The sequence below is a fragment of the Bos grunniens genome, chromosome 15 (assembly GCF_055505025.1).
Source record: "Bos grunniens cultivar Pamir isolate PY7600 chromosome 15, Bosgru_T2T1.0, whole genome shotgun sequence".
Classification (NCBI taxonomy): Eukaryota; Metazoa; Chordata; class Mammalia; order Artiodactyla; family Bovidae; genus Bos; species Bos grunniens.
In genome coordinates, this window is record NC_141179.1 from 13,857,966 (window position 1) to 13,930,054 (window position 72,089).

Below are 72,089 nucleotides of genomic sequence, written 5' to 3' on the forward strand. Positions count from 1 at the left end.
CTATCACATTATGAAATTTTAAGAAAATTAATAATCAAATATGTTCATTCTTTTCATTCATTGCCTCATTGTCCTGATATCCTTCTGGACAGAGAAGAGGTACCTCTTCTCTGGTTGGCATTCAATATACTACAAAGAATTTTTTTTTTGCACGTAGCACTCCTTAACCACCTTTATTAACCTACGTTTTTAAATAATTTCTATTTGTATTCCCGGGTGGTTATCACATCCATTCCCCAAAATAAAACTCTTTTCAAAGTAGCATTCACTTAGCACACTTACAATCATCTTTATTACCTGAGTTTTATACACTTCTCAACTAACGGCATATTACAACCATAACCTTTGAAAACCATTGTTGAGGTAGAAAGCAGGAATTACTCTTAAAAACATCTTTATCATATGTGTTTTTAAACACTACTTTGCAGCACTGAAAGTTTTTTTTTTAATCCTGTTAAAGTAAGAACATCTTTCTGTTTTCTTCTTGCATTAACAAAAAGTGAGAAATTTTAAATTGCAATCTTTTCCTTAACAGTTTTATGTTCCTTTTTTATTCCCCCTGTAACATTTAATGTTATTGAGGAGTAGTCATAAGATGAATTTTTGTTTGTTCCTTTATATCTAAAGTGGATTTATACTTGTGAGATTTCCTATCAGCTTGAATATTTTACCATATTACATTTGATGCTTGTTGGTTTTAACTTTGCCTTTATCATATATATTATTCTTAAACTTAAATATTTAAGTTTTCTTATTCTTTTATTTATTTTGCTTATTCAAACTTTGTTTAGATTTAGAAATGCTTACTAAGTATTTTGCATATTAGCAGTAGGACAGGAAAAAAAAGAAAGCAAAGAGGAAAATGAGGAAAATGAAAAATAAAAGATTAAAGGATTTAGAGTCAGAATAAGTGGAAGTTCAGGTTCCACATCTACTACATATTAGTAATGTCATTTAGGACAAATTATATACCCTGCAAATTTTACCTGACATGTTTACAAAATGGTGATTATAATCCCTACTGGATAACTCAAGTGTGTTAGATAGGAAAGCAAGTTCAACTCTATGTAGCACACAGGAGGTCTGAATGACCACCCAGTAGTGAAAAGGAGGAGGAAAGACATCTTGAACATAAATTATTATAAGAAAAGAATTTCATATTGGGAAATTTAGTACTGTTAGAAGATCGCTAAGAAATTTGTGGAAAAAACAGATTAAAGTATTTTCAAAAAACCCACTCTTTGTTTTGCTGCTTAAGACCATCTCTTTTCTTGGCTTCCCAGGTGGCACTAGTGGTAAAGAGTTCAATGCAGGAGGCATAAGAGACGAGGGTTTGATCTCTGGCTTGGGAAGATCCCCTGGAGGAGGATATGGCAACCCACTCCAGTATTCTTGCCTGGAGAATCCCATGGACAGAGGAGCCTGGAGGGTTACTGTTCATAGGTCACAAAGAGTCAGACTGAAGCGACAGCATGCATGCATGCTCATTTCACTCCCTGAAATTTTTGTTTGGTATGTGACAATATTTTACCCTCATACTCCAATTATTTTTAAGCAATTTAAAAGGGAATGTCTGCTTTTTTATTAGTGTATAATAGTAACTTTCTTTCCTGTGAAATATGAATTAAGGCTTTCTTCAAGCCTCAAATGTACTGTACTGATTCAGGTCCCATTGTCATTCTCACTTGTCCTACCTATAGGAGGCAAGGCTGTTTTTCTTTCAAAACAACAGGAGTTTAGATACATGAACACTGATATCTGGTGCTGTCATTTTACAATGTTGCAGTCTGGATGAACTGTCATTTAATAGCACCAACTAAATTGATCTCTATTTTAATAATTCAAAATATATACACTAACAGGATTGAAGCTGTGAAGAATTATAATGCATACTGACCAATTTTTACATGTTTTATAATCCATCAAAAGGGGAATATTACCTTTGGGTACAATTTATTTGTCTTTATCATAAAATTCTACCATAGTTAGAACAGTCATATAAATAAAAAAATGAGTCACTTGCAGAGGTAATGAAAGGAAACCCATTCAATCATCCTTCTGATGATTCCTTCTGGCTTTTTTGACAGCTGAAGACACCAAAGTGCAATCAAACGCCTTTAGCACAGTAATGAAAAATGTAAGCATTAAGCAAATTTGTCCACATGAAATAATTGACAATGGTATAGCGAGATTCAATTCAGTGGCTTATAAAATACAAGAATCTGATCTAAATTAATTGAGAATTACAAAGCACGAGAAGCGTATGCTATTTGGCAAACTAAAGAAATAGATCAACATGTTTCTATTTGTATTTATATTGTCTACATTCATTCCCTGTGCAAAGAAATAAAAGCAAAAGCATGTTATGATTTTTAAAGAGTGCTCTTAATCCTCCTTCTCTACTTTTCTGTAAAAATGTATAAATAGTCCTGTTCTCTGAGTACAAATGACTTCATGCATAAGAAGCAGGAGGCCAAAAGAGAAGTGAAAAACAAAGGCATAAAATACCGATTAACTGAAACAACAGATTCAGATTTGCCTTTCCTGAATGTTCTTTAATTCAAAACAAAGGTTTCTTTATGCAAAATTGAATAGGATTTAACGTAAGCAAGTTTATGAAGAAAATTATGTCATTTTAAAAGGGTTTTTTTCTTTCCTTTGATGATGGTTTCTTTTAAATTTTACTGATACAATTTAGAATGAGGATGTGAAAAACAATGTAAATAACGTACTCAATAACTAAAAGCATGCCAGTGAAAGTCATTCTCTTAAACTTCACTCAGTTCAGTCACTCAGTCATGTCCAACTCTTTGCGACCCCATGAATTGCAGCACGCCAGGCCTCCCTATCCATCACCAACTCCCGGAGTTCACTCAAACTCATGTCCATCGAGTCGGTGATGCCATCCAGCCATCTTATCCTCTGTCTTCCCCTTTTCCTCCTGCCCCCAATCCCTCCCAGCATCAGAGTCTTTTCCAATGAGTCAACTCTTCACATGAGGTGGCCAAAGTACTGGAGTTTCAGCTTTAGCATCATTCCCTCCAAAGAACACCCAGGGCTAATCTCCTTTAGAATGGACTGGTTGGATCTCCTTGCAGTCTAAGGGACTCTCAAGAGTCTTCTCCAACACCACAGTTCAAAAGCATCAATTCTTCAGCGCTCAGCTTTCTTCACAGTCCAACTCTCACATTCATATATGACTACTGGAAAAACCATAGCCTTGACTAGACGGACCTTTGTTGGCAAAGTAATGTCTCTGCTTTTGAATATGCTATCTAGGTTGGTCATAACTTTCCTTCCAAGGAGTAAGCGTCTTTTAATTTCATGGCTGCAATCACAATCTGCAGTAGTTTTGGAGCCCCAAAAAATAAAGTCTGACACTATTTCCACTCTTTGCCCATCTATTTCCCATGAAGTGATGGAACCAGATGCCACGATCTTCGTCTTCTGAATGTGGAGCTTTAAGCCAACTTTTTCACTCTTCTCTTTCACTTTCATCAAGAGGCTTTTTAGTTCCTCTTCACTTTCTGCCATAAGGGTGGTGTCATCTGCATATCTGAGGTTATTGATATTTCTCCCGGCAATCTTGATTCCGGCTTGTGTTTCTTCCAGTCCAGCGTTTCTCATGATGTATTCTGCATATAAGTTAAATAAGTAGGGTGACAATATACAGCCTTGATGTACTCCTTTTCCTATTTGGAACCAGTCTGTTGTTCCATGTCCAGTTCTAACTGTTGCTTCCTGACCTGCATACAAATTTCTCAAGAGGCATTTCAGGTGGTCTGGTATTCCCATCTCTTTCAGAATTTTCCACAGTTGATTGTGATCCACACAGTCAAAGGCTTTGGCATAGTCAATAAAGCAGAAATAGATGTTTTTCTGGAACTCTCTTGCTTTTTCCATGATCCAACAGATGTTGGCAATTTGTTCTCTGATTCCTCTGCCTTTTCTAAAACCAGCTTGAACATCAGGAAGTTCACGGTTCACATATTGCTGAAGCCTGGCTTGGAGAATTTTGAGCATTACTTTACTAGCATGTGAGATGAGTGCAATTGTGCCTCTTTACTTTCTGCCATACAAGTTTGTACCCTGGGACTTTAGGCATAAGGAATATACATAGACATTATCTATATAGGTACAATTATATGCTGTGGATCTATGCTGTGGATCAGGGAAACTGATTTCTCTATCTGTCTAAAATTATACTCACTTTAAAAGCAGAAGAAATTCCTTAACCAGTTGATAAGACACAATAAGTGATTTCTACTCACTTTTACAAGATAAAATAAAAAGACATAAATGTTGATCATGATCCTCTTTAAACACTATGTAAAATGCCAAAAATCATACTTGATTTGCTACAGAAAATAAAAAACCTCATTTTCATTATTCACTGCTGGCAAAAATATAAGGGGGCTGATAGCAAATTCCAATGACTCATCCATCTACAGTGCAGCTTTGCACAGCTTTTCCTCATTGGCATGAAACATCAATGTCAACTATGTTTGAAGAGTATTTAAGCTTTCATTATAGCAACATCTTTCAAGATTTTCCCAACTTTAAGTCTTCTGTTGTATCATTTGTATGATTCATTTATATCCGTGGCACTCTGATTAATTTCATTTTATGGCCAAGGGGTGTAACAGATGCTCTTTGTAATGTTTGTTTTTCTTTTAGTTTCTTTTGGGACTTATCTAACAAAAATGAATATTGTAAATACTTGCCTAGCATGAAGACCATCACATTTTTTAAAATAGTTTTTTATGTCAGGGGTTTATAAGTCATTAACAAGGTAAGACAGAAAGTGAGCTCCTGTATAATTGAATTAGAAATTTTTAAGATTTAGAGATTTTATATGCCTTGTAATTTGTTCATCACAGTAGTACAGCAAAGTTTTTATACTATCCCTAATTTACAGGTGATAAAACTGAGTGTTAGAGAGATTAAGAGACTTTCCCAAGATCACATATAACTACAGGTAGGAACCAGGTTAAAGGCACAGATTTGCCTAGCTTCAAAGATTAAACAGTTAATGTAAGTAACACCTCAATTTGCAAAAGAAGAGAAAGACATGATTTTCATTTAAATAGGTACATAAATATTCAGCAAAAATATTATTTGTATGCAATTTTATTAAAAAAGAATTATTCATAAGACTAGAACTAGAGGGGGAATTTCCATAATCTGGTGAAGTATATTTTGTTGTTGTTCAGCCATCCATTTGTGTCTGACTCTTTGTGACCCCCTGGACTTTGGCACACCAGGCCTCCCTGTCCTTTACCATCTCCCAAAGTTTGTCCAAATTCATGTCTATTGCATAGGTGATGCCATCCAACCATCTCAACCTCTGACACCCTCTTCTCCTGACCTCAATCTTTCCAGCATCAGGGAATCCATCCAATGAATTGGCTGTTCATATCAGGTGACCAAAATACTGGAGCTTCAGCCTCAGTGTCAGTCCTTTCAATGAGTGTTCAGAGTTGATTTCCCTTAAGACTGATGGTTTGATCTCCTTGCAGTCCAAGGGACTCTCAGGAGTCTTCTCCAGCACTGCAGTTCAAAGGCATGAACTTTTTGGTGCTCTGCCTTCTTTATGGTCCAGCTCTCACAACTGTATGTGACCACTGGGAAGACCATAGCCTTGACTATATGGACGTTTGTCTGCAGAGTAATGTCTCACTTTTCCAAACATTAGCTAGTTTGTCATAGCTTTCCTGATGAAAAGCAATTGTCCTTTTATTTCATGGCTGCAGTTACCATCCGTAGTGATTTTACAGCCCAAGAAGAGGAAATCTGTCACTATGTACACATTTTCCCATCTATTTGCCATGAAATAATGGGGCTGGATGCCATGATCTTAGTTTTTTGTTTGTTTGTTTGTTTGTTTTTAATATTTAGTTTTAAGCCAACTCTTTCACTCTCCTCCTTCACCCTCAGCAAGAGGCTCTGTAATTCCTTTTCACTTTCTGCCATTAGAGTGGTATCATCCACATATCTGAGGTTGTTGATGTTTCTCCCACCTATCTTGATTCCAGCTTATAACTCATCCAGCCTGGCCATGATGTGCTTAGCATATATAGTATTAATAAACATGTTAACAGCAGACGGTGCTGTCATACTCCTTTCTAAATCCTGAACCAATCAGATGTTTTATACATGATTCTAATTGTTGTTTCTTGACCCTCATACAGGTTTCTCAGAAGTCAGGTAAGATAGTCTGTTATTCCCATCTCTTTACTTGGGTTTGCCTTGTGGCTCAACTGTTAAAGACCCCGCCTGAAATGTGGGGGACCTGGTTTCGATCCCTGGGTTGGGAAGATCCCTTGGAGAAGGGAAAGGCTACCCACTCCAGTATTCTGGCCTGGAGAATTCCATGGACTGTATAGTCCATGGGGTCATAAAGAGTCAGACACAACTGAGCAACTTTCACTTCACTAAGAGTTTTCCACATTTTGTTGTGATCCACACAGTCAAAGGCTTTAGCGTAGTTGATGAAACAGAGGTAAATATTTTTCTGGAATGCCCTTTTTTTCTCTATGATACAGCAAATGTTGGCAATTTGATCTCTGGTTCCTTTGTCTTGGAGTCAGAGGCAAAAAAAAAAAAAAAATATATATATATATATATATTACTAAGAACTGTGTCAAAGAGCTCAAAAGCAATATTTCTTCAAGTGGTTTTATGGTTTCCTGTCTTACGTTTAAGTCTTTAATCAATTTTGAGTAACTTTTTGTATATGGTTTAATGTAGTGGTCTTTGTTGTTGTTGTTCAGTTGCTCAGTCACGTTCGACTCTGCGACCCCATGGACTGCAGAATGCCAGGCTTTCCTGTCCTTTACCATCTCCCAGAGCTTGTTCAAACAAATATCCACTGAGTCAGTGATGCCATCCATCCATCTTGTCCCCTGTCATCCCTTTCCCCTGCCTTCAATCCTTCCCAGTATCAGGGTCTTTTCTAATCAGTCAGCTTTTCACATCAGGTGGCCAAATTATTGGAGCTTCAGCATCAGTCCTTCCAATGAATATTCAGGACTGATTTCCTTTATGATTAACCAGTTGGATCTCCTTGCAGTCCAAGGTACTCTCAAGAGTCTTCATCACCATAGTTCTAAAGCATCAATTCTTTGGCATTCAGCCTTCTTTATGGACCAACTCTCACATCCAAACATGACTACTGGAAAAACCATAGTTTGGACTGGTTTTATTCTTTTAAACACAGCTGTCCAGTTTTCCCAGCATCATTTACCAATGATATTCTGCTCCCCCCATTTTATATAATTTGCCCCAATTTTCATAAATTAATTGACCACGTAAATGTGGGCTCTTTTAGGCTCTCTATTCTGTTCCATTGGTCCACAAATCCATTTTTATGCCAATACCATACTGCTTTGTTTACTGTAGCTTTTAAGTATAGTTTGAAATCAGGGAACATGATACCTCTAGTCTTCCTCTTCTTTCTCAGGTGTTTTTTTTTTTTTTTGGTCTATTCAGAGTCTTTTGTAGTACCATACAAAGTTCAGAATTATTTTCTTTCTTTTTTTTTTTTTGTTCTGTGAAAAATACTGTTGGAATTTTGCTGGGGTTGCATTGAGTCTATAGATTTCTTTGGGTACTAAGAACAATTTAACAGTATTAAATCTTCCATTCATTGAACGTGGAATATCTTTCTTTATGTGTATCATCTTCAGTTTCTTTCACTGATGTTCCCTAGTTTTCAGTGTATAAGTCATTCACCTTTTGGTTAAATTTACTCCTAGATATTTAATTCTTTTTGATGTGAGTGTAAATGGGATAGCTCTCTTGATTTCTCTTTCTGGTGGTTCATTGTAGTGTATAAAAATGCAACAGCTTTGTATATTAATTTTTAGTCCCATAACTACTGAATTCATTTAAGTTTTACAACTTAAACTTTTAGGTCCAGTCTTTAGGGTTTTCTATATGTAGTATCATGTCATTTGTAAATACCCTTACCCCTTCTTTTTCAATTTATATGCCTTTTATTTCTTTTCTTGCATAATTGCTGTGACTAGGGCCACCAATACTGTGTTGAACAAAGTAGGCTGAATGAGGATCCTTTTCTAGTTTTTGTTCTTAGCAAAAAAGTTTTTAGATTTTTATCACTGAGTATGATATTATTGGTGAGTATGTGATGTATGGTATTTATTATGTTCAGGCACATCTATACCCACTTTATTAGGAGTTTTTATCATAAATAAACACTGGATTTCATCAAACGCTTTTTCTACATCTATTGGAATATTATGTGATATTTGTCTTTCATTTTGTTAATGTGATTTGTGGATATTGAACTATCCTTGCAGCCCTAGAATAAATCCTGCTTGATCATGGTGTAGGATCTTTTTAAAGTAGTGTTTAATTTTGTTGAGGATTTTTGCATCCATGCTTAACTGAGATATTGGCTTGTAATTTTCTTTTTTTCTTCCTTTGTTTTTTGTGGTGTGCGTGTGCTTGTCTGTATATTGTCACCCTGCTTATTTAACTTATATGCAGAATACATCATGAGAAACGCTGGGCTGGAAGAAGCACAAGCTGGAATCAAGATTGCCGGGAGAAATGTCACCTCAGATATGCAGATGACACCACCCTTATGGCAGAAAGTGAAGAGGAACTAAAAAGCCTCTTAATGAAACTGAAAGAGGAGAATGAAAAAGTTGGCTTAAAGCTCCACATTCAGAAAACGAATATCATGGCATCTGGTCCCATCACTTCATGGGAAATAGATGGGGAAACAGTGGAAACAGTGAAAGACTTTATTTTGGGGGCTCCAAAATCACTGCAGATGGTGATTGCACCCATGAAATTAAAAGATGCTTACTCCTTGGAAGGAAAGTTATGACCAACCTAGATAGTATGTTAAAAAGCAGAGATATTACTTTGCCAACAAAGGCCATCTAGTCAAGGCTATAGTTTTTCCAGTAGTCATGTATGGATGTGAGAGCTGGACTGTGAAGAAAGCTGAGTGCCAAAGAATTGATGCTTTTGAACTGTGGTGTTGGAGAAGACTCTTGAGAGTCCTTTAGACTTCAAGGAGATCCAACCAGTCCATCCTAAAGGAGATCAGTCCTGGGTGTTCATTGGAAGGACTGATGCTGAGGCTGAAACTCCAATACTTTGGCCACCTCATGTGAAGAGTTGACTCATTGGAAAAGACTCTGATGCTGGGAGGGATTGGGGGCAAGAGGAGAAGAGGACGACAGAGGATGAGATGGCTAGATGGCATCACTGACTCAATGCACATGAGTTTGGGTGAACGGGAGTTGGTGATGGACAGGGAGGCCTGGCGTGCTGTGATTCATGGGGTTGCAAAGAGTCAGACACGACTGAGCAACTGAATTGAACTGAACTGAACTGAACCGTCTAGTGTTGCTAATGCTGGTATTTTAAAATGAATCTGAAAAATTTTCATCTTTTGTAATTTTTGGAAGGGTTTAAGAAGAGTAGGTATTACATCTTCTTTGAACATTCAGTAGAATTCATCAGTGAAGGCATGTAATCCTGGACTTTTGCCTGTTGGATGGTCTTTGATTACTAATTGAATCTAGTTATTTTTAATTGATATAGTCATATTTTCTATATCTTCATGATTCAGATTAGAAGATTGCATGTTTCTAGGAATTTACACGTTTCTTGAAGGTTGTTCAATTTGTTGGAATATAATTGTTCATAGTAATTTCTTAAATCTTTTGTACTTCTATGAGTGCGTTATTGAATCTGCTTTTGATTTTTTATTTTATTTATTTTATCCTCCTACCTTTTCCTTGGTATGTTTAGCTAAAGTTTTGTCAATTTTGTTTATTATTACAAAGCATGAGTTCTTAGTTCCATTGATCTTTTCTATTTTCAATTTCATCTCTATTTCCTTTCTTGCCCTTCCTCACTTCTCTCTTCCTTCTGGTGAACATTAGTTTATTCTCTATATCCATGAGTCTGTTTCTGTTTTGTAGAGTCATTATTATTATTTTTCCTTAGATTCCAGATATAGGTGAAAATATATACTGCTTGTCTTTTGCTGTCTGACTTATTTCATTAAGCATAATAGCCTCTAGGTCTATCTGTGTTGTTGTAAATGATAGAATTTCATTCTTTCTTGTGACTGAGCATTCAGACAACCTGATTAAAAAATAGGGCAAAGACTAGAGGAGACATTTTTTTTCTAAGAAGATATACAGGTGGCCAATAAGCATATGAAAAGATGTTCAACTTCAATAATCATCAAGAAATGTAGTTCTAAAATAATGAGACATCAACTTACACCTGTCAGAATAACTATCATCAAAAAGTCTACAAATAGCAGAATGTTGGCACAGATGTGGAAAAAAGAAGAAGCCAAATTACTCTTTTGGTGAAAATGTAAATTGATGCAGCAACTGCAGAGAATGGTATGGAGGTTCCCCCAATACCTAAAAGTAGAACTATCATATGATCCATCAGTTTCATTCATGGATGTATATCTGAAGAAAATGAGAACACTATATATACACACATATACACAAAAATACATATATGCACATATATTCCTTTTACATCAGAACTGAGTATTGATATGCATATAGTTACTCCCATTTAGTTAATTCTTTATGGTTACTTTCCAAGTTCTTCTCTGTCCAATTTTTCTTCTCTTCCTCTCTTCCCTTGTAGTTTGATGATTTTCTTTTGTGTTTAAATCTCTTTCTGGTTTTTTGTGTATTTTTTTATTTTTTAATATAAATTTATTTATTTTAATTGGAGGCTAATTACTTTACAATATTGTATTGGTTTTGTCATACATCAACATGAATTTTTGTGTATTTAGTACATATTTTTGTTTTCTGGTTACTGTGATAGTCACATATATCATTCAATGTATGTAATAGTATATCTTATGCTGATAGCAACTTAAAATTGAACATATTTAAGAACTCTGCATTTTTTCTCCCTTCACCAATGTTTCATTTTTGATCTAACATTGTACATTTTATTATTTTGTGTCTCTTCTATCAAGTTATTTTAGTTTTACTTAAATATTTTAATTTTACTATTTTTGTGTTTTAACATTCATAGTAGCTTTAGAAGTGACTAATCAACTAATTTTAGAATATATTTACCTTTTCCACTGAGGCTTTTATTTTTGTAGGTTGTGCTGTGTGCCCAGTCATGTCCAATTCTTTGCAATCCCACAGACCGTAGCCCACCATGCTCCCCTGTCCGTGAGATACTCCAGGCAAGAATACTGGAGTGGGTTGCTGTTTCCTTCTCCAATTTTAAGTTTCCTTATTATTAATTAATATCATTCATTTTCAACAAGAAGAAATCCCATCATTACTTTTTCTAAAACTAGGTTAATAGTGAGAATTTTCTAGCTTTTGCTTGCCTGGAAAACTTTTATTTGTCTTTCTATTATTAATGATAACCTTGCCAGTTAGAGTGTTCTTGGTTAGAAGTGTTCTTTTTTTTTGTTTCAACTCTTTGAATATGTCATGAAACTCCCTTATGACTGACAACGTTTCTGTTGAGAAATTTTCTGATAGCCTTATGGGGTTTCCCTGTATGTAACAATTTTTTTTTTATGCTTTTACAATTCTTTTTTATATTTAACTTTTAACATTTTAATTAAATTGTCTTGGTGGGGATCTCCTTGGGTTCATCTTATTTGGAATTCTCTGAGGTTCCTGGACTTGGATGTCTATTTCTTTCTCTAGGCAGGAAAGTTTTCAGTCATTTTTTAAATAATTTTTCTGACCCTTTCTTTCTCTATTTTCTTTCTGGGACCTTATAATGCAAATGTTATTCTGCCAGATATTGTCCCATAGGTCCATTAAGCTCTCTTTAATTTTTAGATTTTTTTTTTTTTCTCTTCACAGCTGTATTTTGGTGAGTCCCATTGCCTTGAGTTACAACTCACTGATCTGTTCTTCAGTTTCATCCAGTCTGTTTTTGAATCCCTCTAGTGTATTATTCAGTCAGTTATTATATTCTTCAGATGTGTGATTTCTGTTTGATACTTTCTTATGTTTTCTCTTTGCTGAAATTCTCACTGTGTTCGTTCATTTCTCTCCCAACTACAGTGAGCCTCTTTATGACCATGACTTCAGATTCTTTATCATGTAGATCACTTATCTTCCTACTATTAATGTCTTTTTCTGAGGTTTTGTCTTGTTCTTTTGTTTGGAACATGTTTCTTAGTTTCCTCATTTTGCTCAACTCTGCATGTTTCTATATATCAGGCCAAACAACTACTTATCTCAGTCTTGAATGAGTGGCTTTGTGTAGTTAATGAATCTTCTCTTTCATCCTTGCCCTAGTTCTTGCTTATCTCTTGTGATATTCTAAACCTCTTGGTTTATTCTTAATGTGTCCCCATTGTTGAGGGTGTACCAAAACCTGTCAGTGTTCCAAGAGGAAGAATCTCATTTAGCACCTATTTCAGACTGTTTGAAGCCAAACCCTCAGGCAACAGCTTTAACATAAAAATATATACAGTACTGTGGGGCAATAATTGTCATTCCTGCTGGTCTCCCGTCCATGATGTCTAGAGATTTCTCCTGGGAAAGAGTTGAAAAATCAAACCTCCAGACAAGTATATTAATTCTTTTCTTGCTTCTAAGTTTATAGGAAGACTTGTTGAGCTATAGTGAAGCCAAAGAAGTGCACATGGACATAGTTTCCCTGCCTATGTTTCCTAAACATGCTTCCCTAGTTCCTAGATGTGTGAGAAACCTGAAGCTTTTCACTCAGGCTGAAACAAGCTAAGTAAACAGACCGTTTTCACAGGAAGTCTTGGGTTGTGTTTCAGTCTGGTCTCTGTTCAGTTCCCTGTGGAATAAAGTAGCCTTCTGAGAACTATCTTTCAGATTGTTATAGTCCCATGGAGCTCAGAAATGACTGCCCCCTTGGCCACTTTGGCCAGGATACCAAGAGGAATCTCCTGTGTAGATTGCACACATCTTCTGGCATTAGCAAAGCAGCTGAAGAATATAGAGGGTGGGTACACTCACCAGCTTCAGAAAGATCAGGAAAATGTCTTCAGTGTGCATACCCACAGATTTCAACAATGCAGCAAGAAAGCATTTTACCTTTGCTTGCCTGGCATCAGCAGAACAGTGGGCTAGTTGCCATAACCACTGCTCCTCCTGTTATAGCAATGAGGTGGAAGGATGTCACCTTTAATCTCAGTGAGAGTGAAGGTCACTCAGTTGTGTCCAACTTTTTGCAACCCCATGGTTGTACCCCACCAGGCTCCTCTGTCCATGAAACTCTCCAGGCAAGAATGCTGGAGTAGGTAGCCATTCCTTCTCCAAGGGATCTTCCTGACCCAGGGATCAAACCTTGGTCTTCTACATCACAGGAGAGCTCAAATGCCTACTTGTATGTATTAAGAGAGTAGTTGGAGACTGCAGTAATGGCATCCACAAACTTCTCAATCTCGGGGAATGTTTCAACTGCCCCATACCTCTTCAGCAGACGCTTTTAGATCAGCAAATGAGTATTCTCCACATATTGTCTAGATGCTTTTCAAATAGCTGTTTTTATGCTGGGCCTATTGGCAAGTGAGACTGCACATGAGATCTTTAAAAGGAGAATTCAAGTTTCTTTGGGTTCCTTGGACATCGGCCCTATTGGTTTCTTAAGGTGAACAATCTCTGTTGCAGATCCAAGGGGTTGGGAGTCTGATGTGCCTGGTGAGGTCCCTACCTATTTTGTGTTCCTGCACCAAGGATGGAGTTTTTGTGAGAGTGTATCTGACTTCCCTACCCATCTTGATGCAGTGCATTTATCCTTTGATGTGGAGAAGTAGTTCATTTAGCTTCCAGATTTTTTTTCCCCAATGGTAATGATCTATATGTAGATTTTGTGTATTAGCCTATGTAAAATTCCCCTGGAATCTTGAGTGAGATTGCATTGGATCTATAGATGGCTTTGGGTAGTATGGATATTTTAACAATATAAATTCTTCCAATACACAAACACAGGATATCTTTCCATTTACTTGTTTCTTTTCCAGCTTCTTTCATCAACATCTTATAATTTTTAGTGTAGAAATCTTTCATGTGCTTGGTTAAATTTATTACTAAGTGAAAAGTGAAGTCACTGAGTCGTGTCTAACTCTGCGACCCCATGGACTGTAGCCTACAAGATTCCTCCGTCCATGGGATTTTCCAGGCAAGAACACTGGAGTGGGTTGCCATTTCCTTCTCCAAGTACTTTATTGATATTGCTATTATCATAAATGGAGTTATTTTCTTTATTTCTTTTTCAGATATTTTATCATTAGTGTAAAGAAATGTTATTGATTTTTATATGCTGATTTTATGTCTTGCAACTTTACTAAATTTTAAAATTAGATCTAATAGTTATTTGATGGAATTTTTTAGGATTTTCTTTATATAAAATCATGTAATCTGCAAATAGAAACAATTTTACTTCCTTTCCAATTCTGATGCCTTTTATTGCTTTTGTTTGCTTGATTGCTCTGGTTTGGACTTCCATTCCATGTCGAAATTCAGTAAGGAGTGGGCACCCTTGTTTTCTTAGAGGAAAATATTTCAAAGCTATTGCTAACCATTATGATATTAGCTGTGAGCTTGTCATATGTGCTCTTTATTATATTGATGTATGTCACTTCTGTATTTTATAAGAGTTTTTCTCATGAATAGATGCTGAATTTTGTCAAATGCCTTTTCTGCATATATAGAGTTGATTATATGATTTTTACTTTTCATTCTATTAATGTGAGGAATTTCATTTTTTAATATTGTATATTGAAACTTTCGTAGATTCCAGGGAGGAATTCCACTTGATCATGATGTGTGATCTTTTTGATGTGTTTTGGAATTCAATTTGCAAGTATTTTGTTGAGAATTTTTGCATCTATACTCACCAGAGATAATGGCCTTTAGTTTTGTTTGTGTAATGTTCTTATATGGCTTATATCAGCATATTGCTTGCCTAAAAAAATGCATTTGAGTATTCTTTCTTCGATATTTTGAAAGATGTAAGAATTGGCATTTAGTCTTCTTTAAATCTTTGGTGAAATTCACTGGTAAAGCCATGTAGTTCTGAGTTAATTTTTCTTTTTCTCCCCCTTTGAAAAGCTTTATTTAAATTATTATAATTATTGAGTTAATGTCCTTATTTATTATTGGTATAGTCAGATTTTTCTTTATTATTCTGCCTTGATAGGTTATGTATTTCTAGGAATTTAATAGTTTCTCCAGGGTTGTTCAGTTTATTGGCATATAGTGGTTCATAGTAGTCTCATGATCTTTTGTATTTCTGTAGCTCAGTTATAAGACTCCTCTTTTATTTTTAATTTTATGCATTTGAAATCCTTTTTTTCTTGGTTATGCTTTGTCAGTTTTGTTTATCTTTTCAAAGAAACAACTATTTAATTTTGTTAATCTTTTTTTTACTGTTTTTCTGTTCTTTATTTATTTCTACTCAAATCTTCATTTTTTTCCCGTTCTTTCTGCTAACCTTAGACTTAGTTTGTTCTTTCTCAGTTCTTCAAAGTGTAAAATTAATTTGTTTATTTGAGATCTTTCTTTTTTCTTGATATATATGTTTATTGTTATAAACTTCCCTGTTAGAACTGCTTTTGCTACATCTCAGAAGTTTTGTGTTTTGTGTGTACAGCAAAGAAATCATAAATAAAATGAAAGGACAGTGAGAGAAAATATATGCAAATCACCCATCTGATAATGGTTCAAAAACTATAAAAAACTCATACAACTCAACAAAATAATAATAATAAGCCAATTAAAAATGAGCAAAGGACCTGAATAGACACCCTTCCAAATAAGATAATCAGATGACCAAGATTTACATGAAAAACTGTTCAATGTCACTAATCATTAGGAAAATACAAATCAAAATCACAATCTGTTAGAATGGCTATTATCAAAAGACAGGAGATAACAAATTTTGGCAACAATATGGAGAGAAGGAATCCCTGTGCACTCTTGATGAGAACTTAAACTGGTACAAACACCATAGAAAACATTATGGAGGTTTTTCAAAAAATTAAAAGTAGAAATTCCATATGATCCAGGAAATCCTCTTTGAGGTACAAAACCAGAAGAATTGAAATCATTATTTCAAAGGGATAGCTGCACTCTTATGTTCATTGCAGCATTATTTTATAGTAGCCAAGATATGGAAACAACCTAAGTGTCCCTTGATATATGAATGGAAAAGAAAAAATTACTCCAATAAAAATTTTTTAACTATTTCATATATACAATGGAATACTACTCAGCCATAATACAGTAGAAGGAAATTCTGCTACTTGCAACAATATGGATGAACCTTGAAAGTATTATGCCATATGAAATAAGTCAGATAAAGAACCACAAATACTATATGATCTCTCTTATAAACATAATAATAATTAAGAAAAAACTCATGAAAACAGATCAGATTGTGGTTGACAGAGGTAGGGGTGGGAAGTAGGGAAATTGGGTGAAGATGGTCAAAAGATACAAACTTCCAGTTAGATAAATAAATTCCGGAGATGACTACACTTAACAATTCTGTATTGTATATTTGAAATTTACTACATGAGTAAATCTTAAAAATTCTTATCATGTGGGGAAAAATGTTAACTAGATGAGGTGATGGGTAATAAGTAAATTTATTGTGGCAGTCAATTTTCAACATATATATATGTCAAATCATTATGTTGTATATATTAAATCTATACAATGTTATATATCAATTATATCTCAATAAAACTAGGGAAAATGAAATAAAAAAATGAAAAGTAAATATTCCAACTGTGTAACCTTAAAGCCTCTATAAAAATACTAGAAAAAAATTATCTTAAGGTATGACTAAATTATTTAAGGCTCATTACTTTTAAGTTTAATTTTTATCTCTAAATTACATTAATAGTTGAGAGAAATTCAGAGTTGGAATTAGATATATATCACTTATGTGATTAAAAAAAGAAACAAAGCAAGTAGTATGTACGTGTCCTAACAAGAAAATTAAAAGAAAAGAGAAAAAATAAAGAAATTTTTATAAAAATAAGAAAAAAACAATTAATTAAAAAGAAAAAAGAATCAAAAAGTATCAACAGCAGAAATACGATTGCTTAAAAGAAAAAAAAAGAATTTATAGATAAATTATTAAAATTAGTAGGAGAAGTTATTGTTTGCCAGATACATAAACAAGAATCAAAAATGTTTTAAATACTACAAAAATAAAAGATTGCTTAAATATATCATTTTCTGTGGTAACTTATGTATATAAAATAAATTACTAAGGAATATTAACTGAATAAAATCTCAGCACCTTACACAGAAAATAATAGTAGTTTACTGAAATGCATCAAAGATTAAATGACTAGATAATATATCATAGCCAGAAAAAAGAAAAATTGATTTTATAAAAATGTCAATTCTTGCAAATTAACCTATAGAATTCTAATCAAAACCCAGTCAGTTTCTTGTAGAATTGTTGATTTTAAAATTTATATAGTGGCCTCATAGAATGTGGAGTTCTCTTTATTGTGGCTTTTCCTCGCTGTGTGTGGGTTTGTACAGGTGGCTTGTCAAGGTTTCCTGGTTAGGGAAGCTTGTGTCGGTGTTCTGGTGGGTGGAGCTGTATTTCTTCTCTCTGGAGTGCAATGAAATGTCCAGTAATGAGTTATGAGATGTCTATGGTTTTGGGGTGACTTTGGGGAGCTTGTATCTTGAGATTCAGGGCTGTGTTCATGCCAGTCCAGGTTCGATGCACGATACTGGATGCTTGGGGCTAGTGCACTGGGACGACCCAGAGGGATAGTATGGAGAGGGAGGAGGGAGGAGGGTTCAGGATGGGGAACACGTGTATACCTGTGGCGGATTCATTTTGATATTTGGCAAAACTAATACAATTATGTAAAGTTTAAAAATAAAATTAAATTAAAAAAAATAAAAATAAATAAAATTTATATGGGCTTCCCTCATAGCCCAGTTGGTAAAGAATCCACCTGCAATGCAGGAAATCCCGGTTTGATTCCTGGGTTGGGAAGATCTGCTGCAGAAGGGATAAGCTACTGACGCCACTATTCTCTGGCTTCCCTTGTGGCTCAGCTGGTAAAGAATCCGCCTGCAATGTGGGATACCTGGGTTCGATCCCTGTGTCAGATCCGCTGGAGAAGCGAAAGGCTACCCACTCTAGTATTCTGGCCTCGAGAATTCCATGGACTATGCCCTCCATGGAGTCACAAAGAGTCGGACTCGACTGAGTGACTTTCACTTTCACAATTTATATGGACTGGTTTTCTTTAAAATTGACTGGTTGGATCTCCTTCAGTCCAAGGGACTCTCAAGAGTCTTCTGCAACACCACAGTTCAAAAGCACCAATTCTTTGGCGCTCAGCTTTCTTTATAGTCCAACTCACATCCATACATGAATACTGGAAAAACTAGGGGCATCATTGGTGCTAAGGACATAGTGATAGATGGGACTTGGCTCATGTTATCAAGCAGTTTATTCTATAATGGACCTACTCTAGGGAAAATAGAATTCCACTGTATAGGTTAGGAAATGTGGTCTCAGGAAGATTCATTGCATTGTCTAACAGGAGCAGTAAATGGCATAGTCAGAATTTAAACACAATTTCTATCACTCTAAACTCATGCTCTTCTCTTTGCTGTAAACCAGCTCTATTTTTAACAGCAACAAAATAAATTCCTCAAAGTAATTAAGATTAAAAGTCATGAAATAATAATGAAATTCTTGTGGTTTTTATACAACTGGGTCAAATCAGAATCTTTTTACAGCTTATGAAAAGTCTTAGAGGAATACAGGTAAAATAAAAATAAAAACCTGAGTTTTCCTTTTATAAACTGAAAACTATCAAAGAATTCCATACTGTAAAGTACATATTGTTTTCACTGGCCATGTATGCAATGTAACTTCTTTTTCCCTTAAGTGATCATGTTCAAACAATTCCCAATTATTTTTTTTTTAAGTTTAAGGTTAAAAAAATAATTCCACTATTGAAAAAAACAGGTGAAACCATTCTTTTTATTTTCTTTAATCTCTTTAATTTTAAAACTGGAAGAAATTGTTATTTTGTTGTAAAGGTCATTCAAGGATTAAAGGCTGGAGTTGAAATTTAGAAGTTCCTTCCAACTCTGACTCTAAGACTTTAATTACATCTTTCTGAAGGCATTGGATAAGGACTTTGCCACAATAGTTAGTCCAAGACATCACAACTGGAAACACTGCCTTGCATTTTTTGGTTAGTTTTTTTTTTTTTTTTCTAATTTATATTGGAGTATAGTTGATTTATCATATTGTGTTAGTTTCAGACATACAGCAAAGTGAGTCACCTGAATGTACATATTTCAGGTGTAAATGTACATATTTCAGGTGTACAGCAAAGTTATACATTGACATGTATCCACTATTGTTTAAATTCTTTTCCCATATAGGTCATTAGACAGTATTGAGTAGAGATCCATGTGCTATCCATTAGGTGCTTATTAGTTGCCTATTTTATATATAGTAGTGTGTATATGTTAATCCCAATCTCCCAATTTGTCCCTCCTATGTCATATAATGCAGTTGCTTTATTTCTACTCTTCAAGAAAGATCACTTGGTATTTATAGAAGGTTTTGGGTCTTATAGTCCTCAAGATATGAATGCACTAATTTGAAGCTACATTGAGATAGAGAAGCAAGGGTAGAGTGCAAATGGAGAAAGTAGGAAAAATTAGATCATTCTTTGGGTATCAAAAAACATTTGGTGTTGGGGTCTATAATCTTCCCTGAACTAATTCTGTGGCTTTTGACAAGCTTACTTAAATTTACTGTTCTCTGTTTTCTCATTTGTAAATTGAAATAATATCTACCTTATCTACAAGAGCAGTTTACTACTAGGATTGGAAGAGTTAATTTATACAAATCCATTTTTAATTCATATAAAGTTCCCAATATGTATCAGAAAGGTCATTATAATAATATTGAAGACTTAAATAACTTTTTGTCCTTTTAAGTAAATTAAGGTGTGTGTGTGAAAATTCTGTCATTCATTCATGAAAAAAAAAAGTGCATCCTATCAGCAAATACAATTGAGTACTTGCAGTATGTCAGGTCTTATGATAGACATTGGAAATGCATAAAACACAAAAGAATGACTTCTTGAACTCAGCATCTAACATGTGAGAGATATGAGATAGCAGATAATAATTGCAACAGTTTGCTAAATTCACTTGTTGCTTTAGAAGCACTTAAAAGTAGGAGACTTCACATAAGAGGTGATATTTGAGATAGAGAAAGGCCAGATCAATTTCAGAAAACTTTATATGTAAAAATGCATGTGGCAAGAAAGATGTACTATGTGCTAAAGAAAATACAAAAGTTTGTTGGAACAAAAGGAAAAAGGAATATAAACTGGTTTTTGAATCATCTGGCAAGTTGCACAAAGAATTTGGAACTTTATATTTAAATGATGCATTTTTACTGAACAATTCTGAAGAAAGAAGTGAAAACAAGGCTTGTATTTTTATTTGTAGTTAATGGTACTCTATATGCATGTTCAGATCAGTTCAGTTCAGTTCAGTTGCTCAGTCGTCTCTGACTCTTTGCGACCCCATGAACCACAGCATGCCAGGCCTCACTGTCCATCACCAACTCCTGGAGTCCACCCAAACCCATGTCCATCGAGTCGGTGATGCCATCCAACCATCTCATCCTCCATTGTCCCCTTCTCCTCCTGCCCTCAATCTTTCCCAACATTAGAGTCTTTTCAAATGAGTCAGCTCTTCACATCAGGTGGCATGAGAAAGGATAAGTTGTGTAGGAAAAAACTTAAGAGTTTTAAAATCAGTTAAAAGGCTACTGCAATAAATGAAGTGCAACGTAGTGAAGAACTAAAGCAAGGTACTGGCACTGAGAGTAAAGAGAAGAAGTAAGATTATAGAACACTCAGGAAGAGGAGAGTCAATAGGTACTAATGGACTGAGGAAAGGGAAGAGTCAAGGATGGTGTAAAACCAATGGTAAAAAGAATAAATAAGTATGCTTGAACCTAGCTTGATAAACCATGTTTAATTTACTGATCATTTAAAACCTAAATACAACTAAATGCATTCTAATAGTATGTATTTTTGTTCCCATGATAACTTCTACTTCCTTGTCACTGCAGATTAGTTTATCCATATTCATGAAAATCTTCCTGCCGTGATCCTACTATATTCAGTGTAGTTGATGCTTTTATTGTCTTAGTCTACTTCATTCCTTATCTTTTTCCTATCCTGTGCCTTGGAATACAAGAAGTTCCAACCAGTCCATCCTAAAGGAAATCGGTCCTGTGTGTTCATTGGAAGGACTGATGTTGAAGCTGAAACTCCAATATTTTGGCCACCTGACCCAGAGCTGACTCATCTGAAAAGACCTTGATGATGGTAAAGATCAAAGGCAGGAGGATAAGGGGACGACAGAGGATGAGATGGTTAGTCGGTATCACCGACTCAATGGACATGAGTTTGGGTGGACTCTGGGAGTTGGTGATGGACAGGGAGGCCTGGCGTGCTGCAGTTCATGGGGTCGCAAAGAGTCAGACATGACTGAGAGACTGAACTGAACTGTGACTTCTAAAGATTTACTTACTGGAGTTTTTAAAAATTTCTATTACACATGTCTAAATAATTTTAATTGATGTATGGCAAAACCAATACAATATTGTAAAGTAATTAGCCTCCAATTAAATAAATTTAAATTAAAAAAAAACAAGTTTAAAAATTAGAAGTTGGTTTTTGCAAAGAAATATTTCTGAAAAAATGTCAGTTCTGCCACACTGTTCAAGCAATGGCTCCTTTGCTACCCATGGAATCAGATTTGTTCTCTACATCTTTGACATATAGTACCTCCTTGGAAGGGGTTTTATTTTGCACCCTGAGATGTGGCAGAAAAAGAATTTCCTGTTTGAGCTTGACCTTTAAAAATCTCTGCTGTATAATAACCATCCTTAGCACCATGATTTAGCCAATGATGTGATGTCAAATGTTCTCCCCAGGTGCAGCATTTTGGAATGTTAAAACTTAACAGATTCACTTTGTGTGTCAAGGTGGCAGTATTATTAATATTATTTTATTATGGTTAGTTTCTGACACAGTTGTACTTTACATAATTAACGAAAATCAATATGTTTAATACTGCTTTTTGTTAACTTTTTTCAACACAATTTAATAGCTTGACAAAATGACTGGCAAATAGTGTGTGATAAATAATACTAATTAGTTAGTTAATGTCTTATAAAGAAATTGGGAGAATGAAAAAGTTGGCTTAAATTTAACATTAAAAAAACAGGTCATCACATCTGTTCTCATCACTTCATAGAAAATAGAAGGGGAAAATGTGCAAAAAGTGACAGATTTTGTTTTCTTGGTTTCCAAAATCACTGCGGATCGTGACTGCATCCATGAAATTAAAAGATGCTTGCTCCTTGGAAGGAAAGCTATGACAAAACTAGGCAGCATATTAAAAAGCAGAGACATCACTTTGCCAACAAAGTACATACAGTCAAGGCTATTGTTTTTCTAGTAGTCATGTATGAATGTGAGAGTTGGACCATAAAGAAGGCTGAGTGCCAAAAAAAATTTTTTTTTTTTTGAGTGCCAAAAAATTGACACTTGAACTGCAATGCTAGGGAGAAGATACTTGAGAGTCTCTTGGACATCAAGGAGAGCAAACCAGTCAATCCTAAAGGAAATCAACCCTGAATATTCATTGGAAGGATTGATGCTGAAGATGAAGCTCCAATACTTTGGCCACCTGATGCAAATAGCCGACTCTTTGGAAAAGACCCTGATGCTGGGAAAAATTGAGGGTAGGTGATGAAGGGGATTACAGAGGATGAGATAGTTGGATGGCATCACTGATTCAATGGACATGAGTTTAAGCAAACTTCAGGAGACAGTGAAGGACAGGAAACCCTGCTGTGCCTCAGTCCATGGGATCACAAAGGTCATGACTCAGTGACTGAAAAACAGCAAAAGCAATTGGCCATTTTTATGCAAGTAATTGAAATATATCTGTTTGACACCGTTTAGACAATTTTAAAGTCTTAGGGTCATTTAACAGTCATAGTTCTTCTTGATAGACAGCAGTTATGGTTGTCTTAAGCAATGCTCAGGGAAGGCTTAGCAAAGGATAAGGAACTAGGATAGGTCTAGGAGATCTAGGATAGGTGTCAGCAGGGGGAGTATCCCATCATTCTTTATAACTCCTGCACTGTGTAGCTTTGCCATTGCCTGATACAGCCACTGCCAATGGACACGACTGGAGTACTCCAGGCTGCTATTGCAGGCTAAACCCAAATTTTATTCATTTCCTTCCCCTTTGTATCACTCACTCAATTATAAAGGATAATTATTTGGGAAGAACATAGTTGGTTGAACACAGGTCAATTTCAGGATTTCTCCTCTGGGGCTCTCTGGTGGTAGGTGGGACATTACATCTCACCACAATACACAATATATATTACTACATAAATTGGAAGAAGATAGTATTTTAGAGTGTAAAGAGATAGTATGCTTGGGAGATAGTAGTGATAAGTTGTCTTATATGTGAACAGGTAGAGTTGTAGGCAATTCACAGGAATTTGAACAATCACTAAAGCTTATTACTTTTATTTATTTATTTTAAACAGGAACTTAGTCAATGAAATTTATTTATTTATTTATTTATTTTACTTTACAATATTGTATTGGTTTTGCCATACATCAACATGAATCTGCCACGGGTGTACACGTTTTCCCGACAGAGGATAAGATGGCTGGATGGCATCACCGACTCAATGGACGTGAGTTTGGGTGAACTCTGGGAATTGGTGATGGACAGGGAGGCCCGGCGTGCTGCAGTCCATGGGGTTGCAAAGAGTCAGACATGACTGAGCTACTGAACTGAACTGAACTGAATAATCTATACCCCAAAATTCCTTAGGGTCATAAAGTTTCAGAAGTCTCAGCATGTCAACCCTATGTTGTAATTTAAGTTAATGATCATTTACTCCTTAACACCAAAAAGCAGATGCTTTAGTCTTCTTGGTTTAATAATGCTCAGGATAGACCTTTGGTTGTCATTTAATTGCTATTTTTAATATAAATGTATTATGCTTACCTCTCTAGTAATCTTTCTGATAAGTTGTTGCTTTGTATTTATGTTCTGCATAAAATGTAAAGTTTAAAAATAAAATAAAATTAAAAAAAAAATGAACAGTAGGATTCAAATCATATTTGTGATTTGAATCACAAATTCAGCCAAAAATTCAATTATGTAAATTAGGAAACAAATGCCAGTGAAAAGAAAGCTAACCACTCAATGTTCCTTAACTCAGATAGGGATGAAGAGGGGAGGGGCTCTTCCCCTCTACATGAGAAGAGGAAAAATGTTTTGCTGTAGCATGGAGGAGAATAATTTTTTTTTTTTTTACATTCAGTTTTGCAGTAATAAAGATCATCATCTACCTTCCATCCTAAATGTATCTGTAGCCATGATTTGAACCATTGATCTGCAAGTATGCTTTATACTCTCTAAGGTGGCTGTGCTTCACAAAAGTCCTGTTCTCTCGTTTGTGTGAGTATGGATTTGTACTGCTTAACAAACAAAACAAGGCAGAAAGCAAGCAATCAATGACCCCTGGGGGGAAGGTTTAAAGGCAGAAAACTGGATGATGTCTGGGCATTGGCACGCAAGCTGGAGGGTTTATTTCTGTGAATGCACATTTCAATTTGAAAAACATCTTTGGAAAACTGGTTTTGGAAAGAACCTAGGATGTAGTAAATTTTGATGGGGTGTTTTATTTTGTTTTAATACTGGCTTCTATGGATTCTATGGAATTCTATGGATATATCTCAGGAGTTGCTTCAGGGGGTGTAAGCAAAGGAGGTTGGACTCAAGGAGCCTGTCACTTTACTTTAATCATCACACAATTTCTTGTATCTCTTGAACACATTATTTTTTCACTTAATTGGGGAATGGATTAGTCTGCTAAGAAACTGTTTTTAAAAATCACTGGTCTAGTTCAAATGGATACTTCACTTTATAGCTGAACAAGGAGAGGCCAAAAGAGTTAAGTTAGTAGACCAAGGACCATAGATGGCATTGATAGAGCTGAAATTAAAATCCTATTCTCGTTTCCCAGCCTGTTTGTCTACCACCAGCTCAAGATGACTTTTATTCAGTTCACTAAGTTCTGGTCATTCCATCCGTGAGAGTCAACCAAAGAACGCCCAGCAAACATTTTACAAAGGGATTGTGAACTCTGAGTTACTTTAAACAATCTAAAGAAAATAATAATGGGGATAAGTTACCGGGGTCCAGCCCCGGTTGGATCCGGGGATTCCCTCGGAAGGACGGCGTTGGTGAAAAGAATAGCAAAGCAGAGAGATTAGAGGCTCATTATAACTAGTTTATGCGGAAAGTCAATAAAACCCATGACATCAGGTTTGCTCCGACCATGGAGGCCGCAGGCACCCTCTCGAATTGCTGAAGGTGCCCCACCTTAGGCACCTTCTCTAGTGGGTCTTAGAAGCCCAGGCAAATAAGTGGTCCTAGAGGAGCCCCGCACTCCAATTAAATGTCCTGAAGGAAGAACAGAAAAGACAAGGAGAGAAAAAGAAACAAGGAAGAACGACACGGGGAGACCAAGCTTTGAGCAAGGCCTGTAGCTTTATTTTCAAAGGGAGCTAATATACCTTAAGTTGTGCATAGAGGATAATGCTGCTGCTGCTGCTGCTAAGTCGCTTCAGTCGTGTCTGACTCTGTGAGACCCAATGGATGGCAGCCCACCAGGCTCCCCTGTCCCTGGGATTCTCTAGGCAAGAACACGGGAGTGGGTTGCCATTTTCTTCTCCAATGCATGAAAGTGAAAAGTGACAGTGAAGTCGCTCAGTCGTGTCAGACCCTGGCGACCCCACGGACTGCAACCTTCCAGGCTCCTCCGTCCATGGGATTTTCCAGGCAACAGTACTGGAGTGGGGTGCCATATAGAGGATGTGAAATCATGCAAAGTCAGCAGTCTTAGATCCTTATCGAGACCAGGCTTTCTTTTCTGCAAACTTATCGTATACAAATGGTTTAGGTGATTTACATCATCTTTTGGCCAGAAGGCCTGTTAACATTTTATGACTCTGATAAAGGTTTGTCAACCATAAGACTTATTTTCTCTAAGAGTAATTATTTTAAAGTTTGGCGCCATCCTCCGAAGGTGTTAGATAAAGTTGCATTCCTATAGGGCAAAGGTGCAGTGGGCTTACAACAAAGGAAAGAATTTATTACCTTAAGGGTCTAAAGTTGTTAGCACCAAGGCCACTACTTATTTCTTCTATATACCAACTATATTAATTAATACACTTCCAAGGATACAATACAGGGGATGTGGAAACTTGGCAGCAAGCATTGGCTCAACAATGAACTCTTCTACTAGTTCTATTCTAAGAATTTCTAACTCTCCTAGAGGCTCTATACTGTTTGAATATCCTAAGCTTCCCCTGCCTCTCGCAATTGGGAGACTGTAAGCAATCCTATGCGTAGCCGTAGGACTCCGGATAAACCTGTCAGGCAAGTTAGAAAGCCATCTGAGGGGTTTGGATTTAAAGACTCCTATTATGCACAGGCAGAGAAGGCAATGGCACCCCACTCCAGTACTCTTGCCTGGAAAATCCCATGTATGGAGGAGCCAGGTGGGCTGCAGTCCATGGGATCGCTAAGAGTCAGACACAACTGAGCGACTTCACTTTCAATTTTCACTTTCCACTTTCATGCATTGGAGAAGGAAACAGCAACCCACTCCAGTGTTCTTGCCTGGAGAATCCCAGGGACGGGGCAGCCTAGTGGGCTGCCATCTATGGGGTTACACAGAGTCGGACACGACTGAATTGACTTAGCATTATGCGCAGGAGGCTTATTAACTAGAGCTCTAAGTTGACTTCCTTCAGAGAAAGGTGGTCGGGGATAGCCCCCCGTTAATGTCAGAGGAGTTGGTGAAAGTCGTAAAATAGTAAAACAGACAGATTCTGGTTTTGGAGTAGACGCTCAGGCAGATCCGGGTGGGGGGCGGGGTGGTCCTCGAGCCCTGACTCGCCTTGCCCATCAGGGTTCTCTCACATGACCTTGTCATGGGTGGGAACTCCCGTGCTGTCTCCCGGCAATTAGTGATAACTGTAGAATTATTAATAAGTTGCAAAAGATATATAGATATGTATAAAACGCCTCTGTTAAAATAAGCACCAATGACCTCAATGAGAGGTCAGCCAATGAGAACAAAGGGAGAATTCTATCCAGGAAAAGTTACATTTAAATATAAAGAATAATGGCTAAGTAAAAGTGTTGTACACTGAGGAAAGGGCATAGAAAGATAAGAAATCATGCTAAGTGCATTGATGTATTGCTCAATAAGGAAAGAAATTATATCAGCAACTGATTATAGTAAGTGTGTTCAGATGATATTGACAGACAGGAATACAAGAGTCAATGCATATAATGTACTATCTTATCATTGCAAGGCTGATGTGTGAGGGAATAGTAGACTCTCAGAATCCCTTCATTGTCTACAGGTTAATACCTGAGGTCTCATTGTGTAAGAAAAATCTTAAGTGAGTTCTAATAAAGTTATTTCCTGCTATAACCATAGGACCATAAACCATTTGCCAGTGAGAGGACAGTTTATGCCTCTGCCCTCCTTATATGGCATGCATATTTTACTACAAGCTGTTGCCAGTCTGGTTTGTCTCAATAACTGATTCACCTCTTAGCCCAACCAACCATGCCGCTCAATTTTAGTCAATCAGGCTCTGTTCCTCCTGTTTTCAGGTCACATTTGCTTTATTTAAAGCAGCTGTGTTGAGTCAGCCGAAACTCAAAGCATTCAATGTAAGCCTTAGCATTTGGCTACAGCTTCACATAAATACCTCTGACTTGAAGCTTTAATATAAAGCGCTGCACATACACACACATTCAATCAGGAAACAGTTCAGAGGCACTTCTCAAGTAGATAACAGCTCTCTGTGCTGTGAATTAACACTGTAGGTCCTTTTGAATAAGGCCAACTCTAGAGAAGCCATATATTTTATCACAGATCTTTATCTCTTAAGGAAAATTATTATAAGCTAAAAAAAATAATCCCAGCTAATATTTTTAAAATAAGGAGCCAAAATTTGGGTCCTTCCATATTTCTTTCACTGTAACTCTGCCAAATCTAGCTACAAATCTAAAAAATAGCTGGGGGAATGAACACACCAGAACTACTGGCCTATAAGAGTATTCTAGTAGCTTCATACATTGCAATTGCTAGATTTATTAACATCTCCTTGTTCTGAGAATATATATTTAAATTGAAAAGCATTGTCATGAAGCTGAAAGTCTGAAAAATAATATAACATTGAAGATATACATGAGACTGACTTTTTTTGACAAAGCAATTAGGATTATCATCCTCTTAATATCACACTGGGGCATCTGCATTTGCAACAAGATTACGATACAACCAAAAGGCAAAATCTAATAGAGTGGAAGGCAGACCCAGAGTACAGGGTTAACAGGGAAGTAACTCAACAGAAACCAAGAAGAAGAACAGCATCTAGGGACAATGATAAATTTGATATGCGTCTAAAAGACAGAGATAAGAGGGGACTTTGTGGTCTTTGCACTTTGTTATTGATCTGCTTGCTGGGCTATTTAATGTGTCTGGTAATAATATATTATTTCCCCAGCTTCAGACTTAAAATGCGATAGTAAAAATTAATAGAGGAAAAACTATTTTTCTCCTTTCTTGTGCATTTTTACTGTGCTGCATTTGTCATGGGAATAGTAAGAAGTTACATACATTAAATCACCCTCTTATGAGCTATAATTATTAATAATTTGAACATCAGCAAAAGGGTGTGGATAATCCTCACAACTTATCAGAAAGCCTTAGTATACTCTCTTGAATTCTAAGCATCCTTGACTGCATGAATTGTGGAATGAGCATAGGCTTTGGAGTCAGACAGACCAAGCTCAGGCAAAGTTATTTAACTTCATTAAGCTCATCATAAAATGGAATAAACAAGATGTAACTCATAGGGCCATTGGGAACATTGCAGAGATATTTCTTAACAAGCGTCTGACACTCACAAAATGAAAGCCATTACTATTCTTTAAAGAAACAGACCATGAAGAAGTGATACATATAACTCAGTCTTGCAAATCCTGGTTAGGCATCAGAATCACATGTGAAATTATTCTAAACTAGAGACACCAAACCCCATCTCAAGAGATATTTATTCAGTAGGCAAGGCATAGCCGTCTCTATCTTTTAAAGAACTCCATGGGTGATCCCTATGTTCAGCCAGGATTGATCACCACTCATAAAAATATTTTCCAAAGTCAAAGAACTCAAAACTTTAAAAAGTGATGAAGACTTTAAAAAAGAAAAATACTTCTTCCTTCCTATTGCCATCCACTATTGTATATACCACATAGAAAAGGGTGTGTATATACAGATAAATGTGGACTACGATTCTGCAATTGATATATACTTGCATCAGGCAAAGGCGATTTTTCTAAGTGGAAGATAAGTACTTCAATAAACTATCAGCCAACTAAACAGGTTTATATCTATTCAACTCTGAGCACTGCTAACTCAGTTGGACTATAGTCCAAAATACAAAAACAGAAGCCTGAACTCAAACCATCTGGCCTGTGCTTCTGCCTTGGATATAAGAATCGTAAAATATGATAGGTGTAAATTTCTCATGCATCCCTACACAACATTGCCTCTTTTCACAAACCCCACCCTCCCATTATGCTTCAGAACAGCATCTGGAGCCTGACCAAGTTCATAACCATGATTGCAGTAAATAGGAGCCAAAACTGAAAAGAAGCCAAATGTGAATCAATATTAAGCTAAATGCCACCATGTCTCTCAGACTGTAATGATAGAACACATCCAAAGTGAGTGCAGGATGGTAGATCATGCATAGGACTCTGAGCAGCTGAGATTGACCCCAGGATTTAAAGCTGAATCAGGAAGTATGCAAACAGATTGGGATAATATTTAGATTTTTCTTCCACGTATTCTTTTTCTACATGAAATGAAGAAAACATTTCAATTCATTAAATGGCATTCTCTTTGGAAGCTGTTAGGAACAACGCTTGATTAAACCACTACCATAAACATGTCAAAACAAACCTGTCAGAACCTTATGAATGTTCTCCATTCAGTCATTAATAGTAAGAAAAATGGCAGCAATCACATACACAATGCTTACTATGTGCCAGGCACTGTTCTAAGTGTTACTCACATATGAACTCATTTAATCTTAGCAACCACACTGTGAAATGGGCAAGTATTTTTACATCCCTACGTGCATGCAACCCAGAATTTCCATCAGGAAGGACATAGTCCCCCCAGCCACTGGGACTGGTGGAAGATGACCTTTAGCTGTCAGTCATCTTTGGAGATTGCCCTGACTTAATAATACTTCCTCATCCAAGGTGATGCCCCTTTCCACAGATAGTCCTGACCCGATGATTAATTGCAATGTGAGTGTAAAGTCCTGATCTTGCCCCAGGTTGGGAAAAATTCAAAGCTATCCCAGTTCCAGAACTCTCCATGAGGTTGGCCAAAAACTTGCTTGAATTTACATCCCAGCTCAACTTATCCCTCTGCTCAAACCTGCTTCCCACCTTCCAATACATAATCCCAAAGAACTCCCTAATAAATGTCCTTCACACTAATCTCTGCCTCAGAGTCTGCTTCCCAGGGGATGTAATCTACAAGCCCCTTACACAATTTGATCACCTTGGCAACCTCTCAGAAACAGATGTCCACTTGACCTATGCTAGTGATGCTGCTGTACTTGTCACAGCATTTCCCATTGTCTCCTTTCCTTCTCCACTCACTCCACTCTGAGCATCTCACTTCACCTTCTACTGCCCCCCTTTCTATCATCCTCATATTCAGAAACCTTGAGACTTGGCTGGTTACTTGCTGCTGCTGCTGTTAAGTTGCTTCAGTCGTGTCCGACTCTGGCTGGTTACTTAGTTACTGTCTAAAAAGGTAGTTTCTTGAAGAGAGACTGCATCTTGAAGAGTCCATTATTTCTATGTCTAGACTGTAAACAGTTGCTCATGTTAAACATGAGCTTGTGGTTGCTCATGTATAGAGGTCAGATTTCTGAGTCCACTAAATGGTAGCCAGATTAACAGGAACACAAACAGGAGGATGGAGAATTTATGCCTAAATAAATATTTCTACATGTTTAGCTTGTAGAAGGACTCTAATGTAAGTAGAATTTAAATTTTCATGGATTCACTAACTTGTTAATTTTGAGATTGCCTTTTTCACTGCTCTCCACTAATCTTCTGCATTCTAAAGAGTTGTAAAAATGTAACTAATTCTGCATAATCTCTTCCATTGACTCCCAATGTTTATTCTGCTTAATTCCCCATCTTCTGATGAATCTCTTTTGGTAAAGCACTTCTCACTCATATACCAATCATGTGGCACTGGTTGAGTTATTATGCTATTACATTACTTCATTACTCTATCATTAAAGATGATGACTCAAGGGTGAAGATTTGATCTGTGGCAGGTCAGTAAAATTTCTCTAACCTTTTCTGGGCTGGAACTAAAAAGGATCATTATTCCAGCTTCAAAAAGCAGCCATCAGCCCCCAAAATTCTTCTGTTCAGAAAGCATGCTGGTCTGTAATGTGAGGAGGGAGCCACTAAAAATGAGAAAAAGTACCAAATATAATAACTACCTAATTCTAGTCATTCTTAATGTCCAACTATGGCTCTTTCTTTCTCCAAATTTATTTTTTTAACCTTATTTTCACTACCTCTCATGCTATCTCCCTTTAAGGATTAATTATAAGCTCTTTACCATAAAATATAAAGACTTTCACAATATTACCTGATCTATCTAACTTTGTCTTACTCCTGCTTGTGATCCTGTCCTCCACAATACTCTGTCCTAGCAATATCATCAAGTGCCTGAATAGTGAGTCAGGAGTCAGTATAAACTGTGCCTTCTCTGAAAAACACCTCATGTTCTCATAAACCTAATATCATTCATTTGTGAGTCTGCCTCCACTGGTATCTATGGGCCATATGAACTAAGTTGTGAAGACAATGTTCAATCTGAATGGAAGAAAAATCACAAGAAAAATACGCCTTGTTCGTATTCTTTCACAGACTCTGTGTTCACTTAAAAGATGCACAGATAGAAGTTACTACATGTGCAAAGGAGCTCAAAAGTAGAAAAATACATGGAGAAATTAACACTAAAAATTATACTTAGGGCAATGCCAAAATGGTACTTCACATCTACCATCAAATCTCTTGTCTGTATCAGGACAGTCCCCTCAGCAATTGCTTAATTATAAAATGCTTTTTGATATCAAAGTAGTTTCCATAGTTTCCAAAGATGGAAATGCAGGCTATTAAAACTTTCTGTCTTTAAAATATGCATTTAAAATTATAAATTTCCCTGTAAGCACTGATTTCCTCTTATTCCACTAACTTTAAAAAGTTGTATTTTCAATTCATTCAAAATATTTTTAAATTTTCTTTGAAACTCCTTATTTGACTCAGGTGTTATTTATTTTTTTTTAATTTTATTTTAAACTTTACATAATTGTATTAGTTTTGCCAAATATCAAAATGAATCCACCACAGGTATACATGTGTTCCCCATCCTGAACCCTCCTCCCTCCTCCCTCCCCATACCATCCCTCTGGGTCGTCCCAGTGCACTAGCCCCAAGCACCCAGTATCGTGCATCGAACCTGGACTGGTGACTTGTTTCTTACATGATATTTTACATTTCTTACATGATATTTTACATGACTCAGGTGTTATTTAAAGGTGTGTTGCTTGCATGCCAAGTGTTTTTTTTTTTTGGGGGGGGGGTTTCTGGATGCATTTCTTTTACTGATTTCTAAACCTCATTATAAACTAAGGACTTACTGTGTATGGTTTCCATTTCTTTAAATTTGTGAAAGAGTATTTCACAGCCCAGACAATAGACTATATTAGTACATATTTCATGCAACACTCGGAAGTAGTTGCATCCTGCTCTTGATGGGTGTAGGATTCTATAAATGTCAATTAGAGCAAGAATGAGAATGCTGTTCACGTCATTTATATATTCACTGCTTTTCTGCCTCCTTAATCACTGGAAAAGGCTCTGATGCTGGGAGGGATTGGGGGCAGGAGGAGAAGGGGACGACAGAGGATGAGATGGCTGGATGGCATCACCGATTCGATGGACGTGGGTTTGAGTGAATTCCGGGGGTTAGTGATGGACAGGGAGGCCTGGCGTGCTGCGATTCATGGGGTCGCAAGGAGTTGGACACGACTGAGCGACTGAACTGAACTGAACTGAATCTATCAATCATTGACAAAGGAGTATTAAATTCTCCTACTACAATTGTGGACTTATATCTCCTTTCAGTTCTGTCATTTGTTTTGCCTAATGTATTTTGATGTTGTATTGTTAGGCACAAACACATTATGATTATTATGTCTTCTTGGGAAATTAAATCTTTTGCTATTATTATATCCCTTTTCCCCAAATAATCTTCAAGTTCTAAAATTAATATAAATACCCTCACTTTCTATAGATTAGTTTTAACATGATATATTTATCTACTTCTTTATTTTTACCTGAGTCTTTATATGTTTAAAATATGTTTCTTTTAAACTACATACATTCAGACCTTAATTTTTTCCTGATCTTATAATCCTGTCTTTAAACCATTCACATTTAAAGCAATTATTTAACTATTGGGATTGATATCTCTGATGTTTATAACTGTCTTTTGTTTGTTACGTTTTTTATTTACTTCTTTCTTATTCTACGTAGTTTAGTTTAATTAAGCATTATGTTTAATCAGCAGTGGCCACAGGACTGGAAAAGGTCAGTTTTCATTGCAATCCCAAAGAAGGGTGATGCCAAAGAATGTTCAAACTTGCACAATTGCACTCATCTCACACGCTAGCAAAGTAATGCTCAAAATTCTCCAAGCCAGGCTTCAACAATACATGAACCGTGAACTTCCAGATGTTCAAGCTGGATTTAGAAAAGGCAAAGGAACCAGAGATCAAATTGACAACATCCACTGGATCATCAAAAAAGCAAGAGAGTTCCAGAAAAACATCTACTTCTGCTTTATTGACTATGCCAAAGACTTTGACTGTGTGGATCACAACAAGCTGTGGAAAATTCTTCAAGAGATAGGAATTCCAGACCACCTTACGTGCCTCCTGAGAAATCTGTATGCGGGTCAGGAAGCAATAGTTAGAACTGAACATGGAACCACACACTGGTGCCAGGTCAGGAAAGGAGCACATCGAGGCTGTATAGTGTCACCATGCTTATTTAACTTATATGCAGAGTACATCATGAGAAACACTGGGCTGGATGAAACTCAAGCTTGAATCAAGATTGCCAGGAGAAATATCAATAACCTCAGATATGCAAATGACACCACCCTTATGGCAGAGAGCAAGGAAGAACTAAAGAGCCTCTTGATGAAAGTGAAAGAGGAGAATGAAAAAATTGGTTTAAAATTCAACATTCAGAAAACTAAGATCATGGTATCTGGTCCCATCATTTCATGGCAAATAGATGGGGAAAAAATGCACACAGTGACAGACTTTATTTTCTTGGGCTCCAAAATCACTAAGGATTGTGACTGCAGCCATGGCAAAACAAATACAATATTGAAAAGTAATTAGCCTCTAATTAAAATAAATAAATTTAAATTTTAAAAAATAAAAATAAAATAAATAAAAGACGTTTGCTCCTTGGAAGAAAAGCTGTGACAAACCTAGACAGCATATTAAAAAGCAGAGGCATTACTTTGCCAACAATGGTCTGTCTAGTCAAAGCTGTGGTTTTTCCAGTAGTCATGTATGGATGTGAGAGTTGGACTATAAAGAAAGCTGAGCACTGAAGAAATGATGTTTTAGAACTGTGGTGTTGGAGAAGACCCTTAGAGTCCCTTGGACTGCAAGGAGATCCAACCAGTCCATCCTAAAGGAGATCAATCCTGAGTATTCACTGGAAGGACCAATGCTGAAGCTGAAACTCCAATAGTTTGGCCACCTGATGTGAAGAGCTGACTCATTGGAAAAGACCCTGATGCTGGGAAAGGTTGAAGGCAGGAGGGGAAGGGGACAACAGTGGATGAGATGGCTGGATGGCATCACCAACTCAATGGATGTGAGTTTGATTAAACTTCAGGAGTTGATGATGGACAGGGAGGCCTGGCATGCTGCAGTCCATGGGGTCACAAAGAGTCAGACACGACTGAGTGACTGAACTGAACTTAACTATGGTAGATTCCATTGTGTGTGCATGCACCAATTGGTCTTCTTTTAGATGGTATCTTAATAGTCATCCTGGAGTTTTCAGCATGCACTTTTAACTCATCTAAACTCACCTTCAACTAACACTACACCATTTCACTAGTGCATATGCTCCCTCCCATTTCTTGCAACATAGCTATATCATATATTCATTTCTTTGTCCATATGCTACATGTGTTTAATGTTGGCTATAAGTGTATGTGCCAGGGGCTTCAGAGTCCTCTCATGTCTTTGTTTTCATCTCCCCTTTTTTTTGGACTTAAGTCCTTTTCCTTAAGGAGAGTCTTTGTATTTCAGGGCTTTGAGCTCTTACCCATGGTTTCATAGTGGAACATTGTTGGTGGAGTGATGACTTTATAATCTTATGACTGAATATCAATCATTTTATGGGTCATGCAGACTTGGGGCTTTCACCTTCACATTTGTCTCCAGTGTATCCAGTAGTGTAGCTTTATCCTTCTGCCCACTGCTTTCCTCCCTAGCTTCTCAATGTTATTTCCTTGAATCTTTAACTCTTGTGGACTGTGTTTTCTTTCCTTTGTTAAGAAAGATTAAATCTCTGGCAAAGTCATTTTACCTGGAGAATGGGTCTTTACCATGGAAAAGGCTCCAAGTGCATTTCACAATGTTTATTCTTCTTCACATGTGTACTTGCATGCATGCTCAGCATGGACTGTAGCCCGCCAGGATCCTCTGTCTGTGGGATTTTCTGGGCAAGAATACTGCTGAGGATTGCCATTTCCTACTCCAGAGTATCTTCCTGACCCAGAGATGGAACCTGAGTTTCCTAAATCTCCTGCACTACAGGAAGATTCGTTTACCACTGAACCCCTGGTCCTCACTCCCTGCCAAAGCCAGAGGAAATCATTCTTCAACTTCAGCTGTGCACCTGGTATAGTTCTTGGAGGCCAAGCCCAGGAAAATGTGGGAGATATTTTCTATGAATAAAGATAACTAATAAAATTTACTGGAAAAAAGAAAACATCCTACCAGAAGCTGAATAAATCTCTACGGAAGCTCCTATTTCCAAAGGAAGAATCTAAGAGGATTTTGAAAAAAAAATTCTATTGAAAAGGGTCTGGAAATGTGACAGATAATGGTAAATTAGATGTGGTAAGCTACTTCAGTGGCTAGAATTTAGTTCTCCTTAAATACCAAATTGCATTCTAAATCAGATAGCTTAATGAAACCTTATTCTGCTATCAACATTTATGCTTATATTTTATATATTTTTTAATTTAAATTTTATTTTAAATGTATTTTTAATTTCTTTATTTAAACAAAATCTTGAACATTTTATTTTGTATTGGGTATAACATTACTATTTTTAAATTTTCATAAAATATTTTAAAATATTTATTTACTTTTTATTGACTGATGATTGGTTTACAATATTCATACATCAATATGAAACAACCATAGGTGTACATATGTCCCCTCCCTTCCAAATCTACCTCCCATCTCCCATCCATTCCCACCTCTCCAGGTTATCACAGAGCCTCGTTTGAATTCCCTGAGTCATACAGCAAATTCCCATTGGCTATCTGTTTACATGTGTTAGTCTGGGAAAGAATCTGCTTGCAATACAGGAGACCCCATTGGATTCCTGGGTTGAAAAGATTCCCTGGAGAAAGGATAGGCTACCCACTCCAGTATTCTTGCTTCCCTTGTGTTGTGGTTCAGACGATAAAAAATTCGCTTTCAGTGCAGGAGAACTTGGTTAGATCTCTGGGTTGGGAAGATCCCCTGGAGGAGGGCATGGCAACCCACCATAGTATTCTTGCCTGGAGAATCCCCATGGATGGAGGAGTCTGGTAGGCTACATACAGTCCATGGGGTCGCAAAGAGTGCGACACGACTGAGCGACTAATCACAACACGTTTATGTTGTGATTTTTGCATCCATGTTATGTTTATGCATCCATGTTACTCTCTCCATTTATCTCATCTTCTCCCTCTTCTCCCCCACCATGTTCCCTTAGTCTGTTCTCTATTTTTAATGGAAAGAAATTTCAGCTTTCACGTTTTTTAGAAACCTTAATGCATGTCTCAGTAATTTTTAATAACACATCGCCATCTGGTGGTGCTAATTTTAAACTGCAGGCAGAAAAGGTCCTATAGGGTCTTAACGATAATCATTTCCTGTGTGCTTTCTGCATTTTCTCTTACAGACAGCGTGCTAAGAACTACTGCTGAAAAAAAAAAAAAAAAAGTTAGTTTTTTGTGCTACTTTAAACTCTAAAAATGAGATATATGAAATTATAACACTATTGATAAATGTTACAATAACACTATGATAAATGTCACAATAACACTATGATAAATGTCACTATAGCCTGTTTTTAATAGGTTCAATTGATCTTTTTTATTAGCACCTACTATGTATCAGACATTGTTCTAGACATTGGAAATGCATCATTAAATAAGACAAGCAAATGCCTTGCCTTCATGAAGCTTATGTTCTAGTACAGAAGATGTTAGAAAATGAACAAAACCTGTAGTGTGTATTTCAGCAATAGATGCTATAAAGACAAATGAAGCAGGAATAGGGGATAGAATGCTATAAATAAAAGTGGAAAAATTAAATAAACTGATCAAGAAAGATATGCTGATACTTTGCTAACATCTGAGCAAAGATCTGACAAGAAGGTGAACCCTACAGCTATTTGTAAGAAGGAGCAAGGAGGAGCAAGTGCAAAGGCCCTAGAGAAGGACCTTTGTCCATGTGGCTGTTAAAAAGTGAGAGAGAGGGAAAGAGAAAGACATTCATAGAGGTGACAAGGAAGACAATGTAAAAAGGAATATCTGCGTTCCCTGATTCAGAGCTGTCTGGTGATTAGTATGTGAGAGTAGAATATGGGGAGGAATGGGTCAGTTCTGTTTGCAGTGCACACAACAGTTTACAGACTGGCTACAGGCCTTCCTCTTGGTACCACACTAAACAGTATGGAGGAACCACTTATGAGTTCAAAGTTGGCTACATGACTATAAGATAGGGCTTCCCCGGTGGTGCTAGTGGTAAAGAACCTGCCTGTCAATGCACGAGATGAGGGTTCGATCCCTGTGTTGGGAAGATCCCCTGGGGAAGGGAATGACAATGCACTCCAATAGTCTTGCTTGGAGAATTCCATGGACTGAAGAGCCTGGTGGGCTACAGTCCATGGGATTGCAAAGAGTCAGACATGACTGAAGCAACTTAGCACAATGCACTATGAGGTAGGGGTCAAGAGGAAAAGCTAAAGAAACTGATTTATTCCCCTAGAAGATTTTTTTTAATATTACTTAATATTGTTATTAAGTGAAGGATATTCTCTTCTCAGCCAGTGTTTAATATTTTTTTTTTTTTGCCCTTTCTAAAGAGAAAAAAAGAAGTGAACTTGAACTTCAGTTGCAGAATTAAATATAAGCATCCAAAGAGAGAGAGAAGATGGAGATTGGCAACATTCAGATTGAACAAAAGCTGCCTCCTTGGGTTTCTCTCTACTTCAGCTATTAATAGGTACAGTTTCCTATGCCTGGAAGTGAAAATGGGGAGACTATTGTGTCACTAGCCAGCCAGAGAGCAGTTCGTTTCACACTAGTCAGCTTCACAGTCTGTTCCAGAAACAATGGCTGCAGCTGCTAGCCACAGGGAGCTTTATAATGCGGGGCCTCATTTCCTAGCCTACAAGGCAAAGCTGGGCTTCTCCTGCCAGGATAGACTTCTTCCTGCTGTTGCTTCTCAGCTTTGGGCAGCATTATATTGCTTTTTACTCTGCTGCCACGTGGATTTGGAGCTTTTCTTCTTCCTGTTTCCTGTGGCTTGCTGGGTCTTCACACACACACCTTTGGATACTCGGGTCATATACAGCACCAGAATGGTGTGTGATGAGGTTGCCTAGAGTCCAGCATCTGTTGTGTGCAAAACTGCATGCTGCCTGGAAATGCGAAGGGTATCACGAGGTCATAAATCTTTCCCAGGACTAACCAAGTAGAACTTGAAGAAGACACAAAAGCTCATCTTGAAAACCAGGAAAGCTGCAATCCAAATTTCATAAAGTCAAAGAGGTATCCTGGACTCTTCCCGGAAGGAATTTGGGAGTTGTATTAAATAGGCAATGGTCCCACGTCCACTCTCTTGAGTCATTCTGCACAATAGGTTCATTGAACTGCTCCTTTTTTCTTCAATTTATTTATTTTTAATTGAAGGATAATTGCTGTACAATATTGTGTTGGTTTTTGCCATACATCAACGTGAATCAGCCATAGGCATACAAATGTCCTCTCCCTCTTGAACCTCTCTCCCACCTCCCACCCCCATCCCACCCTCTAGGTTGTCACAGAGAACCGGACTTAAACTCCTGCATCATACAACAAATTACTACTGGTTATCTATTTTATATATATATATAGATGTGTATGTGTGTGTGTGTGTGTGTGTATATATATATATATATATATATATATATATATATAGTGTATGTTTCGATGCTACTCTATTTGTCCCATCCTCTCCTTTCCCCATTGTGTCCACAAGTCTGTTCTCTATGTCTGCGTCTCCATTGCTGCCCTGCAAATAGATTCATCAGTACCATTTTTCTAAATTCCATATATATATACATTAATATACGATATTTGTTTTTCTCTTTCTGACTTACTTCACTCTGTATAATAAGCTCTAGGTTCATCCACCTCATTAGAACTGACTCAAATGCATTCCTTTTTATGGCTGAGTAATATCCCACTGTATATACGTGCCACAAGTTTTTTATCCATTCATCTGTCGATGGACATCTAGGTTGCTTCCATGTCCTAGCTATTGTAAATAGTACTGCAAAGAACATTTTGGTACAGGCATCTTTTTCAATGATGGTTTACCCAGGGTATATGACCAGTAGTGGGTTTGTTGGGTCATATGGCAGATTTATTCCTAGTTTTTTTAAGAATCTCCATAATATTCTCCCTGTTTAATCTAACAATTTCCCTGTACCAGAAGATAAAGGGGGATCCATGGGATATAATGATCTTTGAAGTTCTAAAATTTTTGACATTATTCCCAAGGATCAGGAATGCTTCTTTGGTATACACCCCTGATTAAATACCAGCCTATTTGCAATATCTAATTCCCAAATAATTCTAGAAAGGGTTATCTATTGTAACCCCAAAATGATTTAATATAATTATTTATCATCCCCCAAATAGTTTCCAAAGTTTTATCTCTCACCATTTCTGCAACCATTCCCCTAGTCTATTCCCCTGGTTTTTCACATTATATAGATCAAGATTTTAAAATATCTCTTGTCCAGAGTACATGCTAGCATTTCTCCAAGTATTATCAGATTTTATCTTTAAAACAACTATGCTTTAAAAAACAGTATGTATATTATAATTACCCTTTTTTTACAGAGCCTGTCACAATGGTTAAAAGATTTCCCCCAAAGAATCACAAGTATCAGGACATGTGTCTTTCCAGGAAAAAAAAAAAGCACTTTCCTCACCTATGAATCTATCCAAATACTTTTTGAACAACTTTAAATATTCTGCATATATCATCTATGAGATAGTATGAGACCGTAACAATTTCTAATGTTTTCCCCTTTTTATAAAAGTCTTAATTTTTACCTTCAGTTATAGTTTCCACATTTAATGTTCTATTTTTTTTATCAAAATTCTCATTTGAATCTATGCCAATCCCTTCTAATGTTATCAAAGTCACAAATGCCAGTATCTCACGTCTTTAATTGCTGGGAGACACTAATCTTTTTGCCTGGTATGTTCAGACCTGGGTGAGTGAGAATCTGCAAAGAATCACTCTCTGCTAGAATGCAGCAAAGAGAACTGAGCACAATAGTCAGTAAAAACAAGACCATTTTACTAATGATATTAAAAACCAGAGGCTAGTCCATTCAGAGAGGATTATAATTTTAATTTGAGGCTTAATCATTATTCACACTATGGCCTTATCATTTCTAAGGGTTTCTTTTTTTGCATTTTTTAATTCATCTTGCATAACTGATCAAATGGTTTAATAGAATTATTTATTATCTCCCATTGTTAGTCAGAAAACTAATTTTTTTTTCTTTTAGAAAACTAATTTAAAAGCATAAAAGTAAAAAGCAAAATAACATTTTTTTAAAATATGTAATCTATCTGACTGCTACAATAAGACTTGGATACAGTATTCCTTTACTGATAGACATAGGCTCCAGTCATTATTAAAATATTTTCCTTCAGTTTTCCAAAATATTCTAAATGTAGCCAAAACTAAAAAATGACTATTCAATTTAATCCAGAGTCATATGTAGCAAATTAAATATAATCTATAATCAAGTCTTTATAAAATTTAATAATATGACTTTTTAAGAGAAAAACTAATTATGAACTATAGTAAAAAATTTTGTGAAAGACATTGACAGCTATCAAGATGAACAAATTGAACTCAAAGTTATAGAAACAAACACAACTGATATAGATTAATCCCTTCTTTTAATAAGGGATGAAAATGAGAACCTGAATCATTCAAATAACTTGCTCAAGGTCAATAGCTGGCCTGTGGTTCATGCAGAGTAGAACAAGTTACCTAATGGAAAGTCTAATGGTGACTCAGTCTCAGGCTGTCTTTTACTCATTTATTTATGAATTTATTCAACTAATATTCATTGAGCAACCAATATCTGACAGACTCTTGCCTAGTCACCAGAGTTGTTGTAATAATAAATAAAGAGGCACAGATCTGCCTTCAAATAATTTTTTATTTAGTAAGAAGACATTAAAAATTCATAATATATTTTTAACTAAAAATGTCTTTCAAAGGGTGCATACAATGTGTCATGAGAGGGAATACTGCAGCAATCTGAGATGGCATCCCTGAAGAAGTGACATTAGGAGAATGCCACTTCTATTATGGTAGAAATATCCAGGAGAAAATGGGGGAGGGAAGGTGGAGAAGGTGGAAGGAGGTCAGGAAGAGAAGAAATCCAGATTCACAGTAATGAGAAAGAATAGTTTTTCTCAAGAGCCTGGGCTGGTAAAAGGCTTGGTAAAGGTAGAAAGAGGCTGAAACCCTGTGAGCAAGAGGAAATGTAAGAAATAAGACTAATTCTAAATTCTAATTTTTTTTGACTGTTGTAAGAACATTTAACATGAGATCCATTTTTAAGTATACCATACAGAATTGCTAACCTAGGCACTATATTCTCCAGCAGATCTATAGAATTTATTCATCTTGCATAACTGAAACTTCACACCTGCTGATCAGCAACTCGCAATTTCCCCTCTCTCCAGCCACTGGCATCCAACCTTCTAGCTTCAGCTTCTCTGAGTTTGACTGTTTTATATAGATATACATAAAACTGGAGTTATAAAATAGTTGTCCTTTTGACTTACTCTGCTTAGTGTAATGTTCTCAAGATGCATCCATGTTGTCACATGTTGTAGGGTTTCCTTCTCTTTTAAGGCTGAATAATAGACCATTGTGGGTTTCCCAGGTGCTGCCAATGGTAAAGAATCTGCCTGTCAATGCAGGTTAGACATAAGAGATGCAGGTTCGATCCCTGGGTAGGGAAGATTCCCTGGAGAAGGAAATGACAACCCACTCCAGTATTTTTGCTGGAGAATGCCATGGACAGAAGAGCCTGGTTAACCCTAGTCTATGGGGTCACAAACAATTGGACATGCCTGATAGACTGTGGACTGGCAAAATGCAGTCCATAGGATTGCACAGAGTCAGACACGACTTAAGTGACTTAACATGCACAATAGCCCACTGAGGGGTTTTCTCAATGACTCAGTGCAAAAGACCACCTGCCAGTGCAAGAAATGCAGGAGACACGGATTTGATACCTGGGTCAGGAAGATTCCCCTGGAGAAGGAAATGGCAAAGCACTCCAGTATTCTTGACTAGGAAATCCCATGGATAGAGGAGCCTGGCAGGCTACAGTCCATAGTGTTCCAAAAGAGTCAGACACAACTGAGCGACTAAATAATAACCCATTGTATGTGTAAACCATATTTTCTGTATCCATTCATGCATTGGTAACAAGGGAGTTTAAATATCTATTTGGGATCTTGATTTCAATTCTTTTGGATCTATACTAGGAAGTGGGTTTGCTGGTTAATATGGTATTTCTATTTTTAATTCTTTGAGGAATCTCCACATTGTTTTTCATAACAGCTGCACTGCTATACATTTCCATCAACAGTTTACAAGCATTCATATTTCTCCACATCTTTACCAATACTTGTTATCATTTTTTTCAAATGATGGTTATCTTAACAGGTACAGGCTAATATCTTATTTTGGTATTGATTTACATTTCCCTGATTACTTTGTGATGCTAAGTATCTTTTCATATACTTGCTGACCATTTGTATGTCTTCTTTGGGTAAATATCTATTTAAGTTCTTTTTTTACACTATTTTTATTGAGTTATAGGAGTTTCTTATATATTTTGGATATTAACTCATCATAATATATAGTTTGCAAATATTTCCTCCCATTTTGTAGACTGCTGGTTCATTCTGTTAACTTTTTGCTTTACCATACAAAATCTTTTTGAGGTTAATATAGTTTCATTTGTCTATTTTTGCTTCTGTTGCCTATGCTTTTAGTGTCATAGCCAAAAAATCATTGCCAAAGCCAATGTTATAGAGTTTTCCCTGTGTTTTAAGTTTTTTTTCTAGGAGTTTTAAGTCTTTAATACATTTTTAGTTGATTTTTCTTCAGGCTGTAAGAAAAGGGTCCGATTTCATTCTTTTGTATATTGCACAGGAACCTGGAATGTTAGGTCCATGAATCAAGGTAAATTGGAAGTGGTCAAACAGGAGATGACAAGAGTGAACATCGATTTTTTAGGAATCAGTGAACTTAAATGGACTAGAATGGATGAATTTAAGTCAGATGACCTGTTATATCTACTACGTGGGCAACAAGAATCCCTTAGAAAAATAGAGTAGCCCGCATAGTAAACAAAAGAGTCTGAGATGCAGTATGTGTGTGCAATCTCAAAAACGACAGAATGCTCTCTGTTCATTTCCAAGGCAAATCATTCAATATCACAGTAATCCTAGTCTATGTCCCAACCACTAATGCCAAAGAAGCTGAAGTTGAATGGTTCTATGATAACCTAAAAGACCTTCTAGAACTAAAAAAGATGTCCTTTTCGTCACAGGGGACAGGAATGCAAAAGTAGGAATTTAAGACATACCTGACGTAGGAGGCAAATTTGGCCTTGCAATACAGAATGAAGCTCTGTATTAGGGCAAAGGCTAATAGAATTTTGCTAAAAGAATGTCCTGGTCATAGGAAACACCCTCTTCCAACAACACAAGAGACATCTTTACACATGGACATCACCAAATAGTCAAAACTGAAATCAGATTGATTATTTTCTTTGCAGCTGAAGATGGAGTTCTATACAGTCAGCAAAAAAAAAAAAAGAGACCACAGGCTGACTGTGGCTCTGATCATGAACTCATTATTGCCAAACTCAGACTTTAATTGAAAAAGTAGGGAAAACCACTAAACATTCAGGTATGATCTAAATCGAATCCCTTACTATTATATAGTGAAACTGAGAAATAGATTCAAGGGACTAGATCTGCTAGACAGAGTGCTTGAAGAACTATGAACAGAAGTTCATGACATGATACAAGAGGCAGTGATCAAAACGATCCCCAAGGAAAAGAAATGCAAAAAGGCAAAATGTTTGTCTGAGGAGGCCTTACAAATACCTGAGAAAGAAGAGAAGCTAAAGGCAAAGGAGAAAAGGAAAGATATATCCATCTGAATGCAGAGTTCCAAAGAATAGCAAGAAAAGATAAGAAAGCCCTTCTCAGTGATCAATGCAAAGAAATAAAGGAAAACAATATAATGGGAAAGACTGGAAATTTCGTCAAGAAAATTAGAGATTCCAAGGGAATATTTCATGCAAATATGGTCACAAAAAAGGACAGAAATGGTATGGACCTAACACACAGAATATATTAAGAGGTGACAATATACAGAAGAACTATGTAAAAAAAGATCTTAATGATCCAGATAAACATGATGGTGTAATCAATCACCTAGAGCCATACATCCTGGAGTCCAAAGTCAAGTGGACCTTAGGAAGCATCACTATGATCAAAGATAGTGGAGGTGATGGAATTCCAGCTGAGCTATTTCTAATCATAAAAAGTGATGCTGTTAAAGTGCTGTACTCAATATGCCAGCAAATTTGGAAAACTCAGAAGTGGCCACAGGGCTGGAAAAGGTCAGTTTTCATTCCAATCCCAAAGAAAGGCAATGCTAAAGAATGCTCAAACTATTGCACGATTGCACTAGCAAAACAATGCTCAAAATTCACCAAGCAAGGCTTCAACAGTACATGAATCAAGAACTTCCAGATGCTCAAGTTGGATTTAGAAAAGGCAGAGGAATCAAAGACATAATCGGCAACATCCATTGAATCATAGAAAAACCAAGAGAGTTCCAGAAAACATCTGCTTTTGCTTTAATGACTACACCGAAGCCTTTGACTGTGTCAGTTCAGTTCAGTCGCTCAGTCATGTCCTACTCTTTGCGACCCCACTAACCGCAGCATGCCCAGGCCTCCCTGTCCATCACGAACTCCCGGAGTCTACCCAAAGCCATGTCCATTGAGTCGGTGATGCCATCCAACCATCTCATCCTTTGTCATCCCTTTCTCCTCCTGCCCTCAATCTTTCCCAGCATAAGGGTCTTTTCCAATGAGTCAGCTCTTCACATCATGTGGCCAAAGTATTGGAGTTTCAGCTTCAGCATCAGTCCTTCTAATGAACACCCAGGACTGATCTCCTTTAGGATGGACTGGTTGGATCTCCTGGTAGAGAGAGATTTGACTGGGGGGATCACAACAAACTGTGGAAAATTCTTAAAGAGTTGGGAATACCAGACCACCTGACCTGCCTTCTGAGAAATCTGTATGCATGTCAAGAAGAAACAGTTGGAACCAGACATGGAACAGACTATTTCCGAATTGGGAAAGGAGTATGTCACGGCTGTATATTTTTACCCTGCTTATTAAACTTACATGCAGAGTACATCATGTGAAATGCCAGGCTGGATGAAGCACAAGCTGGAATCAAGATTGCCAGGAGAAATATCAGTAACCTCAAATACGCAGATGACACCACCCTAATGGCAGAAAGTGAAGAGAAACTAAAAAGCCTTTTGATGAAGGTGAAAGAGGAGAGTGAAAAAGCTTGCTTAAAACTCAACATTCAAAAAACTAATATCATGGCATCCAGTCCCAACACTTCATGGCAAATAGATGGGAAAACAATGGAAACAGCAACAGATTTTATTTTTCTGGGCTCCAAAATCACTGAAAATGGTGACTGCAGACATGAAATTAAAAGATGCTTACTTCTTGGAGGAATAGCTATGACTAACCTAGACAGTATATTAAAAAGCAGAGGTACTACTTTGCCAACAAAGATCCATCTAGTCAAACTTTGGTTTTTTCCAGTAGTCATGTATGAATGTGAGACTTGGACTCTAAAGAAAGCTGAACACTGAAGAACTGATGCTTTTTGAACTGTGATGTAGGAGAAGACTCTTGACAGTCCCTTGAAAGATACTCTTGAGAATCTGCAAGGAGATCCAATTAGTCCATCCTAAAGGAAATCAGCCCTGAAGATTCACTGGAAGGACTGATCCTAAAGCTGAAACTCCAATACTTTGGCCACCTGATGCAAAGAACTGACTCATTGGAAAAGACCCTGATTATGGGAAAGATTGAAGGCAGGAGGAGAACGGGACAACAGAGGATGAGAAAGTTGAATGGCATCACCAACTCAATGGACATAAGTTTGAGTAAACTCCAGGAGTTGGTGATGGACAAGGAGGCCTAACATGCTGCAGTCTGTGGGGTCGCAAAGAGTCAGACATAACTGAGCGATGAACTCAGTTGAACTGGTCCCTACCCTCTCAAACCACTTCCTTATCTGTTCTCTCTGTTCAAATCTCTCCAGCAAAGTTAGACTCAAGAATCTCCTTCATTAAATCTCTATTCTATAATCTTTATTTTTTTTAAATTTTATTTTATTTTTAAACTTTACAATATTGTATTAGTTTTGCCAAACATCAAAATGAATCCACCACAGGTATACCCGTGCTCCCCATCCTGAACCCTCCTCCCTCCTCCCTCCCCATACCCTCCCTCTGGGTCTTCGCAGTGCACCAGCCCCAAGCATCCAGTATCGTGCATCGAACCTGGACTGGCGACTCGTTAGAAATCACTGACTAGCTTTACGAACGTGAAACTTCGTTCAAGTTTTCTTTTTTTCTTTTTTTTTTTTAAACTTGATTTATTTTAGTTTACTTTTGGCCAAATTGGATATTTGTTCCTGCACTCAGGCATCCTCTAGTTTTGGAGACTACTCTGTAACTGTGTTGCACAGGCTTCTCCTTGTGATGGCTCCTCTTGTTACAGAGCAGGGGCTCTAGGACAGGCGGGTCTCAGTAGTTGCAGCTCATGGACTCTAGAGCATAGGCTTGGAAGTTGTGGCACACAGGTTTAGTTGCTCTGCAACATGTGGGATCTTCCTTGACCAGTATCTAACTAGAGTCCCCTGAATTGCAAGGTGGATTAGTAATCAACGGACCACGAGGGAAGCCCCATTCAAGTGTTCTTAAGGGGTAATTATAGTAGTAGTCTACAAAATGGGGAGACACTCAGTGGGTGATCTAGTGGATTTAGGTATAAAAGTATTAGACTTTCTATGTTAGTTCTATTCAAATTAAAATATAAGAAAAGTGAAACAACTAATATTTGATATTAGACATGGTCACTTTTGTTGGATCCATATGTAATTCATCAGTTTATGTGCATGCGCACGCGCGCGCACACACACACACACACACAGAAGTACAATGATAATTTAGGGTAAGAGAAGACAGTTTTAAGTCTGAAGTGTTAAATATCATATCACCAGTATATTGTTCATTATCTGCTTATGTAAAAATGTCCATTTTCTTCTTTTAACTTGAAGAGGTTGAAGGGACAATAGGGAAAAAAATACAATCAGTCTGATATAAAATAGATTTTTTAATTTAATATATTTATTTTAAAAGTTTTTAAAACTGTAGAAATTTACACAAGTCATAATGTACAGACTATGTGAATTTTTACTAAAGATACTTAGATCAGGAAGCAAAACATTAGTAGTCCCAGAGAAAGCTCCCTCCGTACTCCTCTCAATCATTACCTATTCTTTTGAAAAAGTATTACCTAACCTGACTTATTACCATACATATTAATTTGCTGGGTTTTAAGATGTTTAATGAAATAAGATACATGTATTTTTTCAGTACCTGACTTCCTGTGCTGAGGTCTCTATTTGTAAAATTCATCCACATTTTACATAGCAGTAGTTCATTGCTTAGTAGTATTAATTTGTATAGTGTAACACTATTCATTTTTTTTATTCTACTGTTGATAGAAACTGGATTGTTCTCAGTTTAGACTATTATGAATTACACTTCTATGAGCATTTTGTACATGTCTTTTGGGACATGTGTGCACAGATTTTCATAGATTATAAAGTATAAAGATTCCAGTTGGAATACTGGCTCATTGGCTATGCATATGTTCAACAGAAATTGAAAAAGAATTTCCTAATAATTGCAGCGATTAATTCACCATCAGTAGTAAGAGTTCTAGTACCTCTACATTCTTGCCAATAATTGGTATTATCAATAATTTTAATTTCAGCCACGTTGGAAAATGTATAGAGGTATCTCACTGCGGTTTTCATTTTTATTTCCCAGGTGACTAAAAATTGGAGCAACTTTATACATATTTATTAAAATGTAAGCTAACCCTTACAGAAAACATACTTTAAAACATAAGTTAAAAGTAGCCAATGCAAGTAAACTAAAGATTAAACTAAGTAAAGATTAAGACTAATATTCATAAAGAATCATTAAAAACTAGGAAAATGACAACTACTAACACAAGCTCTCCATCAGCTACACTTCAAAGGAGAAACAATGACTAGAAGTTTGCAAAAATAATCAAATAATGGAGGGGGGTTTGGGAGACAATGAATACATGTATGTTTATGGCTGAGTCACTTCACTGTTCACCTGAAACTATCACAACATTGTTAATCAGCTATGCCCCAATACAAAATGATTTGGGCGTTATACAGGAAGCTTGGGGCTGGTACGCTGGGATGACCCAGAGGGATGATATGGGGATGGAGATGGGAGGGGGGTTCAGGATTGGGAACATGTGTATACCCATGGCAGATTCATGTTGATGTATGGCAAAACCAATACAATATTGTAAAGTAATTAGCCTCCAATTAAAATAAATAAATTTAAATTTAAAAAAATAATAAATATTCCACTCACACTATAAAAAATAAATAATTAAATAAACACATAAAATAAAAATAAATAAGAAGACTATCTAAATTGTGAATTAACTCTTCCTATTTTAATCATTAATATGAGGGGTTTCCCTGGTGGCTCAGTGGTGGCTCCTATCTGCCAATGAAGGAGGCGCAGGTTTGATCCCTGAGTCAGGGAGTTCCTCTGGAGAAGGAAATGGCAACACACTCCAGTATTCTTGCCTGTCCATGGAAATCCCATGGACAGATGACCCTAGTGGACTACAGTTTGTGGGGTCATAAAGGAGTCAGACATGATTTAGTGACTAAACAGCAACAACAACAAATCTTAATTATGAATCCCCTTTAATGTATAGTATGCAATTAGATATTAATAAATTCTTATAAATCATTAATAGGGTCAAAAAGAGTCGGATATGACTGAGAGACTGAACTGATAGTGCATACATAAATATGTGTATATGAAATGTAGACCCACTTCTGTCTTTGCTGTTAGAGGCAATATTCAAAAACTGTTTAAAGATCTTTGTACTCTGGTTCTGTTGGACACAATAGGAAACAGATGGGGTTATCTCTGCTATCAAATTTTTTTGATTTAAGACACAAGATTGTCCTATTCCACATTTCAATATTTCTTGCTTTCAGGCTCCTCAATGTGATGCTCACCCCTCAATGACTGTCCCTCTTGTTAGATGGTTCTACCACCAATCATCTGTCAAGGCTACCAACTACCTGTAGCTGTCTCTTTTCAGAGACTACACTGGTCTGACTGTACGTCATCCCCAAACTTGACAACGAATTTGCTCTCAACTTCACTCTGTCTCAAAAGGACGTGCCAAGTTTTCAGGGTTGCAGTTCACCTAGTCTAGCATATGGGAATTCCTCAAGCTCCTGGTCCAACATCCAAAATTAGCTTACATTTATAAAATATAGTGAAAATAGTTTGTTGATTGGAAAATGATAAAGAGCATCTTCATTATAGGTATTTAATTCCACAAAAGTAAGTGCTAAAATGCGGGACTGAATTAGATTATTCTTTATTGATTCTTCTTTTCAGTTGATTGATTTACATTTTTAACTCATCAAATGTTATAGCTCAAAACATTAACTTTTAAATAAGTCAGACTAAAATGCATATTTAAAAACTCAGAATATGCTTGTCAAGTTCCTATGTGGTTGTTAAATATTCCATGTTTTTCGGTTGATGCTATTATTTAGTTTTAAACACATTAGATGGTAAAGCTTTTATCATAACATGTTTTGCTTTTTTTTTTTAGTTTGTAAAACCTAGCATATTTTTATCACTTAGTTACTCGCATTTTCTTTAAGTGACAATGTTTGAGTCCATCTTACAATCCATGTAGATATATTTTATTTGTGACTTTGATCCATAATCATGGCAGAATCAGACTTTCCTCCAAAATCATTGCTTCCCTGAAGTAGTTCTGCTTGTGTCAGAAAAGAACTATAATGAATTCTAAATAACTTACTCCTGAACATCAGAAAATACACACTCAAATCTTTCTTACAGATGTATTTTAGAAGTTTTGCTGAATTTTCTTTGTAAATAAAAGATGAATATGATATTTTGCCTTTATAAATATCAGAAATAGCTTGCAATTTTGTAAATATACTTATACTACCCTTTATCACACACCAAAAAGCTGATATATTCAGAGTTTGACTCCCTCCCTAGCCCATTATCCACAAAAGACAGGACTGTTGAATTACGCTCCCTTTTTAAGCCATAAACTCTTAGTTTTCAATTTGGGCACAATTAGGAATGTTATAAAAGATTTTTATGATCTTTCTCTCCAGTCTCAGAGCCAATTATCATGTTCTTTGTGTATGCAGCAAATTGTTCAAGTATTAGTCATTTCCCTTATTATTTTTTTCTTGCCCATATTGTATTATAAAAAATTGTAGCTGCACTTGCTGTTAGAGTATTTACATTTGTTTTCCATAATGCAGTTACAAATAGTCAAACTAGCTGTTTAATTGTGTGGTAGTATGAGGATGGAGTATTATTTTGAAAGCGGGTGGGTCCTGTGTCTGATATCAAATGAGTTCATGGTCAGGTCTGAATTAAGCAGAGTTCTTTTGGGGCAACAATTAGAGACACAGAGATAAAGTTGCTAAATTAGATTTTAGATAGCCTTAAATGCTAAAGACATACAAATATAAGAGGACTTGGAGTTACTGAAGGTGTCCCATAGTTACAGTCTGGGTAAACTTGTGCAACTTTGGGAGGCATAGAGTTCAATTATGGATTTGTTTTAATTGTGTGAGCTTGAAATATTAGTACCTAAATATGGGTGCCAGTAGTCAGAAGAGATAGATGGATAGAAGGATAGACATGAAAAATATGTTAAAGAATTGGACCATTGGTTTCACTAGGAACAGTGGTTAAATTTGGCTCCCAGTTGTGGGGTGTGGGGTCTGAAAAGTGATGAAATTATTATTTTTCAACTATTATATATTGGAGTATAAGCAGTTAACAATGTTGTGATGGTTTCAGGTGGACAGCAAAGGGACTCGGTCATACATATACATGTATCCAATCTCCCCCAAACTCTCCTCCCATCCAGACTGCCAAATGACATTGAACAGAGTTCCTGGTCCTATGCAGTAAGTCCTTTTTTGGTTATCTATTTTAAATATATCAGAATGTACATGTCAACCCCAACTATCCCTCCCCCCTCATCTTTCCTCCCTGGCAACCATATTATTAACTAAAAGGGGAGTCAGAAGTGAGAAGCATTTAAGTGGAGAGAATGATAAACTTGCTTTAAAAGTGTTGTATTTGCAGTCACAGTAAGACATCCAAACAGGGATACCAATCATTTATGGGAGCTGGAGAGGACAGAAATCATGATAACAGCTGAGAAAATATCCCCTTCCATCCTGATTTTAAGCATACAAGAGAAAACCCTATAAAGTAAGAAAATGCATTCTTCAACAGATACCTCTCTTCAAACCCTTCAGTGAATACCTGAATTAGGATCACTCTGTTCTCTAATCCATTTATTCCTTGGTTCAAAAGGCATTTATTGATCACATGTTATACACCAGGAATGAGACTGGTAAGAGAGAAACATATTTAAGGCATATTTCAGATGTATAACCAAAAGAAATTTGTTATAGATTAGATTTCAGGAAAGACTTTTCAAAAATCTCAGGATTAAAATATGGATTAAAAATTATTTTAGTAAGTGACAGGAAAAGAGCATAGACAAATAAGCACTTGAGACTTGAATCCTCAGGGATAGAATGTCCAGAACTGTTCCTCTAATACTGTGATACTTTTAGCAGAGCTGTTATTCCTGACAGTCTTATGCTTATTCTAGAGATGAAAGTCATCAAATCAAAATAAAATGGCTCCATTCCAAGTCACTCACTCATTTATCCACTCAACAAATATTTACTTCATGACCGTTTGTTCCAGACACTGTGCTCAGTACTGAATGTTGAGTGATAGATCAAGAGGTGAGGTCTTGGGAATTTCCTGGTGGTCCAGTGGTTAAGACTCAGTGCTTTTACTGCTGTGGGCGCAGGTTCAATCCCTGGTCAGGGAAATAAGATCCTGCAAACTGCATGATGCTGGTGAGCTCCCTCCTTAATGTTGTCTACAATATAGTATTTTCATCTACAATAGACCAAATTCTCAAGAGTACTTCCAGATCCAGATAGTCATTCAACTTGCAGCTTATTCCTTTTGACTACCTGTTTTCGGCCCCATTACTCTAATCATTATTTAGATATTTACAGATATGCCTGTAACCTGATACTGGGGAAGGCTGAAGGCAAAGGAGAAGAGGGCAGCAGAAGATGAGATGGTTGGATGGCATCACTGATACAGTGGACATGAACTTGGGTGAACTCTGGGAGATAGAGACAGTGAGGAACAGGGATGTCTGGCATGCTGCAGTCCACGGGGTCACAAAGAGACAGACACAATTTAGCAACTGAGCAACAACAGTAACATAAATGCCAACATCCTCTCAGTTAATAATTAAGTCCTGCTGAGGCTGGGAATTCAAAATACGCACTTAAAACACTTGAGGTGGATGAGTGTACTCTGATTAATGTGTTTCTTAGACACAGAAAAACATTGTAGATTTTCTTCTTTTAAATTTTTAAATTGGAACAAAATTGCTTTACATTGTTGTGCTGTTTTCCACCGTACAACACAAATCAGTCAAAACTATATAGGCCTGTGTGCATGCTCACCTGCTTCAGTCATGTCCAACTCTTTGTGACCCTATGGAAGTTTGCCAGGCTCCTCTGTCCATGATATTCTCCAGGCAAGAACACTGAAGTGGATTGCCATGCCCTCCTCTAGGGGATCTTCCTGACCAGGGATCAAATCCACATTTCCTGTGTCTTCTGCATTTCAGATTCTTTACCCACCAAGCCACTGGGAAAGCCACCTTCCCTCTTGAGTATAAATTTTATACTGTTAATATTTATTAAGATTTTTTCTCACTACTATACATAAGATAACCAACAAGGACCTAATACATAACATAGAGAACTCTACTTGATTTTCTGTGATAACCTATATGAGAAAAGAATCTAGAAAAGAATGAATATATATGTATGTACAACTAAATCACTTTGCTGTACACCTGAAACTAGCACATTTTAAATCAACTATACCCCAGTAAAATTTTTAAAAATTCAAGTTTTTTTCCCTCGATAAAGCTTCTTACACAGGGAGCTGAAATTGGTTTTTGAAAAACAGATGTAATCTTTAATCTTTCAAAGAATTAAGAAGGCAAAGAGTTTGCAAAACATGCAGTTTCATTAGAGAAAGATTTGTTGCATACCAAAATCGCTAAGAATGTGTATTCAGACTTTAAAATAAAGCCATCTTATAAGAGAGCCTTTTTCCTTCCTGAAAATCCAGTTAATTATAAGTACTAATTGAAGGTAAGTGTCCACTGACATTTTGGGAAATGACTTCTCTATCTGTTTTTAGATTTGACCTAAAAATAACCACAAGAACAGTAAAGTAGACTTTGCATGCCTGTAGGCAAAAGATCATCCTGTTCAGGGAAAAAGACCACTGAGTAAATGGCTTTATCTTTTAATTGATTAAATTCCCAACTGTTTTTATGTTATATATCCTTTATAAAGGTTAGAGCTTCCATCTGCCTTAGCCTTTCAACTGAGACTCAGGGAAGTCTCAGCCGCAGATGTGGCAGTCCCAGGGCAAAATGAGGGTAAGCTAAATCTGCTTTCTTTTCAGTCAAAGAAGAAGACAGCATTTTCTCTAAAAAAGCATTTTTTTTTTCCAGCTAGTCTTTTACAAGCAGCTCACCGGTTCCATAAATAAAGAGTAACATCCTCTATAGGCTGGGGTTTCCCAGAGGTGACCTTGTAAGGCCATCCCATTCTCTGACTTGTGTATCTCCTGAGACCAGTCAAGATCCATTCTGTCTTCCTTCAATCTGATTTTTAACAAAATTTAAAGACAAAAAAATAATGCTTAAACATGACACCAGAATCATGTTGCTGAACTGTTGCTTTTCTATTTTATTCTTAAACTTTAGAAATTGACTAAGTTCATCACTCACTCTGAAATTACAAAAAAGTCTAACTTGTAAATACCAATAGGAAAGAAATGCAACTTGGCCTAACATTGTGAAATGACTGAGCCAGATCATGTGGCTTACAGATCTAGCTTAGACTTCCTCTCTGCTAAACAGAAGGATGAATTGGGGTTGATATTGAGTAGAAAGACTCATTGTTTCAAATCCAGGGAGGAAACACATGAATGACTTATACTGAAAAACCAGAATGGCATATGTCAGTTATAAGATAATTTTTAATTAGAGATTGGATGTTTATATCTTACAGTGGCCAATACAATTACAGGGACTACAGTAGGAGTCGTATCATAAATGTTAATCAAAGAGCAAAACAGAGGAAGAAGAGAAGGAGTTATAAACTCCCTTACTATCTACTGTAAGTAAACAACACCATCATATAAAGAACCATAGAAAACTGTGCAACAATGACTGTAAAGAATAGCTTTCTTTATATATCCTTGGCAAGACCCAAGATCATCAGAACCTAATATATTAACAATACAGATACACATGATATTCCTGCTGGAGTGTGTGCACTTTCAGTCAAAAATAAGAAATATGCAGTTGTTTAGAAAAGTATTGCAATTGTTTTCTTCATTTTCAGAAATGTATAATAGGAAAAATGACCCCACAGAGTCTAGGAGGATCAAACTTAATATCTTAGCAACCAGGTAAAAATTAGAATAGGAGAGATGTGCTTTGAATAAGACCTTCAAAGAGGTAAATGGTATTTTCATCCAATAGTCTTAACAGTCTCACTAAAACAATGTTTCTGATTTGAGAAAAATAGGAAATTTGAATAAATCATATCAGATTTAAGTTATTTGGAGTCAATTAAATGAATTAAATATTTTTGAACACCAGTGGACCAGATGAAGTTAAATAGCATGAATACATAGAGATTCATTAAGAAGAAATATGACTTTTCCAAAGATACATAAAGATGAAAACATAGACTTAAAGAAAGAAGGCAATAAGTTTGAGGAATTTCTAGATTTGGAAGAGTACAAAGGATTCAATGGTACTTATTAGCAAGCACCTACGAAGATGGCTTAGAGCAAAGAAACAGGGTCTTGAATTTAGAAGAATTAATAAACTGAAACAATAACCATGGATTTAAAATACACCTTTTTATTTATAGTAAGGAGAGAAGAGTGAGGCATAGAAATGGTCATAAAAAGAATAAAAATAGATCTTAAAGGTTGAATAACTCTTAGGAGGGAAGAATGTGTGTACACACATTGCTAGTGCCAACATTTACTAAGGATTTACACAGCATTCCAAGCTTTATGCTATACTTATAGTAGATGATTTCTCACTAGATGATAAATAAGGTTTATGGAGGACAATTTTCCCAAAGCCATGTAGCTAAGAAAGCCACATTTTGTAATTTAGGTCTATCTAACTTCAAAGTCAATATTCTTTATCACTAAGATTTGCTTCACTCTCTCTGCAATGATAATAAGTTGCCAGATGTGATGTAGTGGATAACATCATCATTGCTGAGAATTGTGTACAATTCTGAGACTAAAAGAGTTTCAGGGTAATCAACACAAATGCTAAAGGCTAATGTCAGGGGAAGGATGAGCAGAAACTGTGAAAATGGGAAGATGAAGGAGGCAAGAGATGACCGCTCCCCCCTAGAAAAAAAGAGATGCCTTAGGCAGAGGAATGATATTCCAAAGATACAATTTAAGCAGTACAATACAACCATGACCCAGAAGTAGACATAGAGCAAAGATCGTGGTATGGATTCCTGAAGGCAAGTGAGCTTCACTGGAGGAGTAAACAAGATCAAAGGAAAAGATAATTTATCAGTTTCAAAGACTCTGTTCACCATGAAATAAGGGATCCAGAGATTTAAATAGGAGGCAATGGAATGGAATCAGGTATGCCAAGGAGCACAGAGGGGCTGAGTGAGATGACGGTAGGATTATGACCTCAGGACCAAGAGAGATCTGTGGACCCCCACTCCACCGCTTGCCAATTCTGTGATCCTGTGTCAGTTACTCTGTCTCTCCTTGTCTCTATTTCCTCATAGGTGAAATGATAGTAAACAATAGTACAGTCCTACAGAGTTATTGCTTAACCTCTGACTCTGTTCTCAGAGCTCTTATCATTCTTTAATTATCCCTTTTAAAAAAAGATGGAACAATATAAGAACCTATACATCAGTCGTTTGATTTTTCTGTGTCCCATTATCCAAAGTATAGTACTCCTGTATCTTGTTTCAGCATGATGATGGTAATAAAGGGTATTATACTATTGTCTCTAATCTAGCATATATATATATATATATATATATATATATACACACACACACACACATATATATATATATGAAACTTTCTATAATAAAAAGCTTAAAATATATAATTCTCTAAGAGTCTCTTAAATCACCAACACCCACTGGAGGAAGCTGCCTGGCATAAATTTCTCCCTTCTAAGAGAAACAAAGCCTAGATTTTTTTTATCTTATCCTTTCCTAGTAAGGATAGTTTTATAAATGCCCTTGTTAATGTGTTTGCTCTGAATAGATCCCACTGTATGAATCATAATGAACGAAAAATGCTGGGGGTGCCAAAAACCTGAAACCAACTGTCCACTGCTGAGATGCTAAGTAGGCAGGATTGCTAATTCACTGAGCTTCCTTTGTCTTTATAGAGGTCACCATCACAGGATAACCTGGAAAGAAGTAATACCTACCAGTAGGTAGTGATTATTCAGCGTCATAGTGTGAAGGATCACATACACCATGTGAACATGAGCCAAAGGTGCTGATTATGGTGTGGTGTAAAAATAAAATGGGTCAGAGCCAAAAATATCTCAGCAACCTAAAGCACAAGACTGTGCTTCACTTTGTTCTCTTAGTTTTTTCAAGAGGAAAAAGTTATTTTATCCATTCATTCATTGTATCAGTCCAATCATCACTTATGGAATACCTTGACACTTATGCATGCTGGAAATACTGTATTGAATTACACTGACATGATGACTGATATTGCAGGGGGTGGGGAAGTTTATTTTTCATACATAAAGACAGATATTAAACAATGTGCTGTGGTGATTTGAAGGAGCCCAGTTAACAATAATGCTTTCCCCAGTGCTTGTTCTGATATAGTAGAGAAAGAGGTAAGTAGGGAGGCAGATAGAGGTCAAAATGTCAGCTCTGTTCCAGATATGCCTCATACAGGGGAACAGGAGACTTCCCAACACCACACCCCAGACAGGCACGTACCTACCCTGGCACAGGTATAAAGGGGCAATCACAGGCTTCCTTTGCTGTTGTTCCTAGATGATCTGCCCTTGAAAATGTTATGACATGGAACAACAGAGCAAAACCTTGAAGCTTATTATGTGATGCAAAACTGATTGCCAAAGTGACTGTATCAATTACAGTGATGCCAGCAGAGCAGGAGAGCTCCCCCCACCATTCATCCTCCTAGTTGGCATGGCACACATTACAAACAAGGTGCAATTCAACCCCAATCTCTGTACTCATGGTTTCTGCAATTTGACTTCATAGCTCCACTTATCAAGAGTTTATGTCTCTATTCCTTGAATGTTGGCTGGACTTGAGATTTGCTTTAGCCAAACAAATGTGACTTTTGTGTTGGTTCACATGGTAAAGAATGTGTCCACAATGTGGGAGCCCTGGGTTTGATCCCTGGATAGGGAAGATCCCTTAGAGAAGGAAATGGTAATCCACTCTAATATCCTTGCCTGGAGAATTCCAAGGACAGAGGAGTCTGGTGGGCTACAGTCCATGGAGTCAAAGAGTCAAACATGACTGAGCTAATAACATAACCACCACCAAAGAAATGTGACAGAAGGGGTAGTATGCCTATTCCAAGCATCTGTGCATGTTCTTGCCTTCTCTTTTATGAACCTTGACACTGTATGAGAATGAGCATGAGAATGAGCTCAAGGTAGCCTGCTTAGGATGTGAGATGATGCAGAGCCAAGCTGAATTTGCCCTGATGCCTCCATCCTTGTCTGTTCAGCCCCAGCCAGCTTGAAAGCTGATGGCTGACACATGACAAACCCGGGAGGCATCAGCTTAGTGTGGGGCAAATAAGCAGAACAGCTAACCCAACCTCACAAGATCAGCATTAGTTTGCTAACAGTTGAAGGTGTTTCATTATACAACAATATTTAATTGATTCCTTGCTATTGACATGTTTATTTTCATTGATTAGTTATAATATGGTAGCTATAGGATAGGGCTTCCCTAATGGCTCAGATGGTAAACAATCTGCCTGCAATGCAGGAGACCTAGATTCAATCTTTGGGTCGAGAAGGACCCCTGGAAAAGGGAATGGCTACCCACTCTAGTATTCTTGCCTAGAGAATCCCATGGACAGAGGAGCCTAGCAGGTTGTGGTCCATGGGGTTGCAAAGAATTGGACATGGTTGAATGATTAACACACTAGCTATGGGATGACACATATGTACATGCTCACCTAGAGACATAAACAGGAATGTCCTTGCAATAATTGTTGCAAAACAGAAAAAAAAAATCAAATAGAAAATAAGCAGTGTCAAAAACAAAATAGGAATTTTACATTTGTAATATTTTAAAAGTTGTAGACATATTTTGAGCATTAGTCATCATTAGAAATAAAGAACTACAGACATAGCTATCACTGAAAAAACTATCCAGTTATCACTGAAATATTCAAGTAAATATTGCTGAGCAAGGGAAAAAGTTACAACAAATTAAAAAGCAGAACTCCTTTTATAGAAAAATAATAACACATAAAATGTAAAAGATACTATAAAAACCATACATGTGTGGTAAAACTATTTTTAAAAACACAAGGGTATGATTAACACACTTGCGAAATAGTGGTTACTCCTGATGTGGAAGGATGGAGGAGATACTAGGTGGAATGCATCAAGGTCTTAAAACATCCTGAAAATGTACCGTGTAATGAGGTTTATTTTATGGTTTTCATTAATTCTATATCTAGGAGATAGAGCCTTTCTATGTGTATTTCATAGAAATGTTTTAAATGAGATGCATTGAAGGAAGACAAAATGGAAATGAGGAAACTGGTTAGGAGTCTACTCTAAGAGTCCACATGAGATATGGTAACTTGGCATTGAATATTAATGGTGGAAATAAAAAATGTAGATATATTAAATATATTCAGCTATACCACATATTTCAGTCAGTGTGGTAGACTGAAGCAACTTAGCACACATGCACAGCTTCCAGAAAAACATCTACTTCTGCTTTATTGACTACACCAAAACCTTTGACTGTGTGGATCACAATAAACTATGGAAAATTTTTAAAGAGATGGAAATACCAGACTGCCTGACCTGCCTCCTGAGAAATCTGTATGCAGGTAAAGAAACAACAGTTAGAACTAGACAAGGAATAACAGACTGGTTCCAAATTGGAAAAGGAGTATATCAAGGCTGTATATTGACACTCTGCTTATTTAACTTATATACAGAGTACATCATGTGAAATGCCAGCCTGGGTGAAGTACACACTGGAATCAAGATTTCCAGGAGAAATATCAATAACCTCAAATATGCAGATGACACCACCCTTATGGCAGAAAATGAAGAAGAACTAAAGAGTCTCTTGATGAAAATGAAAGAGGAGAGTGAAAAAAGTTGGCTTAAAGTAAGCCAGAAGGAAAAACACCAATACAGTATACTAACACATATATATGGAATTTAGAAAGATGGTAACAATAACCCTGTATATGAGACAGCAAAAGAGACACTGATGTATAGAACAGTCTTATGGACTCTGTGGGAGAGGGAGAGGGTGGGAAGATTTGGAGAATGGCATTGAAACATGTATACTATCATGTATGAAACGAGTCGCCAGTCCAGGTTCGATGCACGATACTGGATGCTTGGGGCTAGAGCACTGGGACGACCCAGAGGGATGGTATGGGGAGGGAGGAGGCAGGAGGGCTCAGGATGGGGAACACATGTATACCTGTGGCAGATTCATTTCAATATTTGGCAAAACCAATACAATATTGTAAAGTTTAAAAATAAAATAAAATTTTAAAAAACTCAACATTCAGAAAAATAAGATCATGGCATCTGGTCTTATTACTTTATGGCAAATAGATGGGAAAACAATTGAAATGGTGACAGACTTTATTTGGGGGGGCTCCAAAATCACTGCAGATTGTGACTGAAGCCATGAAAATAAAGATGCTTGCTCCTTGGAAGATAAGCTATGACCAACCTAGACAGTATATTACAAAGCAGAAACATTATTTGCCAACAAAAGACCTGTCTTATCAAAGCTATGGTTTTTCCAGTAGTCATGTATGGATGTGAGAGTTGGAATATAAAGAAAGTTGTGCTCCAAAGCATTGATGCTTTTGAACTGCTGAAACTCCAATACTTTGGCCACTTAATGTGATGAACTGATTCACTGGAAAAGACCCTGATGCTGAGAAAGGTCGAAGATGGGAGGAGACGGGGACAACAGAGGATGAGATGGTTGGATGGCATCACCAACTCTATGGACATGAGTTTGAGTAAGCTGCGGGAGTTGGTGATGGACAGGGAGGCCTGGCGTGCTGCAGTCCATGGGGTCGCAAAGAGCTGGACACAGCTGAGCAGCTGAACTGAACTGAACAGCAGAAACTAACACAACATTCTAAAACAATTATTCTCCAATTTAAATTTTTTGATGAAATAAAAGAAATTTTAAAAATAAGAGAAAAAGAACTGAACAGACATTTTTTCCAAAGAAGATATACAGATGGCCAACATGTAAAGATGCTCAACCTCACTAATCATTAGAGAAATACCAATAAAAACCACAATGAGATATCACCTCACATCTGTCAGAATGGCTGTCATCAAAAAGTCTGTAAGTAAGCTATTGGTAAGGATGTGGAGAAAAGGGAGCCCTTGAACACTGTTGGCAGGAATGTAAACTGATGCAGCCACTGTGGAAAGAGTATGGAGTTTCCTCAAAAATATAAAGATAACACTGCCATATGATGCAGCAATTATACTGCCGATATATTTCCAAAAACAAAAATAGTAATTCTAAAAGATATGTGTACCCCAGTGTTCAAAGAAGCATTATGATAAGCAAGATATGGAAAAACCTAAGTGTACATTAACAGACGAATGTATAAAGATGTGATTACCTATACATGTATATGTATATATACGTATATTACTCGGCCATAGAAGAATGAAATTTGCTATTTCAGCAATGTGAATGGACATAAAATGTATCATTCTCAGTAAAATACATCAGAAAGAGAAAGACAATACTGTTAATTATTTGGAATCTAAAAAATAAAATGAATACATGAATATAGCAAAATAGAAACAGACTCACAGCTATAGGGGAAAAACTAGTGGTTACAACAGTGGGGAGAGGGGAGGAGCAAGAGGTAAAGGAGGAGTAGAGGATTAAGAGGTACAAAGTACTATGTATAAAATAAGTTATTTACAAGAATACACTGTATAGCACAGGGAAATATAGTCATTATTGGCAATAACTTTAAATGGAGTGTAATTGGTAAAAATAATGAATCACTCTACTATATACCTGAAACTAACATAAAATTGCAAATCAACCATACTTAAGGTTTTAAAATTCCTAAAACCTTTGCATAACCAGTCTGCTCTATACTTGAAGGACAAGCAGCTTCTATAAATCCCTTTATATGGAACCCCAAATTTGAGTTTACTCTATGAGTAATAACTGTATTTCTTTAAGATTGTATAATGCTTTCTAAATTTTTCAACTTTTGTGTTTGTAAATCTATTGTTTGTATCATGTGTAAATTGTTTTTCTAAGATATACAAAGTATAAACATTTTCAAATATCTTAGTTATTTTTATTCTGTTGTATTAAATAAATATATATTGAATACCAAGTTTGTCTCAAACACTATTAGGATTTAGGGACTGAACATAAACAAGACAGACACAGTTCCTGACTTCTTAAATCTCACAGTCTGATGGATAATGCAAACAACACTAATAATCTATAAGTGTGATGAGTGTAATTAAATCATGACACTAAAATATATTACAAAGAATTCTAATTGGGGCTTATGTAACACAATTTTCCATAACTAAGTGGTGAAACAGGCATTGTGAATTCAGTCCCATCTTATAAACATAGTTAAGCTATCTAATTAATATTCATGCTCATTGTATAAATTTGGAAAATGCAGGAAGGTACAAAATTGTACACTAATATCTTGAGTTTCTAATTGTTTTAACTTTATATTTTTTTATAATTAATGAAATTTCATGACATAAAACCATTTTTTTTAATGTTTTGAAATGGTATACAAAGAAATATGGTGTCTCAACTGGTACAGAATCCGCTTGCAATGTGGGAGACCTGGGTTCGATCCCTGGTTTGGGAAGATCCCCTGGAGAGGGGAATGGCTACCCACTCCATTATTCTGAACTGGAGAATTTCATGGGCTATACGGTCCATGGAGTTGCAGAAAGCCAGACATGACTTAGCAACTAAACAGCCACCACCACCACAAGAAACATGCCACTTTCCTTTGTCTTCCAGCCACCCTACGCCCTGTTCAGAGGCACCTGCTGTACTCATTTTCTTAAATACCCTTTCAGAAAAAGTTCAAGCATTCCAAAATATTGCTTCTGTATATATGTATTTTTTATAAACATTAAAAGTAAAAATATTCTTCCTAATACTCCACATCATGGTTGTTTTTTTTTTTTTTCATTACACTAATACATCTTGGAGTTTTCACTATATGGATAGATAAATAGGTAGATATTGATAGAGATACGAATGCTGTACACAAAGTGTTTGTTCTCCCCACAAATTCAAAAGTTAACATTGTAATCTCCAATGTGATGGTATTAGGAGTTGAGGCCTTTGGGAGGTGATGAGGTCAAGAGGGTGGGCCCTCATGAATGTGTTTAGTGCCCTTATAAGAAAGGTACCAAAGAGCCCCAGAGCTCCCTTCAGTCATGTGGGATTATGGTGAGAAGACATCTATCAATGAATAAGGAAACAGATACTAAATCTGTTAGCACTTTGATCTTAGATATTCCAGCCTCCTGAACAGTAAGAAATAAATTTTTAATGTTCATAAGCCACCAAGTCCATAGTACTTTGTTATTGCAGCTCAAACAGACTTAGAAAATTATTTGTGATAACATGTAATTGAATATTTTTTTTATTTTATTTTTAACTTTACAATATTGTATTGGTTTTGCCATATATCAACATGAATCTGTCACAGGTATACACGTGTTCCCCATCCTGAACCCTCTTCCCTCCTCCTTCCCCGTACCATCCCTCTGGGTCATCCTCATTGATAGACTTTCTGAGATCAAAATCCTGAATGTGCATGTAAGTAAGCCTGAAGTAGAATTGCTGATTCAAAGCGTACGTACATGTTTTATTTTTAAGTAAATGGATAAATTGCTCTCCATATCCTTTCATTTGTTAACACTCCCACCAGCATTCATGAGATTCTCTAATTCTTCATTCCCTTGCTAACTGAGGTGTTCTCAGAGCTTCTGCTTGCTAAATCACTTTGGTCAGTCTGACTCTTTGCAACTTCATGGACCATAGCCCATAAGGCTCCTCTGTCAATGGGATTCTCCAGGAAAGAATATTGGAATGGGTTGCCATTTCCTCCTCCAGGGGATCTTCCTAACCCAGGAGTCGAACCCATGTCTCATGTCTCCTACATTGGCAGTCATGTTCTTTACCACTACCACCACCTTATTGACCAAATATATGAGAAATATTAGAAATACCTTGTATTTCTAATAACACAGGTCAAGTTAAGCATTTTTTCATTTATTTAAAATATGTTTACACTGGCTATTAAATTTCATGATATTTAAATGTTATTCTAAAGTTTTCATTTCTCTTGATTAGAATGAGCTTGAAATGCATTAAATAAACTTTTTTCTGTAATATTTAATGAAATTTTTCATTTCTAGACTTGCTTTACTTTTGTCTTTGATAATAGTGGTTTATGTAATGAAGAATTATTTATTTAATTTTTAAATATTCACTAATACCAATCTTTTCTTTTCTGAGTGCTGACTTCTATCTCTTACCTAAATAAACCTTGCCAGTTGAAGGATATTAAAAACAATTTCCCATGTTTTTGTCTACTATTTTTGTCATTCTTTTATATTTAAGTCTTTGATCCATTTGGTAGTTCGTTTATATAGAAGGTGAGAGGTAGGAATCTAATCATATTTTGTTCAAGATGACAATTATTAAAGAATCTATTTATTATTCCACTGTTGTAAAATGTACTAAATTCTCATATGTATTTTGGCATATTTATGAATTTTAAAAAGTTACTCCCCTGATAGGTCTGTTTATTTTTATACTAATAAAGCATTTTTAATTTTTGTGTCTTTATAATATGATTTAACATGTGAAATGTTAGTTTTCCCTAATTATTTTTTTTCTAAAGTTTCTCTGTCTATTCTGCTGAATGAACTTTAGAATTCCCATTCTTAGTTCAAGGAAATAAATCGTGCTGGCATTTAAATGGAATTACATTAAATGTAAAGATTTATAACTGAGTATTCCTATGACTTTAATTAAAATTTGAAATTATTTTGGGAGAATAGACAATTTTACAATATTGAGACTTTCCATCATCCAAAATATGTCTCTCTGCCAAATCATGTATGCTCTTAGGTTTTTCAATTCAATTTGACCTACACAGAACTTCAAAGATACTTTACAGTTGTCTTATATATTACTTATTACTTAATGATGAGAATTTTTCTATTATCCTAAAATGATTATTGCTAAATATATTTTGCATAATTATTTGATATCTCACTTGTTTTGAACTCATTATTTCTAATAGATTTTGTTAACCTCTTTTTGTTTTCAAGAAGGCTTTTGTACTATACATAAATGTAAATATTTGTATATTTTCCTTTTCAATAATTTTATCTTTTAATTTTTGTTTCATAACCCAATGCATTAACTGTGACCTTTTGAGCAATAGTAAAATAACAGAGATGAAAGAGAAATTCTTGTCTATTTTAAGTTTCAGAAGTGCTGTCTCTAATGACTTAACAGAATTATATAAGTATAAACAATATTATATTGTAGAAATGGCCTTCTACACTAGAATGTTAACTTTAATTCAGAAAAAGGCATTCACAGTTTTTGTTTTGCTTTGTTTTCAGACATCTAGTAAGAGGAGTTGTTTCTATCTTTCCTCATACTGTTGATGATATAAATTAGGAGGGAAAAAAAAAGGCAACTGAAAGGAAGAGGATTTATAAACATTTTATGTTCATTTCGCTTGTCACAATTAAGCAACCATTATCTCTACAATATTTATTGCATGCATGCCAGGTGTGTCTTTGTTTAATAAACAACCAATGACATTTGTCAAAAAGAGTTAGAAATGTTTTCAAATAATTCCATATTACCCCCACTCTCTCATTTCCTTCAGTTCAGTTCAGTTCAGTTGCTCAGTTGTGTCCAACTATCTGCAACCCCACGGACAGCAGCATGCCAGGCCTCCCTGTCCATCACCAACTCCCAGAGTCCACCCAAACCCATGTCCATTGAGTCGGTGATGCCATTCAACCATCTCATTCTCTGTCCTCCCCTTCTCCTCCTGTCTTCAATCTTTCCGAGCATCAGGGTCTTTTCCAATGAGTCAGCTCTTTGCATCTGGTGGCCAAAGTATTGGAGTTTCAGCTTCAGCATCAGTCCTTCCAATGAACACCCAGGACTGATCTCCTTTAGGATGGACTGGTTGGATCTCCTTGTAGTCCAAGGGACTCTCAAGAGTCTTCTCCAACACCACAGTTCAAAAGCATCAATTCTTCGGTGCTCAGCTTTCCTTATAGTCTAACTCTCCCATCCATACATGACTACTGGAAAAACCATAGCCTTGACTAGACGGATCTTTGTTGACAAAGTGTGTCTCTGCTTTTTAATATGCTGTCTAGGTTGGTCATAACTTTCCTGCCAAGGAGTAAGCATCTTAATTTCATGGCTGCAGTCACCATCTGCAGTGATTTTGGAGCCCCCCAAAATAAAGTCAACCACTGTTTCCATTGTTTCCCCACCTATTTGCCATGAAGTGGTGGGACTGGATGTCATGATCTTAGTTTTCTGAATGTTGAGTTTTAAGCCAACTTTTTCACTCTCCTCTTTAATCAAGAGGCTCTTTAGTTCTTCTTCACTTTCTGCTATAAGGGTGGTGTCATCTGCATATCTGAGGTTATTGGTATTTCTCCCGGCAATCCCATTTCCAGCTTGCACTTCAGCCAGCCCAGCTTTTCTCACTTCCTTAATGCTCCTAAATAGCTGGTGAAGACTGTCCAAAAAGTGGAGTGATTGGCATATTGATGGTCTTGTGCCACCAATTATAAATTATAATTATATATACAATTATACAATTATAAAACAATACATCTGTATCGGTTGAAACTTTACTCTGTGTACGAAAGTATAGTGTGAGAAAAAGCAGGAAATCTCTGGGAAAAGACTGCCTGGATTCTAAATCTTAGTTTTCACATTTTCTAGATACCATATTATTTCATCAATTAAAGAATGCACATTTTTTCATATTCTAACATCTCTGAAATTGGTTTGCATCAAAATAGATGGTATAAGTCATAATTTAACTGCAGTGTTTTTTTCTTGTAGTTTTAACATAAAATAATGATGCCTCATATAAGGAATGGCACAATAAAATCAATAAATAAAAAATATGTTGTCCTTGGATATGTTAAGTACCACTGCCTGTAAAATATAATTAATGCAGCAGTTACTTATAAACTTATGGTAAGAAAAGTAAATATGTTATTACATATCAAGATATTTACAATTATTGGAGGCATTTAGTAAATTTTCAATAAATATTGTCTGTTATTGAGTAAAGATTAAAGATCATGTGTGTCAAATGCCTACTACATCCTTGAGACACTGCATTAAGTGCCAAGCAAAAACAAACTAGATAATTTTCTCTTTCATTATATTCAGTCCATAAAGTAGCATCAGAAGTCTTATTATTATTCCCATATATCAGGTAAGAAAAGATAAGTATGTAGCACATTACTTCATTTTTTCTTTTTCTTTTATTTTTTTAAATTATGAAAGTATGATAATAATACATTGACAGGAGGCTTGGAAAATGTAGAACAAAGTTACATATAGTTCTAATTTATATTACAATTATTTTTTTTAAGTTGTTGTTTTTCAGTCACTGTCATGTCAAAGTCCTTTGTCACTAAGTCCTATAAAACTCTTTGCAACCCCACAGCCTGTAGCACCAGGTGTCGCTGTCCTTTGTTATCGCCCAGAGTCTGCTCAAATTCATGTCCATCCAGTTGCTGATGCTATCTAACCATCTCATCCTCTGCTGTGCTCTTCTCATTTTGCCTTCAATCTTTCCCAGCATTAGTGTCTTTTTCCAATGAGCCAGCTCTTTCCATCAGGTGGCCAAAGTATTGGAGCTTCAGCATCATTCCTTTCAATGAATATTCAGGGTTGATTTCCTTTAGGATTGATTGGTTTGACCTCCTTATTGTCCAAAGGAGTCTCAAGAGTCCTCCAGCATTATAATTCAAAGCCATCTATTCTTCACCCTCAGCCTTCTTTATGATCCAACTGTCACATTTGTACATGATTACTGGAAAAACCATATTTTTGACTATACAGATCATTGTCAGTGAAGTGATGTCTTTGCTTTTTAATATTCTCTCTAGGTTTGTCATAGCCTTCTTTCCAAGGAGCAAGCATCTTTTAATTTCAGGGCTGCAGTCACTGTCCTCAATAGTAAAAGATGTTTATCAGTTACACAAGCTGGACAAAAAAATTAAACATAAATTCCTATTGCAAGCCTTAGTGGACATATGATTATGCTAACAATAACAAATAATTGCATACAATTTGAGGGGTTAAGTGGAGTGATATGATAAATGGAAGTGCATACATGCACACATTTTCACCCACCCAGCCAGTCTATGTCTTTTGATGGGTGAATTTAATCCATTTATATTTAAGATAATTATCAATATGTATGATCCTAGTACCATTTGTTTAATTGTTTTGGGTTTATTTTGTTTAGGTCTTTTCCTTCCTTTGTATTTCCTGCCTAGGAAGTTTCTTTAGCATTTGTTGTAAAGCTGATTTGGTGGTGCTGAATTCTCTTAACTTTTGTTTGTCTGTAAAGCTTTTGATTTCTCCTTCAAGTCTGAACCAGAGTCTTGCAGGGTAGGGTATACTTGGTTGTAGATTCTTCCCTTTCATCATTTTAAATATATAATGCCATTCCCTTCTGGCTTGTAGAATTTCTGTTTAGGAATCACCTAACCTATGGGAGTTCCCTTGTAAGTTATTTTTCATTTACACTTTGATACACTTTTAATATTTTATCTTTGTCTTTAATTCTTGTCAGTTTGATTACTATGTGTCTCTGTGTGTTCCCCTTTGGGTTTTTCCTGCCTAGGACTCTGTCCTTTCTGGACTTGGTTGACTATTTCCTTTCACATGTTAGGGAAGTTTTCAGCTATTATCTCTTCAAGTATTTTCTCAGGTATTTTCTCTCTCTTTTCCTTCTGGGACCCCTATAATGTGAATGTTGGTGCATTTAACATTGTCCAAGAGGTTTGTTAGGCTGTCTTCATTTTTTTTCAAGCATGTTACTTCTTGGAAATTAAAAAGTGAAACTAGAAAAACAATGACTCAATTTCAGATTTTTTTCCATCTCCAATAGTTATGCCCCTTCACATCTTTTTAAAAATTGCTTAAAATATATAATGATTAAAAACTAAGGAATAAAATTCATTAATATTCAAGCTATTTAGAACAAGGACTATTTAAATACCTAGAAGTTGTAAACATCACTAACACTTTCATCCCATCTTGTTCTGTTACCATATTCATAGCTGAAAATTTATTCTAGTTGAGATCATTTGTAACATGTTCCCAATTAAATTCAAGTAATTTCACTTTCTAAAACTTTACAACTTCAGAAAGTGTTTAAATCTTGGGTATTTCAAAATATATGTGTGTGCCATATTGTAGTAAATAACTGAATAACAAACTGCAAATAACACAAATAGAAATATTATGGGGAATTTCCTTTGATTTTGACAGAATCAATTTGGCTGATCACAAAGTATAACATAGAACAATTTCAAAAGATTGCTATATATCTTGATAAAAATTATATCCTATTTAATATATCAAGTTTACCTAAAATCATGTGTCTACTGATACATTGTGAAACAAATTGCTGGGAACAATATAATAATAAAAACTGCTTAGAGGCTGAATTCCTGAAATCTTTGAGATATATTCACCATCAACTTTTTAATCTGCTATTTAGTAACCAAGCTTTTATATTATGACAAGACTGAATGTGTAATTCATGAGATAATGAAATGTCAAAGAGAAATGCAGGCAATGATTTGCTTAGTTAAAAATTGGAGAAGGAAATGGCAATCCTACCATCTCATTAAAAGGTGACTCTAACATTTGTATATAAAATTCTAATAGTAACTGTCTTAATCATGTCAATATCTTAATAGCCTTATATTTGTTACTAAAAATGTATCTTCTAATAAATCACTCTTCAAGGGCTGTAGCATCTAATTACATGTTTACACTTATTCATCAACTTAAAATGAAGACTATTAAAGCAAGCAGTTCATTGCAAGTTCAAACACTGAGGAATTCAGTAAGCAGAACTGATGCTCAAGAAGTGACAACAGGCAGTACTAGCTCATGCTGATTCATGGCATCCTAATAAAGCCTTTGAACTTTTCCATTTATGCTTCAAACCCTGAGCCAAGGTTTTAGAACTTTCCTAATTCTGCTTTTATTCCCCTCTGCCAACAGGAATTCATTATCTACCCACTAAGTAAAAGCAAATAACTGCACAAGATAAACAGAGCAATAATTAATTAGTATAATAAACACTAACTGATTGCCTTAACAAGCTAAAATAGCAAGGGAAGCCATTCTGTCCCTTTACTCATAATTGAAGATTTCTTCCTAAAGACAAGAGAGAAACGTCTTGTGGTAACATAAGCACAGATGGACATATATAGAGGATGAAATTGAACTGTTCTGATGGGATTGATAATGCACATCACTGAGTTTTCCCTCACTGAGAAGGAACACTCTGTGATAGTTTGCTTCTGTTGTTGCTCTTCATTTCTAAGTAATGGCATGAAAACAGCTATATTCTGGGTTGGAGAAAAACTTCATGTACTGAGATGAATCTGGGAAAGCTGAATTTAAGTAATGCAACTTCTGACAACCTGTGGTTTAACCATGTCCCTAACCCAAGATTTCGGTGTCTTTCCCTGTAATCCAAGTGAGTGTAAATTAAAATTCTAGTCTGACTTCTGAAGAAGTAAATGGTTGAAATAAAAAGAAAATCAACAGGGAGAGGGCATTCAAGACTGAATTTGGAGAAGCCCTTATCACAAAAAAGGAAGGAGTTCCCATTTGAGTTCGTGACAATTTTAGGAGGACTAGAACATAAAAGAAATCTTTCAGAGGTCTCAAGAAGAAGTATGGCCTTCAAAACCAAAGGATACTAAGTCAGTTTTGGGAAAAGAAAAGTCATGAAACACTGAGCCATGGGAATTTTATATTCTGGAAAAATAGTAACATAAATCATAGCTATTAATTAATATATTATCAAAATCACTTCTAGCTCTTGGGAGTGGATTATCCTCTTATTCCTTAATGGTTTACTTAGATGACCCTGTAGAATAAGATGAAAGTTTCAGTTTTTTATTTTCCTCCAAATATTATTA